The sequence below is a fragment of the Tauraco erythrolophus genome, chromosome 5, assembly GCF_009769465.1.
Source record: "Tauraco erythrolophus isolate bTauEry1 chromosome 5, bTauEry1.pri, whole genome shotgun sequence".
Classification (NCBI taxonomy): domain Eukaryota; kingdom Metazoa; phylum Chordata; class Aves; order Musophagiformes; family Musophagidae; genus Tauraco; species Tauraco erythrolophus.
In genome coordinates this window covers 46737611-46809699 of record NC_141469.1, presented here as the reverse complement: position 1 = coordinate 46809699, position 72089 = coordinate 46737611, and the positions used below count along the sequence as shown (strand labels likewise).

At 39.4% G+C, this 72089-nt stretch overlaps 2 protein-coding genes across 2 annotated transcripts; one reads left to right on the top strand and one right to left on the bottom strand.

Moving 5' to 3' along the window:
• The first annotated feature begins 471 nt into the window (after positions 1–471).
• Positions 472–26710, top strand: LOC104383460 (transmembrane protein 156). Its single transcript, XM_086612076.1, has 7 exons — positions 472–578; positions 3859–4140; positions 5638–5898; positions 8007–8114; positions 11213–11314; positions 16722–16826; positions 25507–26710. Exons 1-7 carry the CDS (start codon positions 479–481, stop codon positions 25524–25526), a joined length of 978 nt encoding a protein of 325 aa, XP_086468202.1. The 5' UTR covers positions 472–478; the 3' UTR covers positions 25527–26710.
• A 6439-nt stretch (positions 26711–33149) lies between these two features.
• FAM114A1 (family with sequence similarity 114 member A1) lies at positions 33150–71887 on the bottom strand. The gene is made up of 13 exons (XM_086612485.1): positions 71534–71887; positions 70149–70236; positions 58242–58355; positions 57985–58091; positions 56014–56148; positions 54071–54223; positions 53131–53254; positions 47620–47705; positions 46267–46434; positions 44899–45038; positions 42862–42934; positions 35478–35531; positions 33150–33254 (listed from the first exon to the last, which is right to left on the bottom strand). Exons 1-13 carry the CDS (start codon positions 71885–71887, stop codon positions 33150–33152), a joined length of 1701 nt encoding a protein of 566 aa, XP_086468611.1.
• Positions 71888–72089: the final 202 nt, after the last annotated feature.

Here is a 72089-nt window from a genome sequence, read left to right as displayed (position 1 = left end):
ATATGTGTATAAAAAAACAATAAATCTCCATATTTGACTCATGTGGTCTGACTCATCTTTATAATGAGGATCTGACTCATTTCTAAAAAATCTTCTTAGCCAAATGAGAACAAAATTCCTTCGCAAAAATGATTCATTTACTGTTTAGAAGGTATGTAAAACTGGCCGTTAGGGGCGATGTTCCTAAAACAAACCTAGTCCAAATTAATAACATCGTTTCTATGCATGGCTTTTCTAGTATTTTCATTGTGGTACCCGAGTTCTGTCTTCAGTGTATTTGTCTCAATCATCCTCATCTATGCCGATGTAAGAACAGAACTTGGCTCTTTACAACTTAACATAACTAGAAGTAAAAAGAAAAGTCATATTGGAAAAAGGAAATGAATAGACGTCATTTTGCATAAAGTCTGCACTAGGTTAAGAGCTAAACCAGGAAGGAAGTTACCACCACTGTGCTGGATGGGAGTGCTTCAGAGACATGTGCTTGCTTTTGAGAAAATCAGAACTCTTCAGATTGGTACTAGGAATAATTACCATGTTTATTTTATGTTTACCTGAATTTTTCAAAATCCGTGAAGGTGAGTGATCAGCTTTTAAAATAGCCTTTTACTTATTCTAAAGTCTGATTGCAATTGAAAAGTTGGCACGTGCTTTCCTAAAAGTGATGGTTAGGACGCTGTACTCATATGGACTTTGCAAAGCATATAGATTTTTTTTTGTTGTTAGATTTTCAACCAACAGAGTTAATGATATGCAGTAATTTGAAAGGAGTTGGTCATTCATTTACGTACACTGCAAAATTTTTGGTAACTATTTCCATGCAACTGTACTTTTACTATCCTTATCACGAAGAGAGTAGTAAAAATACGTATGTTCTTTTATAGCAGGTATTCATATCTTAAAAATAACTTTTAAAAAGTTTCTTTTCTTAAATGCCTATAAAACTTTGTAAAATTGCTGTTTGATATGAGATACTGTCTGTGAAAGAGATCTGCAGTGATAATCTGACAAAAGGTAGAGCGGAATAGGTGTAACTGAGTGAAGCAAATCTTTTAACATCAATCCCAAATACATCTTGGTGATCCTAAAGGTCAATACTGGACTTAGGATGAATGCAAAATATACGTGTGGAAGTTATGCATTCAGTGCTTTCTAAAAATCCATAAATAAATTAATATTAAAATACTTTCGTCACATGCATTCCTAAGTAAGTTTTTGAATAGATAAATTTTATAATAAAAACATTCCTTTGACAAATGATGTGTATTCTCAGGCAGCATGAAATAAATTATTTATGAAGCATAATTTTCTGGGAAAAAAAATAAAATATATCGAGATTAGGTTATTTAAATTTACATTTGTATTTTCATTAACCACAAAGAATAAATATGGCATTAACTAGAATATAATTCATGGATTTTTATGGTTTATAAACAAAGAAACTTGCTAAGATGTCACAAGTTTTAAATATAATAAAACCGATGAATCAGTTTAAGATGTTGGAATAATTAATGTTTTACCTCTATGCAGAAGTAATCAAAGTATGTTAGCACAGACTGTGCAAATAAACAGTGGCATAGCTATTGCGAGAAGAAAACATTGACCTTACTGTCAAACATCAGAGAGTGAATAATTTTGTTTTAATGGAATCGGATTTTCTATGGAAAAACACCCTGTAAATAGAGGCTTAATAAAGAATTTTCATAATCACTAAACTTCCAAACATTAGGCATGTGTTTGCATATCTTTGAATATACAGCAGTTTCCCAGAGATACTTTGCAGGGTTTCATCTCAGTGGTCCTCTTAACTCTTCAGGTCATCTACATTCAGATTTCACAAAACCTTTTCCATGTTTCCAGTGATTTTTATGAGTGGGAGGGTGCTTCCCAGTCCTGCAGTAAAGAGCAAGCCTCTTGTGCGTATGGCACTCTATCTATCTGCCAGGTAATCCACTGGAGAAGCGTAGTCTTTTTGCAACCCTACTTACAGCGTTCAACAATACCTATGCCTCCCTAGAAAGTCCACAGTCCTGTGAGTTGGAAGAAAATAAAGTCTACTGATGCTAGATTGCAATTTGAATGGCTTTCTCCGTAGAGATCTTTCAAGAGGATGGTAAGCACCCTCCCTAACAGGACAGCATTCCAACGTTTTCCACTCAGATAACATGCCTTATTTATATACAGGCAGCTCTGGAGCCTGTTTAGATATGTGTGAAGTCCAAAGTGGACTTCATAGTGCTGTATGCAGACTGCTGTTACGGCACAGCCTGTGGATTCCCAAGTCCACGTCCAAATTTCTTGGTGGAAGGGGTATAGTAGGGAGTTACGGTTAATTGACCTTGAGAGCGTGGCAGTGGTTTTAGACTGGTGGTCCAGATGCCCACTGGCCTTGCTGTGAGAGCAGAGTAAGCTTTCGATTTCTGCGCCTGGCTCATCTCCACAGAGAAGCTCTGCACAAAATGCCTCCTTCAGCTGGAAGAATTTAACCTCAAGAGCCTGCTCTGCTCCAGGTTGCACGGGTCAGATCGTAAGTGTTTTGAGGAAAATGTGTTGGCTTAACTCAGGGAAAGATCAAGCCTTAAATTTTGCCAGACGTTTTTCCTTTTGGTATTAAAATGAACTATTTTCTTACCTGCATAGGACGTGTATTTTACATTTCAATTTATTATGTTTTATAAGGAGTTTATGACTCTCTGATGTGGCGTTAGTATAGTGAAGATAATTGACTTTGGCGTTGGATTTTTAATTTTATTTCTGTATCCTGTCTGAAATCCTTCACTGAACCATGTCTGAGGTCGGCCTGCTGCGATGTGAGCACAGGTGGCCTGTTGAAGCTGTCAGATTGTGGCTGAGCACTGGAGCAATTAAAGGCTACGCTTTTCTCTCTGTACATAAGGATTTATGAACATATTACTCCAATTATTCATAATGGGCGTTAGATGCAAAACGTCCTCTTCAGAGGCACAAAGGTACTGCTAGCTGGTTGGAAGCTCAGCTGCAAAACTATGGGTTAGTGCTGCATCAACTCCAGGAAGTGGTTATCCGTATTCATAAATATATATTTGGTGTTGGGGCTCCAGAAGTTTTTTATTCTTAAATTTTTTTCATGTTGAAAAAATAGTTCAAAGTTAACTTGAGTAAAAATGCATGATTTGTACAATGAAGCCCTACTTTCATGTGGAAGACAGCTAAAATAACACTCATTAATAATTAATTCTGTGTGGTTTTTGCTACTTGCCAGAACTGCATGAATGTACTCTAGATTCAGTAATTTGATACTGAAATTTGACTATGAATACCAAAACCAATGGTCATAATTAAGAATCGTGTTTGTTGACTGACTATAAGAGAACATGAAGGGTGTGGTTGGAGGATTCAGCAGCCTTTCTGTGTATTTTCACTGTCTGGTTTCAATATCATTGGAAAGAAAGTTTTCATCCTGATTATAGCTATTTTACGACATAATTGCACTGCTGCGTTCGTTGCAACTGCTCAGTTCCAGGGCCAAGTTACCCCTCCAGACAGGAAGGCTTTCGTCTTCTTTTCAAGTACAATCAAGTCGGAGAAGCTTTGAAACAGGAATGTGACTAGATACCACCACAAATTTGAGTTAGTATTACAAGAGATTTCACACAATTCAGCAATAAAATTCAGCATTGAGGTCGTGGGAAGACTGTGTGCTTGCTTTCTCTCACTTGTTGATGCATTCAGTCTGCTGCCATAACCCTCAAGAAAGAAAGTGCATTTCATTGTGAGATGGTTAAATTATCTGTCACCTAATGCTTCCATGCACGTATTTGTCCATGTGTCCCATATGACTGTCTTGCTAATATAGTACTCTTTTTTTTTTTTCTACAGCTAACACTGTAGTTGTGTCATGCATGGATACCTGTTCATCAAACACCACCACTTTTCCACTTTGTACTTTTAACAATTCTTGCAAAAGATCACCGAGACAAAGAAGAGAAAACCAGACTATTTTACTGAAGGCCATTTTAAACCATTCAAATTTCCAAAATATTCCATGTATTTGCCAATCCTCCAGGAGGGAACAACAGTCCCATACTAGACACACAGAGTGTGAATCCAAGAGAGATGTGAATGTTGATCATCAAGGATCAGGGGCTGCAGCTAAAAAATGTAAGTAGGAGAAGAGAAATATTTAATTTGAAGTAGTTAATTACAACACAAAAGACATGTTTTCATTTGGTAGTTCAAAGAAAATTATGCTACTGGTTCTCTGTGGTCCTTGAAAATCTATGAACAATTTTCTTTTTTTTTAGATTGTCTTTGCATGGCTAGAAAATGCAGGTTTTATGCTAGATTCTTAGTGGCATTCGTTCCTGGCTGTCAGTGAAACATATTGGTAGCAAAATGCTAATTTTTTTCCTTTGAGGATCTTGTATAAAATCATGTGTGGGAAGGTGTCATTATCTTCAGAGGGCTTTGTATTGGTCTGGAAGGAGGATGCTGTGAGAAAAGTGCCCCATCCAGCAGCCACCTGAAATATTTCTGTTGCAAATTTGACCTCTACCACCTGGCTTTTAGGAACACTCTTATATCCCTATCTTTATTCTTTTAATCTTGCTAAATTCTCTAAAATATTTCATTTATTTGTAGGGACCTGTAGTTTCTGATCAGTTTTCAACCTGAATTTGCTTTTAAATGTCATTGTGAAACTCTGTGTGTTGGTTGCTGATATTATAGGATGACAGGTTGTGAGCGAGTATCTGAAGAACTAATTCAAAGATGGTGACTATTCAGATGGCAGCTATGCAAGAAATAACCTCTTTTTTTGCTTGTAGTCTGTGATCTCCAAAACCATGAATAACACTGAATAAGGACTGGCACAGCAGTACAGAGAAGAGTTCAGCAACATCCACATCTTTTCATAGCAGTAGCAGAGTATTCCTTCTGTGACGTATACACTTGCAAATATCTGGAAACTTTTGGGGAAGAGGATGCCTCTGAATTTTGCTCTCCTAACATTGTCAGCAACAGGGGCAATGAGCCAAGTCCTGAATGTAACGGATGCAGTTCTTTTCCAAATGCATCATTTTCTTATTACAAAATAGCTATCTTAACACATATGGAAAATAACAGAATGAAACATATGTGGACAAACTGTTCTAAGTTATACCTCCACAACTCTAACACTTTTGACAATGTCTTACCTACCTATGTTTCTTGTTAACAGTGTGCAAGTCTCACAGCTTGTGTGATTTGAAGTGAAACAAGGACCTTCTGCAACCGATAGCAGATAGACTAGATGTACACTTCAAATCTCTGTCATCGTATGGCTTTTACTTGCTTTTTTTTTTTCATAGCCTGATTTTTGTCTGCGTTAACTTTGATGACATATACGAAACAACAGAAAACCGAAAAGCTCTGAAGCTGGTAGTAAAGCAAAAAAGCAGCTATAATTTGCAGGGAAAATATATTTCATATAGATAATCAAGACACTTCAGATCTGCTCAGAATAACTTTACATGGTATCCTTTTGTCCATTTTATCACAGTCAATGTAAAAGCCAACTGTATGTTTTTGCAAGTGAGACAGAGAACTTATGTTATTATTCTTTCTGAGTAGTCTCTTTGTCTACCACATGTTATATAACAGTTTTGTTTCAATTTTTAGTACCAAAAGCAGAAGGCTCAGTTGAAGTGAAAACAAAAGATGTTATTTATTTTTATAAATATTTTAATTTCACCACGGATTCTGAGAAAGAAGAAGTAGAGCACGATACTTACTACCTGCTGGAAATCCACATCAACAATTCTATAGTCGGAGCAAGAAATGCAGCTGAAGAATACCTAAATCATTCCTGTCTAGTGGCAATGATGGAAGACCAAAACGACTGTATAAATATTTCACTGCAACTGAAGTCTTACATGGAATGTAAGTTGCAAAGGAGAGTCAGAATGGAAATTAAACCAGAAACTACATGAATCTTGCAAAATCTCCAGTAGGTAGTTCTCTGCTTTCAGCAACCATTTGAAAGTATTTAAGTATTTAACAAGAAAAGAGTACAATTTTGATAATCCCTTAGTAAAAGACCATCTTTAGTAGGCAACTGGCAGTTTTTATAGTGATTTTAAGCAGGCTTAGTCTTGGCTTTCCTAGAAGCAACACAGCAAAGTAAGTGTCTGTACATTTTTTTGCTTAGTGATGACAGAATCACAAGTTGCATGTATGGCAAAAACTGGAATTACTTTTTTCTCTCCTCTCCCTGATAATGGCATAACCCTGTTGTCTTGGAGGTAAATAAAAAAATTCCTGTTAACTTCCATGGCAGAAGAACCAGGAGACAGCTTTGACTTTCCATAACATCATACTGCAATATCCTACTATACAGCCTTACTATGGTACACTTAAAAGAGAAACCTTTAGCACAACTAAGCTTAGTTTTCCCTGAGGACAGCCTGTCAGCTTTTTAAATTTCTCTTTGTGCTGCAGGAGTTTTTTGGCTGGTTGCCTGACCATGGTCAGAGCTTCCAGCCCGTCTATATGCAACGCTTGCGATCTGGGAATTGCTGAATTATTACATTCATTTAGTTTTGTATGGCTAATGAATTTTATGCTGTATTTTTGCTGGTAAAAAAAAAAAAAAGTGTTTTGGAGTTTGCTAAACCTATGTTAAGTAAGCCCAGGTACAATCCTAGGTAAGTGAGGGCCACTTAGTTGTTTTGTTGTGTTTTGTGGTGTTTTTTTTTTTTTTTAATAAGTAGGTCTAGCTATGAGAGGAGTATAGTTTGTAACTTGCCCTGCTAACTTGTGTCAAAACTCTGAGCTAACCGCCCTTTGCTAAAGGTGATTTACCTGGGAAGTAGTTATTTCATATCAACAACAAAAATTAACAACACATCTTTTTTTTCTGTTTACTTGAAAACAAAGCTAGCAGGTGCTCAGGGCTTTGACTAGGCAAGGTTGATGTACAAGTCATTACAAGTCACTGCAGGATGGGGTAGAGTACTCTGTTTGAAAGGAGCCTAAATCATTGTAAAAAAGATATTTTTAGTTCTAAATGAGGAGGGATGAGCTCTACTTCCCTCAAAGAGCCATGGGGTTATTGGCAGGTACCTCAGGACTTCTCAATGGAGAAGATACACAGGGGAAGTTGATGTAGGTCTAATTATACTGTTCTAAGTCAAGGAAAGGAAAACAGTGGTTTGGCTGTAGTCTGTAATTTGATTTTATATGAGTCATAGTAACATAGTTATTTTTTAAAGTAGTTATTTGACAATGCTAAGGTATGCATTAACATGGAGCTGCCAAAGGAGTTTGAAAGGTTTTTTGAACAACCAGGGAGGAAAGTTCCCCACACTCTTTCTCTGTGGTATCTATAGTCCTGGCTTGTACTAGTTATTGAACACATTCCGTGCGGAACATGGGTGCATTTCTGCAGCAGCCGTTGTCCGAAAGAGCAGCCTACCTCCTACACCCAGTCCTACACTGATTCTCCCCCAAGGCAGCTTTGGTTAAAAGAACTCCTCAGAGGGGTCCTGTTGGTGGCGTTTTCTCACTTTTGATGCAAAAATTTCTGTATGTAGAATCTTACCTTCTCCCATATTGAAGATGGGCCAGGAGGTTGAGAATGTCAGTTGGACAGTGGACAAATTCCTTCTGTGCTCCATCCAAACAAATAGGGGATATATATTACTCTTGTTCTACAACAAATATAAATGTTGATCTTTGAAGCATTTTCAACCTGAGTTGTATATAACAGTTTGTACAAATAGGAAAAGTTTTCATTCACTTAGCTGCATATAACCATTTCAGACATGGGGAGACAGATATAGATGAAAATGAAGCTAAATTCTAGGTAGAGAACTTAATTTCAAACAACAAAGAAGGCTAAAAGAAAAAGGCATAATCTTCTATTTTGTTTTAAATTTTCATCTGCTGGGGGATAAGCATGGTCCAAAAGCCTACCAAGATCGAATGTTCTGCTTTTCTCTGCCAGTGATTTCCTGCTTCATTTTATGTCTTCTGCATTTTATGGACAGATCCAATGTGTATGACGAAGATCATTTGGCTCACTATGATTCCAGTAGTCTTTGTGTTTACTGTTTCAATTGTCATCTACAAAATAGTCCAAGAAAATGAACAAAACTGTAAGTAACATAAAGTTAATCGGCATGAATTTAAATTTCTATGCAATGAAAAATGTATTAATTTACAATAACAAAGCTGTTGTTTATTAATGTGGTTCAGACACCAATATTTTAATTGTAATATGCTAAAAGCTTCTTATAGAGGGACTGGAATATTTAGATGATTGATACTATCACCTCTTACCTCTGAATTGGGGATGCAAATCCAAGCTTGTTGATGGTGAATGAAATATTGGTTTTTTTGACAGATGCTTGGTGGTGACCTATGATCCTGTAGTGGTATGAACTTCCGATTTCAGACTGATTCCAGTAGATGAAACAATTACAGCTGAACCTTCTTGAAGGTCTTAAGCAGAAAGGCAATGACCAATATAAGCAGATTGAAATGCCCTTTCCTCCCTGAAGATGATTCATTTAGGTCATGGTCAAGAAAACTTACAGGATAGATTTCAGGAGATATGCACTCAGCTGTCTGTCCTAAAAACTGGTTATATAAATTCAGCGGTGGTGTAATCCCATGCAGGCTAACCAATCTATGCCTTAACCCCAGAGCTGAATTAAGCCCAGATAACATTTCTTCTCTTTGCTGTTATTTCAGCAAAGAAAATATTGCTGTGATTTCTGAATCAGCATTATTGACTAATCCAAGTAATTAAAACTTTAGTATGAAAGAACTTTTCCTTAGTTCAGAGACTGAAACAATTGTTTCAACAGAATGATTTCAGCAGCCAAGACAGGCTCTTCCTATGCAATTCACTTTTTGGCTGAAATCCGGATTTTCAGTATTTCTTCTAGCAATACACAGTGAAGAAAGCAAGAATAAAAGTGTAGGAGTACCTTGAGCTTGAGACTTTTGAGCAATCAAGATAAAGTTCTCTGCACAAAAGTAATGCAGCAAATTGACCACTTGTCAGCTGTTGTTCCTTGTTTTTCATCCCCAGTCAGAGATAGGTGGTACAGGGAGCGCACTCCCTTTCATCCATGTGAAAAGGGTGTTACTTAACGTGTTCCCTGAGATAATAGCTGTGAGATGCTTTTCACAGCGATTTCCTGAGACGTTCTGCCTGTGTCAGCCCTGAGTGGGCAGAACGCCTCTGGACAACCAGCACTTAGTTGCTGTTACTGGGCAGATATCCATTACCCTCATTGTCCAGAGCTTGGTCACAGGGGTGATAAAAAATGATGAGCCATATCCATTCCCCGATTGTCCTTACTGTATCCACAGGCGGTTTTGTAACGAAAAACCAACACGAGTCTAGTTTTAACCATAACTGAACAGAAGGAAGAAAAGTGCCCACACACAAAATGTTTCTGTGATTTTTTGCATAATGTAAATATTTTATGCATATGTTTTTAATGAATAAGAAAAATAGTTGCTTAAAATGGTAAATCTGTGGCCCCCCACCAAATGATTAGAGAAACTCTAGTGGTTAAAATACATGATCTTTGGCTTATTGCTAGACTCAAATTCTGAGACCTATTTACGTATGCAAAAATCCCACAAAGTGTAAATTAGGTCTTTATAAGTGGGCTATTAAATGCTCTAATTTAAAGGACTTTTATTTGCAATTTCAAAGCTACCTATAAATGTCATGAGTATGATTTTCTATGTTTTGAGTCATAGCATCCCAGTTTTAATGCAGAACTATTGGTAGTGATGATTAATGATTTACTGCCTTTATTTTGAACATCAGTTTTCTATTAAATGAAGGTTTTTTAGAACAGTCATGGATACAAGCAGGGAGAAAAAGATGCCCTTTTGAGGCTTCCAATTACTCATTTGCTTCTAGAATACCTTTTCTCTTAATAGAGGAATAGTGGTTTTATTAGTTAAATTCATGATGTGTAACATTATAAACAACATTGATATGTTACTGAAAAAATGACAAGCACATAAAAATCAGATTTAAGGGCTGTATTCCTTATGTGTGTATATTGCAAGGCCACCTTTAATTGCAAGTCTATATACTGCTTTTTTAGTGCTGCTCAAAGAACACAGCAGTATTACTATGTGCTAAAACAGCTGCTAAGAATTTTTACAGTCATATTTCAGTTAGTAGCTTTTCTCTTAATTTCTGAGCACTACTGAAAGCTGTTAAGATATATGGAATTATTCATTTCCTCTTGAGACCTTCCAAGACATTCTGCTAGGCAGACTCTGAGACTCTCTGAAACATTAATGAAGTTATTTCCGTGAGTGTATAAAATAAAATATCCAAATAAACTTGGTGGAGGTTACATCTGTTCCATGACAAAGGAGCTAAATTAGAAATTAGCCATTTTGCCCTTTCCCTTCCACTCTCATCTTATAAACGTTTCCAGAGCTTCCTTTGACATTAACTGTTAGAATGCATGCTTAGGGCTTCAGCACATTAGATCTCCACTGGCTATTCTTAAAAAAAACATGACCTAAATAATGCTAGTTTAATGAATTTCTTAAAGATGAAGTTTTCTAGTGTTCTCAAAAGAAAAAGATAAAATCAATTTTGTTACTTAGAATTGGAGCGAGCCTGTCATCAGAAGCTGGATAAGCTCTCAACTGCTGCAATTGTAGGAAAGGGCTAACCATAACAGCTGCATAATCAACTGCAATAACCCCACCAAGAGCACAGTTCTAAGAGAGCAGAAGGGTGGAAAGACTGAGGAGTTTGTGAACTGGGTACTGAGGACAGTCAGAGGTGTTCAACCCAGCTCTCAAACTGTGCTTCCAAGGATGAACACTCCACGCTTGCAAAGAATCTATCAGCTTGCTAGGGTGCCAGTCCACTCCATCCTTGCTATTCCACTGTCAGTAGTGTGAGTCTGAACCTGTACTGGAACATGTACTTCTTTGATAACCTTCCAAAATTTGTTCAAGGTACACAGTATAGAGGAGGGAAGGAATAATTTGAAAAGGGCAAAGCTAAATGGAATTTCCAGAAAATTTTGTTCAGGAAATATAAACATCTGGCCCTGGGTTTTCCTCATCACTTTATTTCAAAACCTTCCTGTTTTTTTCATGGAAGGCGTTTAAGAATAAGGTATTTACCATTTTTTTTGTCTAATCAATACCGTATGTAATTCTGTGTTATGAGGATAACGCGTTTTGTTTAAAACAGATTGTAAACACAGAGTGGCAGCAGTTTTGACTGTTCTAAGAAGAAAGAGTTCTAGAAATGCAAGAAGAACCATATCTGCTACTAAAATTCATCCCTTGCCTGGTAAGTAATATAAAAATAAAAACCTAGTAAATCTTGAGGCATGAGGAGGTCAAAAAAGACCTTTTAAGTCTTTCCTGTCAGAGGATGCTTCAGATTTGTTTTGGAGCTACCTTGATCCTACACAAATCTGATCTGGCTTATGTTATAGAAACATTTTTATATCATAAATAAATAATTCTGATGATGAAACTATAAGAAGATCTATGTAGATCATGCGGGAATGCTTCTCCCAGTCTTCCAAATGTGTTGTGTTAATCACTTTGGGTTTTTTACCTCCTTTTAATTTTTGATCATGTTGTGTGCCATATTTGAGGTTTGGCAGCTGAGTGCTTTGTGTGTGTATGAAAAGTATACAGACATATACGCACATGTATGTATGGTCTATGTGTTTATGACTCTTGACAAAATCTGCTACCAAAGAATGGAAAGGATGGCTGTAGCAGGACTCAGAGAATGACTCTGCTGGCACTTTGTAGCCTCTTTCTAGAGAAAAATTCCTGCCAAGTACAATTTTCTAGTTTCGGATAGGAATTAAAATGTGGTCTTTTGAGAGTGTAGTATGTTTAGCACAGATAAATTAAATGGCATGGCTAAACTCTATGTTTTGATTCCAGAAATTATGGTTTGGTAACAAATCTCTGTGTGAGAGGAAATTAGCAGCTGTAGCTCTGAGTGTTACTGATGTTGCTGGAGGAGTCGTATGCTTTGATAAATTCCGTGGATTCTGGTTTTATGAAGGGAGCTCTATCTTTGAAAAGGTTAACATGGACATATAGAATAAAGCTCTGAATGGCAAACCAGCCTCCTTCCAAAACAAGAAAAACTACAAAGCCAGCAAATTAAATAAATGGTTTTAAATTTGGCTAGGCTTGGATACCTCCCTGTTTGTTTTGTTGGTTCTTCAGGAGTAAGAGGAGACTCAATAATTTCTCTCTACAACTCAGTAACTCATGGCATTTCAATTTTTCCTAGGAAAGAGTGAATAGCTCCCTGTCTGCCTGAACTCTCCTGGGAGTACAATTTATGCTCCTCGCTTTTAAAGCACTGGCTACCTCTAAGATGTATTTATGAGCTCATTATTTTCATCCCGCAGGAAAGGAATTATCTTTCTGACATCTTTTGTCTTGAGTAGCTTCGCTAATACCATACCTGTTTTATCAGCATATTCACAATGGCATTTTTAGTGTTGTATATCCAAAGGCATTTTTTGTAATGGAGTTTTATGGAAATTCAAATCTAGTTTTACTAGATTTTACTGAAGAGAATAGGAATCCCATATTGGTCTGTCATTCTTACTTTTATGTTCCTCCCACTTCAATTTATACATTTAACCCAGAAAGACGTTAGTCGTATGAACTGCTATAATGGGTTTTATTTTAATATGATTTCACATACCATAATTCCAGTCAATCCAGTCAATTTCCTGATTAATACCAATACAATTTAAAGTGAAATCAAGACCATATGAAAAGAGTTTATTTTTTCTGGAGTTGCTAAGTTTAAGATTTGCTACTGTGACAATGGATTGTAAGTAGCTGTAGATGACTTCTTCGACAGCCCTTGAGAATACTGTCACTATCATAGAATCATAGAATCATAGAATGGCATAGGCTGGAAGGGACCTCAGAGATCATCTAATCCAACCTCCCTGTCATGGGCAGGGACACCTCTCAACTAGACCAACTATCGTTAGTGCATAGCTTGGAATCTTGAAACAAACATTGAGATCCAATGAAGACAATGCAACCACCCTGGAAACACTGTAATGAGCCTAAATAACGTGTATCTGAGAGGATGCGACAGTATCTCATATGGATGAAAAGTGTAGGCACTACTAAAAGGTTATTCAAAGTTCAGAAAGGACGAGGGAAAAAAAAAAAAAGAAAACCTAAACTTTGAGAATGAGAATGATTTCCTAGGCAGGCTCAGGAAATTGCTGTCTTAATATCACTGTGGTCCTACAAAAAGATAATTTACACCATGGATGCTAGTTTTGTGAAACTGTCAGTGGCTCTACGTCCATGAATCATTACCATTAAGTTCGATGGCCAGAGGAAAGGAGGAAAAATGTATAGTATGTTCTCTAGGGTAGGATTAAAGTTACAGCCTTCTAAATTCATGGTACTGCAAAGGATTGAGCACATTTAGGGAGGACAGGGGAGCTTTAAAGCATTCTGATCATTAATGTTGACTAAACGTTGTCTGTGCCGTTAAGCCAAAAAAGTATGCGCTAAAGCGTGGGCTGTATGGAGCGCGTTTGCTAGACTTTGGATCTGTTCCTGCCATTGCATTTATGTAAAACAGTCCCTTGAATGGTATGAACTGACAAAACACAGTTGCCCTTAAATGCAGCCACAAGAGAAGGGAAAGAGTACAGAGTGCCTTTTCTTCAGTGCGAGAACTAAGTATTCTTGGAGTAGTTGATGTGTTATTTCCAGTCACAGAGCATTTTCGTATCAAGTAGGACTTGATAGTAGTAGCACATGGAAAAAATCCCCAGAAGAAAAATCAATTCCTTGCTTTATGTTTATGACGAGAATCTTAGGGAGTTTCCCATATAAGAGACTTCTATTGCAAGAATGTGTTTGAGGAGCTTTCTCAAATTGAAGAAGCAGTAGAAGAGGTTTTGGAACAACTTAATAAATTAATAATAGCAATTAGAAGGACTAGACAGTATTCCCCACAGCGCTTTAAAAGACTTGGATAAAAACTGCTAAACTGTCATGTGCAGCTTACTGCTTAAATCAGCCTCATTCAAGAGAAAGGAAAGGCAGCTATACTTACCTTGCTCTTTACCTTTCCCTCAGCCCACCTTTCCTAAACCACTTTAGTACCTTTTCCACTACTAGCAACTGGTTAAGTATAGCTATTTCTCATATAGCTGTATCCTAAATAAGAAAGCCCAGGGACATGGCACAGAATTACTTGTTGGGAGCAGGCCCATGTATGTGAACTGAACACTACACTAACGGGGAAAAAAAAAAGAAAGAAAAGAAGTTGCACAGGAATCCAGATTGCATAAATCAGGGCATTTAATACCTGGCTGCATCTGCCTAGCAGGGTCTTTTCATACTGGAAGTTTCATTGATTAATTATATGGGTTATACTGAAGTGTGAATTTATTATTAGATGTCTACCACGATAAATTCATATTTAGACCTTCTTTTCCTAGCATAAGACTGACATTCCTTGTTTATTTTATCTATTTTATTTTTCTGTTGAGAAAAAAGGTCTGCTCCCAATTCTTATGCTAGAATCGGACTGTGCAGACAGGGAATCATTACTGTTAATACAATGATGTTTTACTTTACAGTCTGTGTGGGCAACTTAGTTCAAACATAATGCCTAGTTCTACATTGCTCAAAAGTATGTTCTCTCATTTTCAGTGATACCCCATTGGCTCACGAGTCACAGTTTGTTCAGTACATTTCAGGAATAAATACAGGATTCCTTGACTCCCTTGTTCTGACACAAATACTGCAAAGTTACTTCTAACGGATGGTAATTTTATTACTCATTCTGAGAGAAGGACGTTTGTAGGATCATGGTGACAACCAGGACTCGGAGAATAAAACCTCAGGGTTTCTGGCCTGCAGTTGTTTTCTGGACTGTTTAGACTGTGTGACACCATAGCATTGATATACGTGGGCTTGACAGCTGTAATTTACACATAAGAAACAACAAGACATATTTGCTCTCAGTCATAACACAATCCTATCCTATTAACACAATAGTTCCTCCCCTACAAGATTAGAGGAAATAGGCTAAATTCTGCCATCTCTCTGGTGCATTGCTACAGCTTCAGGTTAGTTGACAAGTTGGAAATAGAAGCAAACATTGGCTCGGTAGCATCAGAGCTGACATCCCCGTGAATTCAGACTCACTCCTCCTTGTATCTGCAATACCTTTTTCTTTTTAGCAAAGAGGACAGGCAAGATACATCTTCTACAGCAGCAAATAGATGCAGAAAGGAGAAATTTGTTTAATCCTTGGCTAAGCGAAGCGATCACCTATTTGATTCCGATCCTTTTCAGTTCCTGACATAGCTGAATAGTTGTCTTTTCCTGTGCAACTTAGATGAATAATGCTGGGAAAAGCAAAGCTTGTCACGGTATTTGATATTAACACAGACCCTACATGTTTCTGAGACACAACTATTCCAGAGAAAAATGCGAGGCCTTATTACCACTTTGGGTCTTTTTTTATGTTTCAGAAAGGAAGATAAAATCTATAAGATGCAGGTAATTTTAGGGAGCTTTTCCTAGCCCCCACGTGCTTTCGTAGAGCACCGATGCACAAAGGGCCAATTTCTCTGCTAAGTTTGTGTGCATGCAGAACGGTGTTACACACAGGCTCTGCAGGGAATATCAGCCTACATTCCCGTTCTTTCCAGGTTCATGCTGAGGGTGAAGGAAGATCCAATGCTATTTAAAAACTACCCTAGTTTTATTTTAACTTTGCTTTTCATATACAGTTGCTTAATTATCAAGATCTAAACTCTACTTTTTATTGCATTTTTCAGAGAGAAGCTCAAATATGTAGTCAAGTAGGGAAGGAATATAGCTAAATATAAGGGGCACAGTTCATCCTCTTGTGATTGAACTCAATAGAAACTCATTTACAGGTTTAGAGAAGTTGTGGATGGTCAGGTACAGGATGGACCTGGAGTTAAAACATATTGGTGTTCTACAGTAGGTCTTTGAAAATGCATTGGATCAAAAACTCTGAGTTCATTTGCCTGACAATGCTGTTTCTGCGCTTCTTTATCTGTATCCAATTAGATATCGTATCAGTATCTGTGTCACCAGCGTGCTAAAGGCTTCACCACACCCTTTCCCTGCTTCTGAGGTGCATGCTGTCATCTCTGTAACAGCTGGATGATGCCCAGAAGCTCTCCCTGTGTGTATGACAAGGTTAGCTGAGCCCATATCAAAGTTCCTGAATGGCCCTCTTGGCTGCCCTGGTGTGAAAATAAGTCAGAAAGTTCCCACTCTAAATTTCAGTTGTTTCTACTTAACTGGCCAACTGTAGTTTTTTGTATTTTGAGAGATTCTTTATTAACCCCAAATTTGCATTGCTTTTGTATTTTCACTGCTAGTAAAATTTCCAAGTGCAATTTAGTTACCTACCTTCAAGCTGCTTCCAAAGGAGGCTTGGGCTCAGCATGTTGTAGTCCACTAGTATCAAGAGGAAGTTAAATGCAAAATGTGGTTAGTACTTTCAGGAGTTCCTGACATGTATCTGCATCTCTAGGCACTGAAATCCCCTGAAAAACTGACTATCCACATCTGCCTTGTGTTCAGATAGGTCTCAATTATTTCAAAACTTGCAGGTTCAATGTTTAACACTCTGCTAAGATGTATTTGCTGTTTAATAATGTAGATAAAAATATTTTAACTTTCAGTAGTGAAAACCAGCGAACAACTGATTCCACTTACGCCCAAACCAACAAAGATACTGCCCATAATTCCTGAACAAGAGCATTGTCATGTGGGTACATCAACTGCACAGGGTAAGTAATATCTTACACTCCAATTATTCTGGTTTGCCTCATATTTTAGAATTAGTAGTGCGTAATATCAGCTCAAAATAAATTGCTACTTCTTCTAGCCAAATATATGAGATGATAAACTGGAAAATGTGTTCTGTGAGAGGTAGGTGGCAGGGAAACAAAATTGTTTTTCCTTCTGCCACCAAGAGTCGCCTATAAATGCATGTGTTAGCCGTCTAAACCCTGTGTGTCCCTGAAGGCCCTAGTGCAAATTCTTGCACTGTTTTTCTGGTGTAGAATATTGTGTCCTGGACTTCAGCATTATGCTGGCATTTGTTTCTGATGAGGGCAGAGGAAAGAATGAATTTGCACATTATCTCTGAAGAGAATCACGTGTTTGAAATTAATGGTTTGCTGATCAAATTCCCCAAACGAAAGAATCGATCGCTCATGTCATTATTCCACCAGTCAGAAGGAGTGACGAGATGTTGGTTTCAGCTTGGAACTAAAACTAGTCTCCCACTTCTAATTTCTCCAGCCCTTGTACTCCAGTAAATTGTTTCAAGAAGTTCAGATGTAAGGAAACCAGTCTGTAAAGAAGAAAATATTCGGTAAGAGATACCTCTTCCTGTCTGTTGTGGTTTAGACCTGGCTGGTAACTACACACCACACAGCCACTCGCTCATCCTTCCCAGCTGCAGAGAATGAGGAAGAGAATTAAAGGAGAAAAAGGAAGGAAGCTTGTGGGCTGAGATAAGAATATGAATATATATGTGTTTAATAATAATAATAAATAATATAATAATAATATAATAATATAATAATAATATGTACAAAGAAGTGATTGCACAGTGTAATTGCTTCACCACCCCAGTGACCAACACCTGTCCCGTCCCGGCCAAACGATCCCAAAACAGGTAAGACCCGACCACCACAATCCCGGACAAGCGGGAAAACAAGCGGGACAAGTTCAAATCATAAGGGGAGTTGTGGACCCTTTGTCCCAGCCATGCTACCCCCAGCCTGTTGTGCTCCTTCCTGCACGCTGGCAAAACACAGGAAGCTAAAGGTCCTTACTATCTCAGTACCAGCTATACATCAGCATTCTTCCTCATAATGAATCCCAGACTAAAACCAAAACACGGAGCTGTTCTAGCTGCTAAAAAAGAAAAACTAACTCTGTCCCAGCCGAAACCAGGACACTGGCAATACTTGTAATGCCTAGAAAGGGAACAGGTGCTACTTGCATAAGTATGCACACTAATATATCAATTACATAGACAAGCTTATGGCTACTTGCACAGATTATATTACTCTTCATGGTGAATTTTTTAGGTTAAAATCTGAAGAATGTCCTTCTTACATCTGTTTAAATTTGGATGAAGTTTATTGAAAACTCAGTATCATGTCCTGCTATCTTTTTAATGTGCTAAAAAAATTGATGTGCTGAAGAGTGGTTTGATTTTTGTGCTTCATGTGGGAACCATAAACAGTGTAATTGTATGTTGAGAGCAGAGCTAAAGAAGAGATTTTGAACAGCATTGCTGACAATAGATGAGGTACTGCGATAATAAATTAATAATTGTGCTAGATTATTGTTGGCTTTTGAGAGAAACTAGCTGGTGACAGGACAGTGTACTATAGTAACTAAAAATACTGACCACTTTTTAGTGATTTGCATCCATAGATCTTACAAGGACTTACAAAGATGGAAAGTTGTCATTATACTAGTCTAAAATGAGGCTATCAGGAGGCAGAGAAAGACAACATGACCTGGGAAGTCCGTGACATAGATGAGAGCAGTTCTCAGATCACCTCAGTTTAGCTGTTTGCCATTTGGATGTCATGAGCTTTCGCTGAGTGAGCAGACCCTTTCGCAGAGCCTCACCAGCCTTTCTGTAGGGCAGCTTCTTCCTTTCCCCAGGGATCTCCTCCCAACCACTTAGTACTAGACGATTTCTTTTTCTGACTACCTTGCCAACTCTCTCTCAGGTAAACTTTATCTTCCATATACCCTGTCTGTCTGCTGTTCCCTGCACACCTTAGTCATTTCCGGTGAGGAGCATTTACTCTTGGATTAAAAGCAAGATATTTCTAAGTTGTAATAGGATGTGTGCTATGGGTTGCTTGCCAGTAGTCAGTGCCTTCATTTATAAAGTATTATGGCTTATCGGTAGCATGCTTTGTCCTTCCAGCATGTTGGGTTCACCAAAACTCATCTTTTAGAAGCAGTGAAAAAAATATCATGGCCCGATGTTGCGTGCGAATTTAACTTCTGGTTCCTAAGGTGGGAGTAACCATTGAGATCGAACTGCTAGCACTCCTTTTGCTTTCATTATCTTAAGCATTATGTATTAAAGAAAATAGAAGAAATGAAACAACTTTGCAGATTTTTGATTGCTCTATGAGGCAATACATGAGATCCAGGATGCTTTGGGATGAAGTTATCCCTTTCCTTAATCTTTGGGTCAGTGACTGAAGGAAGAAGATTAGGTATCTTGAGAAACTCCAAAATACCTTGTTCCAGTGCTGTGCTGTACAGAAGCAGGAGCAGGCTTGTTTCCTGATCGTAACGCAGTCTTCCTGTCAGAAGGGCTGCTGGCAGGGAGTGGAAAGCTGGGCGGTGATATGTGGGATTAATGCCGAATACATGAAACTGTAGTGTTACAGGACATTGTGTGGAAAGACTATTAAAGGATGTGGCTGGAGAGGCCAGAACTTATATCTGGATCTTACCTTCCATCACATTAGGTTTTGAATAACATTTCTCAAAAGGAGTACTGTTTCCGAAGCTAAATACTCGGTGACAATAATAAAAGCACTTTTCTGCTTTAGTTCTGCTTCACCTTCCTGAAAAGAAACATTTCCTCCTTCATCTGATAAAGTCAGATTAACTCATTACTACTTGTGTCATGGGTGGCTCAGTGGTTAATGATGCTGCAGTTACAGAACTTGCTAGCTAGAAGTCCTTTTGGTTACTTAGGCTGTGGGAAGGAGATTTGGTCTGCTTTTCTCTAAGTGCTAGGGTGTCTCTGTGAAGTCTTTAGAATGCTGCCAAAGACTAGTTTGCTCAACAAGGAGGAGCTGGCTGTATTAGAAGTGCTGCACAGGAACAGCTCAGTACTGAGACTGAAAAATGTCAAGATGATTAAATTCCCAGAACTGACAAGGACAGTTATAGACTCCATCGACTTGATAAAACCTGTTTTTCTCAAGGAGGTGAGATGGAGATAAGAAGTGCGTACCAGCAGCTTCTCGATCAAAAAGCATCATCTTTTATCACACCACCAGCTGCTCCCCTGAAGCACATATGTTTCAGACACCAAACACAAGAGCCTCAAACAAGGGAGGGTTCTAGCCTGAGCTCGAACCTGAGGCACTCCACTGGGGATAGTGGCTTACATCTGCCCTTCTCTGCTTCAAATCTGGCTTCAGTCTGGCTGGTAGGAGTTACCTCAATGCCTGCCCTGGATCAACAGGCAAGACAAGGACAGGCAAAACACTTTTGGGTTAGGCTTTTCCTCGTTTCCAGCTAGCTGAAGCTGCAGTTTGGAGAAAGCATTAACCTCAGCACAGAGTGTTTATTTGATTTCTGTGTAAGGAGGCCAGCTACACAGCAGGTCTGGTAGGCAGGACTGCAGCTCTAAGCAGGAGGAAATGGAAAAAGCAAGGATCGCTCTTATCACCTTCATTATTGCTACTGAGCTGGAGAACCTGTTGATGGCCTCAGCAGTGGCCCTTAACCCAACACATTGAAAGCTGAAAGGCTCACACCATGTTGTTTTTAGCCACAGGAATTTAGGAAGTTAAAAATCCAGATCGGACAGGAGAGCAAACTATAAGGCATATTATTCGCTCATTGCTCCTGTCTGAGACAGGGAAGTATTTGTCTTGCTAATGGAGAGAGATCAATAATCAATGCTGCATTGCTACTTTCTGCTAATTTTTATATCAGAAAAAAACATGTTTCTTTTTATAAATATCTTTTAAATGTCTTTGTATTTAAGACAATACTGTCGATCATAGAATGTAAGTATGTTGATAAACATGTGACCACACACATGGCCGCACACATGCGTGGTCATGTTTATCAGTATACTTTTAGTCTATGTGTGTGTAAATCTGTATATCTGTATGTGTGTGTATTTGTGTGTGTGCGTACAGAGATGCATGCACACGCTCCATGGCCTACTCTTCCGTGGTTCCTGTCGCACCGACAGCTAACCCAGCTCATACAAAAACGTACCTTGCTGAAGGCGGAATCTTTCAGCACAGGTCACTTCATGTCTCTTTGCATTTTCATGGTCACTACTGTTACTATGTTTGAGAGCTGAAGTTAAGAATCCTCCTCTGTTTCTGCCATCTTTCATTAAACCATGACATTAGCAAACTGTCCTGGAAAAAAGGAATGAGCCGAGACTCTCGAGTGCTTTAGACAGTCCTCTTTATATACGGCAGCTGTCTGTGTATTCCTTAGAGCTGTCAAAAGGTGACATAATTATCATAAATTTCAAGGCTGCTGTTTATTTAGATAGGAAGCACTGAACATTTTATTCAGGGCAAATATTTGCATTCAGGAGGCGATACAGTTCAGCGGACAGCACGCTAGAACTGAGCCCTGGTGACCCAACTTCTGTCTCTGCCAATGACACCTCGTACTAATTTTGCACCGTGGTGAGAACTGTTTATCCTCAGCTTAACCAGAGAGTTTGTAGTGCTTTTAACTTACAATGCGCTACTTGCATCAACTGGTACTTTCAACTTTAAAAGCACTACTTGCATCACCTATTATTTTTAGCAGCTCTAAAATGCTATGGGATTGTGTATCTGGGTCTGCTTTGGGTTTTTTTTTGTTTGTTCTGATTGTTTGTTTAGGTTTTTTAAGTGAATACTCTTGTCTGAATTTATATATCAAAGCCAGGCTACTAGCTCCCTTTACTTAATAATACAGCATATGAAACCATAAGAAGACTAAGATTTCTGAACGTACTTGATTCAATGACTGTTTCTCTCAAAACTGTGGGGGCAAAGAGTAAATCGAAGTAAGAAATAAAAGTGGGGCAAGTAATAGTCAAATCACCATGCCCATTAAAACACCCCTATATATTATGAACAGCCCTGAAGATGCTGGAGCATTCAGCAAGATGATTTTGCTGATGGTTAGTCCTGAAATCATAGTTATGTTGGGAAGGTTTTGGCTAAAGTTGCCTTGGAAGCTTAAGAAAGCCTGTCCCAAGGAGTGACTATCTCTCTGTGTCTGTGTCCTGCCCTTGTGGCAGTCTGTCTTTCCTCAGTGGTGGGGCCACGAGGAGTCCAGGCAGCCTGGTGTGCAGGTCTCGCTGGCCTCTTTCCATACTGAAGGCGCACTTCAGTCTTACGGTGATCATGGCAGAATAAAAATCACGTGTGTAGCATGAAGAGTAATTGTGAGCCCTCTCCCTGCAGTACTTCTGTCCTCTGCCTGTTTAACGGGAAGCAGCGTTGTGCCCTCTGAATCAAAAGGAGCATTAATGGATTTCATGAATGACTAGGGACAGAACGGTGTTCTCGTTTTGGGAAACTATTGACAGATACAGACCCGACAGTTCTTGGATGAAGTGCTGCCATTTTATGAGGAAAGAAAGAATGAAAACTCAGTGTCTTAAAGCCAACTGTTGTGAATTGTGGTTGTTTTTTTTTGTAAAAAGTGTCCAGTGTCATGCTCTGAGCTGTTGTTAGATCAAATTCACACAAATTGGTCAGTGTTACCCGAACACTTTATTTACTGCATCTTCAACAGTCAATGCCCCAAGGACAAGATGAAACAATCCTAGTGTCCTGCCTCCCATTAATTCTCTTAAGAAAAACAATGGGACATGTCAAAGGCTGGATAAAAGCTAATGAAAGTTCCACACTAGCAATTCCCAACGATTTTTAGTACACTGCCTTTTGCCATCAGCAACTTACATCTCTTTTTGTAAAGAGCTTTGAGATCCCTGAACATGTAAGGGTACTTCATGGCCTCTGTATTTCTTTCTGAGTGTAGTGGTATAGTTAGATAACTTGATCTCCCAGTGAATACAGAATTTAAGGCACAATCTTATCTGCAGGTGAAATGGATTATAAAACTGGAACATAAGGAAGACAACAGATAACTGACAGGGAGGACGCACAGGGGGAGCATGTATACAGCTAAAGAGATGAAAACCTCTTTCACAGAGATTGTAAAATAAAAGAAGTTGGTGGGTCCCTTTCCTCTCTTACAAACTAAAAGCACGCGGACTTGAGACCTCCCATGTGGGGGTGGCTGGCACAAGAGATCAGTAAGTAACAAAGGATATGAGAGGCTGATTCCTATCCAGCTGCATTCAGAGTATCATCACTGCTGTCATTTTCTAAGGATACTGTCCCGTAGCAATTTAGAATTTAATTGTCCCAGGAAAATTCAATGCAAGTCCACCTAGAGTATTACCTGGGCTTTGGCTCAGGCCGCTCCTCCCTTCTTGGAAGGGGTCTTTAAATGCCATCATTGCAGAACTTAGCAGCACAAACAGAAAGGGCAACTAAAATATTCTTTGCCTGCTTTTCCTTATGTGATTGTGGCTTTACAAAAAGTGTTTTCGTATTTAAAAGAATCCCTCTCTCCTCTGTCTTTGAGCCAGACACCCACACAAACAACAGAAGAGATGAATTATGCAGGGGAAACAGTGGAACTCATAGTTCAAAACATTCCAGCAAAGGCACACACAAGCGTACTCAGGAGCGAGAGGAAGATTACAGTTAAACTGTTTTTATAAACCATGGATGTATTTGTAAAGAATAGTAGGTGCCATTTGAAATTGCTGGGATCCTTTCAATTATCCTTTTGATGCTTTTTCTGAAAAGCATCATTTCAGTGCTCAGAAGTGATAGTACTGTGGTTAAAGTAATCATAAAATTGAGTGTGATGCTGCTGAAGGCAAAAGTTCCTACTGGTACTGCCATACTGGGTTTGCCAGTTGGCCATTTTTGTGAGGCATCATTTTTTTATGCTTTCATGAATTCCTATAGATAACTATGAGAAAAGATTTATGCTCACATGCAGCTTTAAATTGTTTTCAGGACTGCATGCAGTCACTCAATTACATATTTATTTTTTAAATATAATGAGAGATAATTCTCCTCTGTTTCTGCTTCCATAATAGATTCAAGTCTTAATCATACATTAAAACGAAAACTCCTCTCAGTACGAAAGAGTCCACAGAATCAGATTGCTGAGTACATTCCAGGGTACTTGGCATGATTATCGGGTTCTGTGTAAAATGCACGCCAGGATGTGTTTCCCTCCAGAGCAGACACGTGGAGGTTTTGAAGGGAAGCACTCCTGCTTGCTTGCAAAACCGGACTGTAATGGGCACTGTTTAATGTGCTGTTTAAGCTCTCTGTTCCATTAGCCAGCATCAATTTTGATGCATTGTATCCTGCCTACGCTTGTCATTTTCCGACTCACTGCAGCAGCTGCTGCCTCCAGTATGATTTCGCAGCCAAGGAACACTTCTTACCCCAGTTCTTATGATGTAAAAGAAAAAGGGAGACAGATGTTGTTGTTGGGCCTGCAGCTACGGGAACTACCAGAATGGGTGACAAGCTACATTTGCTTTTTCACTCAATGTGAGAGTAACACATTGAGTTAGTACAGAAATCCTGTGCTCCCTGTCCTCTTCCCTTCCCTCCCTCCCACCCCACCCCCACCCAGTGTTGTATAGTTCCCTAAAAACTAAGATGGTCTCAATTGGAATGTGGGCATTTTCATATTTCAAGGTTCCTTGTCACATGCTACTATGGGAGCTGCAGTCCAAATTTCAAAAGTCTCAATGATTACTTAGGAGTATTTTCACTTGAGAATGTGGAAAAAGCTGCTCTTATTTCATTATTTCCAAATTTATCCTACTGTATATGAGTATAGTATGGGAGATGCTGTTGGGCACAGGTTTGCAAGTTCTTCTGTCCAGCTGTTGGTTTGGATTGGTCTATTTTTATTTTTTCCCATTAGGATAATGTAGCTTATTTTGGCTCAGCTGCAGTAAGTCCTTGTTAATAGCCCAAATTTACTCCTGAACACTCTACTGCAGGTGGAGTAGTTCATGAATAGATGCCCAGAAGCTGACACAGAGCGAGATTGTGGAGTGGAGGCAGATACCACACAAAACTCTTCTCCCAGCATCTAGCTGTCGGGAGGGAAGAAGAGAGTGAAGCCGGCTCAGTTATTTGAAGGAAAGAGATCAATCACCACCTACCTTTAAAAGACAGTTCCAGACTGAACCCTATGTAGATGGAGACGCTCTGCAGAAACCCAATTTGAGACACGTGAGGAATGTCCTCACCTCAGCCAGGCAGATGTGGTGAACGTTCGCTAGGGCAGCTTCTGGCTCTGCCCGCTCTTACGCTGCCAAGCTTCTCTGCAAGTGAATAAGGTCCAGTGCTTCCCACTCCGGTTCCTGTACCTACCCCCTCTTGTGGGGCAGGTACCCAAGCTGCCACCCCGTTGGCAGGTACCCTTCTTAGGTCTTTTGCTCCAATGTGATGTGTAGCTTCTGTTTTGTCTGCCTCTTAGTTACAGTGTTGCTTTCTTTGCAATAAAGAGGAGAATTAGTTACTGTGAAAGTCAAAGAATGACATTTAAGATAAATTAGGAGAGACTCCTATGTTAACCTCCTCTTTTTTCTGATACTGTTTTCTTTAGTTTCATACGTCACCATATGAAATATGATTACCATCGGACGAAAGAAGGCACATGGTACACCACAGAAGAAAGCACCTCCATTTCCAGTTTGTGGAGCTATGCTACCTGTCTTTTCACGAGAACGCCAACTATGCATTTTGGTGGAGAAGCTCCATTTTATCTACCATCAGAACTATTTGCTATTATGAAAATATGAATGATGAACAACCATGTTTTGCTGTAGAAACAACTTCAGTAGCAGAGTAGAGATTTCACATCTATTTTCAGTTCATTCAGAATTTATGTGTAATCATACGGTTGTGAGATAATCCTTGCAATAATTTCATTTTCCATCAGCGAAGAAATTCATCTTATATTCTCCATAGGATAAGAAAGTCTGTTTAAAGATGGAAGTGAACCTGTACTGTCAGGGAAAAAAGCACATTTTTCAGCCTATTTACTGCTCTAGGTGACTAAGATGCTTAAAAGATACAATTTCTGGCTGTTGAGGAAGGTGGCTAAAAGGTCATAGGAGTGAGTTCTGCAGTACATTTTAATTTCCGTAGTAAACCAGGAAGACTTTCATAAACTCTGGAACATCATAGTGGATAAAGAAAAAAAATGTGGAAAAATAGTAATTTGGCTTCAAACCACAAAATCATTACTATTAGTTTTTAATAACTCATTAAGACACCAAATGGGTTTTGTACTTTTTGATAAATTGCATTTCTATCTTTTGTACTAGCTTAGGTCATTAGTAGTCAGTCTCATTATCTCCTGGAACTTTCTCTTACTTTCCATTTATTACTGCTCCTCTGAGCGTCATCGAGCTGTTAGGGCTGAGCAGGGTCCCAAACTCATTCAGTGCTAACACATTATTTGTGGGTGCAATTTGGGCATCAATTACTAGGCAGAGACACAAATCGCAGAGCCAGGACTTCAGACTCCCTTGTGCTAAATCCATCAGGATGAACAGATTGTAAACTGCCCATTGCAAATATGATATGCAGCAATTTCGCATCATGTTAATACTTTGTAACCTCCATCCCTTACATTTATATAGCATTTCCCTCCTGAAGCTTTCTGAAATTGCTTCTCCAGTCATTATACTGCACCAAGCAGTTCAGATTTAATAGGAATAGTTGTGAACATCAGCTTCTGAGTGATTTGAGGCCATATGGAATTTTTCATATTTAGCTGGATAAGTCTGAAGCATTTGTTTCTATTGTTTGTTACCATCTTATAAAAAAAAATTGGTGAAAAACACTGACTTTCTTGATCTAGGGGCTTTTGAGGCTTTGTTGCTTATCTGTGGAAATAACTTAGAGCTTTCCAGAAATGGATTTTTTAATACAGTCTATAAAATAAACCTCTCACAATTTCTTTCTGGTTGGTTTTGTGGGTTTTCTTTTTTTCTTTTTTTCTGCTCACTATAGAAGAGCAACTTACAGGTGAAGACACATACCTATCTCAAATCACTGCAGAATTGCTGAGGCCATTTCAGTCAGCGTTTAAATGCTTCAAATGATGACACTATCTGTCACTTTTCCACTTCAGTAATCCAGGGATCTTGTTGATAGGGACAACCCTGCTCCTTGTGACCCCAATTTAATTTCCTTTCTCCTATAATTTAATTCCATTATTCTTACTGCCTATAACCTCCCTCTTTTCTTTTCCTTGGATGGCTAAACTGTGACTATTTTATTACCCACAGTTATGTCACAGCTCTCTAAGTGTTTGGTTTTACTACCCTGGAAGGTTCCATCTTCCAAGTTACCTTTAAAAATACCAAGAACAAGTAAACCCAAAAGGCTCTTACAAACATTTAATCTCTGTTGAGTAGAGCTTACTTTGTCTTGCAAGTACGATCCAAACTAGAGGAAACAGTGAGAGAATGAGGAGACAGTGGTAGGAATGGTACGAAAAAGTGTGATCCTAAGTAACGCAGGTTGAAAGGGACCTCAGGTAGTCTCTAGTCCAACCTCCTTACACTGGAGGAGGAAGGAGAGGACTGAGAAGCAACCCATTTAGTGTCTTCCCATTTTCTCCTGAGATCCTCTGGGTCTCTCTCCTCCCATGTCCTCTTAACCCCTTGTCTTCATCTCTGGCTTTTTCCAAACTGAACATGTGAGGAGGGAAAGGATGTGCTGGTGCAGCCTCTCAAGCACGAGATGATGGGCAGGAGGGAAGAACCTCAAAAAGCAGGGGGGAGAAGGAGACATGAAGGTGGAGGAGAGTGAGGTGAACAGAACTGGTGGGGAAGGCAGAGCTGATGGCGTACAGGAATGTTCCAAATGGACACGGGGCAGAACTGATCAGGGAACTGGAGGAAAGGCACAGACCACCTTAAATACCAGCATCGTATAAGCTGCTGGTACAGTGTCTGAGAAAAGCAAGGGCAGGAGGAGTAGGACAAGTCTAGTAAGTGGGCTGAGAGGCTTCTTGAAGGTGTGTAAAAGCTGTTTGAATTAGCCAGTGTTCTGGCTTTCGTTCGGGTGACACGGTCAGGCTCTTGAACTGACACCTTTTGTCGGGTGCCTTTCAGCCTCGATCCTGTAGCGCGGAAGCAAAGTAGTAAGGGTTTGAGTAACGTCTTTGCGCCTTCCTCTTCACAGCAGCAGCAAATTCGGTTCACTAAAAATTATGTTTAGCCCTTGCCGCAATGTCTTCAGACTCCTTTTGCACAGTGTTGCCTAAGAAATATTCCTTCATTCCTTGGGTAAAATGTTTGAATTCAGAGAGAGAGAATAGTTAGTGCTCTCCTTTGAGTCTTTTAGAGTATCTCCTCAAAAGACTGGAAAGGGAAGCTGTGAAATGGAGATCAAAGTGGGGAGGCTAATAAGGAGTTCTTAGCAGGTCTGTGCTCAGGGACTTTTGGGGTGCAGGCAATAAAGGGAGAATGAGCGCCGCAGATCTAGAGTGATCAAATTAGCTGTCTTCTTGCCTTTGAGCTCTTCCTTTTGAATGTTCTTATCTTCGACTTCCTTCAAGTTCATGCAGATTTTCGTTTCACTTCAGAAGTGCCGTTATTCCAGTTCTGCTGGAACTAATCAGATGTCATCTCTTTGTTTATTCTGAACAATGCTGAAAAATTATTTTAGAGAGTCTTTCTCTAATCTAATCTTGAAAATTGTTGCAATTTCCAGAGAGCATGTCCTTTTTTTTTTCCCTCTGAAAATCATTTTGGTGCTCTCATCTTTTTAATGCAGCTCAATTTTTGACATTTTATTTTCATTTTTTTTAATTCTAAAGCTGCACACCATTGTCAGTGTTATGAATGCTGAGGCAGGAGTCAGAGCATGGAAAACGTACAGGTCGCACGCTACAAGCAGCTGGTTATGCCTGCATATTCTCAGCAGCAAAGGTTGACCTGAGACAGAAAAAAAGCATTTAAAGTCCAGAGGGCTTTCCAGTCAGACTGCAAGAATTTTAAAGTAGGTCAGACTGGCTGATGATGTCAAGTTAAGCCTTGCTCTGAGATGGTTTTAAAAAGAACTCAGGAAAGTCTTTTTCCACTCTTTACATTCTTTTGAGGCTAACAGAAAGGACAGGGCTGTCATCTGAAATAGAAGTGGAATGTCTCGAAGATAATCCTGTGAGCTGGGTGACTCCCTGTATGATAAAAACCACTTCTGTGAATCGGAAAAAAGATGAAAATCTGTATTTGTCACTCAAATTACTGTGGTTTTTTAGACTTATTAGAGTTGTTATGAATCTTGACTGGTGGGTGACACTGGAAACATTAAAAAGCATCTCAATGGTAATGATTGTGATTTTGTGTTATATGATTGAGGCACATTTTAGAGAGAGATATTAAAGGCTTTGGTGGATTATCTAAGCGGCATGAAAAAAGTGGGAGAGACAGTTCTTTTGTTCAGCTGTCTCAAGCAATGGATGCTGGAGAGCAGGAGCAAATCATGGGGAAGAAATGTTTACACATGAATAGACTATACCTTAAAAAGCAGCAAACAACTTACAGCTTGCTTTGTTTCGCCTAAAAAAAAAGCAAAAGCAAATACCTTTAGTATACAAATACAGCAAGTGACTTGTCTAATCGTTTACTTCCAGCTCATCCCTCAGTGATGACCTGTAATTGTGGATCACCTGCAAAGTCAGAGCTATGCGGACATTGTTTTAAGTTTCACCTTGACTAATTTCTCAACTTAGTGAGTGTACAAGCCTGCCTCCTCTGTCTCTGCATAAAAAGGAGTGCTCAAAAGTGAATGGAATGCCATGAAAACCAGATCTGCTCAAGAGAACAGGTAGTTTTCACAATCTTGTGGGTTTTTTTAACTAAGTACTTAAAACCTAGCAGTTTGACAAGTGCCAAGGCGCACTCAGTGTACTGACCCAGAAAAAGGTGGTGATGAAAGAAAGAGCAGTCTCTCTTACAAGTTTATGGCAAAGTCTAGTTTTGTCAGACTCTCAGTAAAATCACACTCATCATTCCAAAGGTAAATCACAAAATCAGAAAGTGAAATACTTCACTGAGTACACCCTCATCACATAATTCTTCAAAACATTCTTTTTTAGTATACCATCTCAGGTCAGTATCTCAAATGATTTATTTGACTGATGGAAAAATACAAACCAGTGTAAACAAAATATTCTGGTTACATCCACATAGTACTTCTCTACTAAAGTATTATTTACCTAAAATGGATTTAAATATACAACATTCAGTTTTCCTAGGACAAGATGATTGCGTCTGAGATCAGATGGAGTATTCCTATGGTCATATTCTGCCCTGTTTCCCTTCCTACATCGTATGGATGTAAATACTTTAAGTCCACATGTTATTTTTTATAGCTTCTTTTACTTCAGGGTAAGGTACTTTAATCAATACATACATAATTTAAGCAAGACAGTGAAATCTCTACTAAGGAATATCTCAGACAAGCAATCTTTGCCTTGAGAATGTCCCTCCATGATTTCAAACATTATCCCCTGAGGCTTCTAATACTATGTTGTTCAGCCTCTGCTAAAAGGCACCACTATTAGTCAACACATTTTTCTGACAGGTTTAACACTACATACTCTGCACTGCACTTCAGAGAAAAAAAAGTTCCATATGAAAAAGCAACTAAAATAATTTACGTACGAAAACATTAACTCAGCATAGGAGCAATATGAAACAGCTATTGCTGTGCTCTGTGACTCATTTGGCAGTAACATGGTATTTACAGATACCTGATGAAGAGCTCTACTCCAATGTGGACAGAAAGACTTCTTGATGAAAAATAATGATAAAATTAAAGTCAAAGTATATCCATGATGTAATGACTTACAGGTGAAAACACAAGACTTTTCTTGACAGTTTTCATCTGAAAAATAAACAAGCTTTTACCTGGGTGTTATGTTTTGCTTGCCAGCATAGAGCAACACAAGAAAACGCTTTAAGCAAACAGGCCTTTTTACAAGTTACTGAATGCTCTCACTGGTGTCCAGATCTTTAGAGCTGAAAACTGCTCACAGTCAAGTATGTGGAGCAAGTACATGGCCCTCAGTAATTCGCACGGAGGACCTGTTATTTTGGGTCAAAGTGTGTGTACCAGAATGAGCCCTGGTAAAGTAAGTACAAGTGTGTGTCTCTTCCAGCAGCCAGAGAAGACTACTAGAGAAGAGAACGTTGATTCCCCCAGAGTGCAGAAGCCAGAGAAGCACTGGGTACGCTGCAGTGTTCTGCATCAACTAAACATTGCTTTGTAACACACTTTTGAAAAGATGCTTTCAGAAATAAAGTGATGCCAGATGGAAGTGTCATGGATGTAACGGCTGGTGGGAGCTGTGTCCTACCTTTGGGCTAGCAAGTCTGCTTACAAGTTGCATTTTCCTGTGTCCCTCTCTTTTTCCCATGTTGTAGAAATGTTAGCTGTTCAATATGGCATAAATACCAATGAATGTCAAGCTTTGTTTGCCTTTTCAGCTGCCAAGGGCCTTTCTTATTTCAGTTCACATTGCTGTTTTTTTTTTTACATTCTGTGCAAGTGGATTTGAAGACTGTACCCCTTCTACTTAGCCAGAAAAGTATCTCAAATCTGTTAAATTACAGGGTGGCAGAAAAATAGATTTTGCACAATAAACCTTACTTCAGAGATAGCAAAAATTTCAGCTCTAAATAACAAAAGATGGAAAGGTCACAATGTGTTTGACAGCAGAACAGGGACCACAGTAGTGTAAGACACGAACAGACCTTTCTGTCCTCTCTTATTTAGATTCACAAAAGTTACCATGTGCAAAGCAGATATACGGTTTCTCATTTCTGACAAAAAGGATAGTACTTCCTTATGCTTCATTTCATTAATTTTATAATGTATGAACTATGCTTCTAAGATTAAACATACTCAGATGTCAACTACAATTAAAAAGCATTTAAATACAATTCATAAGTGTATCAAGAGGAAAAAAAGTACAAAATAGCTGAAAGAAACGTAATAAACAATGAAAATCCAGGAGAACAGGCTACACAAAATATTGGAAGGTTCTTCCTGTCTACAAGGTAAACTAGCCTAAACAAATTCTGAGCTTCCCAGCTCAGCATTTCAAGCTAAGGATACAGACAAATTATCACCATTGCTAGTGTTATTATGAAACATCATTCCTGCTGCTCAGTTATGCTCTGCCTAGCTACTGCCTCAGAGGAAAGGTGATTGATTGCTCTGACATACGATCTCCTCACCCTAAGCAATTCTCTCGTAACTTCTTTTCACAACTTCTCTTCGATACCCAAAAACTGTATTTCTGAATTGTCAGTGTCAGTAACTTCATTTGGTAAAAAGGTTCATAATGTTTAAAGCCCAAAGTAAACCCCAAAGTGATAACCTGGTAACACATCTGAGAGGAGATTATTTGGGGGGTGTTTCAATTGCCAAACAAAAGAAAATTTTCTATTCCTCACATATCAAAAAGATTACTTTGTCCTGCAATGTTGTTCAGTTGTTGGAATTAAGAAATAGACATAAATGAATATAAAATTTTGAGTCAGCAAATATACAGCTTTACCCGTACTCTTAACTGGCTCAGAAGACTTCTTTTCAGAATAATTCTGTATGCATATCCTCCATGATTTTATTTTAGTAAAGTTAATGCCTGTTACTGTACAACTCTTTCAACACAAAGTGTTATGCAAGTGGTACAGATTATTATGATGTTATTATTTGCTACTGTAAAAAATATTCAACAAGCAGAACGCTATGATAATTTGTTCATGGTGGCTAAAATCAAATACTGAAACCAACTTTTGAAATATACATTTTTAACTGACAGTTAGGATGCAAGCAATGGAAATGCTCATTTGGGCTGAAATGTTTTAAAAAACTTTACATTCTAACTCGCTTCATACACTGTCTACACCTGAAAGGGTCGACATTTAGAATCCGTGTTTAAGTCAATGCTAAAATCAATGAACTTCCATTTAAATTAAAGCAAAGGATATACTCTAATGGAAAAGAAATTACTCGCTTTACTAACTACTTCTGAAGTCTGGAAGTCTGAAAGAGTTTAAAAATGTTGTTCAATATTATACATGCAAAACTGCGTGTAGTGTCTTCAAAGGACTCTAAGTGGCCAGGTGTCTCCCACACCATTTCTTCTACCTGCATACATTGAGGACATTAGGTCTGTGGTTTCTGCTAAGCCCCGTGGTGACAACCATGAGAAAACTGTCACTCTTCTTGTGCTTTCAAACAGCTGGTCTGGATGTGTGAAATTTGCAGAACTGGAAGCAATAGCTGGAAAGCATCCTGAATGTACGTAGTACTGTTGCAACCCTAATGGGCAGAGAAAACATGTTGTTCATCAGTACAGCTGCCACGTATTTCAGGAATTACATTGTACTTTTTAAATAGACTTTTTTTTTTTACATCTGCATCGTGTTATCTTAGCATATGTATTCACACAAGATTTTTGAATCTGCAGATAACAAAAATGATAAATTACAACAGTTGACAGCTAACGAGGATAGCCTGAATCACTATATAAAAATTTAATTTCCCCTCAGTTTGAACTCTTGGACAATTTTGTTTGTAATGTGAGTAGCATAAAATGCCACAGTGTTCAGAAGCAGATTTGACTTTTTAAATACAAACCAGCTAGTCCTTCCATCAACAGAACTAATTTTGAATTTGCTGTAGGTGGAAGAAGTGTCACTGAAATTAACAGTTTGAATTATTATAATGGTTTTAACACAGTACTATTTTTGGAATTTCTAATACTAAATAGTATAGCAGCTTGTAGTTCTCCATGAACTTAGGCTGTACTAACACATATTTGTAGACAGATTTGGGATTTAAGAAGTACAAAACATTGTATTACACAATTCTGGACATTCCCAGATTTTGCAATTCCTAGAGGACAGAAAGACATGTCAGCTGCAACAGAAAATTTACCCTATAACAAAAGGAACCGTATAGTATCTTTACTACAGCTCTATTCAACTTTCCATGATTTTCCTTACAGGTATTGTTAATTCAGTGCAAAATTGCTTATGGTAAAAAAATATTTTCCTGATTTTTAAGGGAATGCATCTATTAGATACAGAATGACACAACACATAGTCACTACCATGTGTTTATTTATGTTTAAAGAGAAGTTGAGATCTAATCAGCAGAGTTAAAAGAATTCGTGCTGCAGATGGTACAGGTTTTAGTACTTCATGAGCCTACTACTCCCTCTTGACCTCTTCTCAGTAAAACTGAGGCACATTTTACTCATTGGGCTTTTCTGAACAAAAATAGCTCATGGTGTCTAATAGAAGAGGTCACTCAGATCATAGTGTCTAATAAAAGAAATAACTGTGTCTAATAAAAGAAAGAACTCATGAACATTTTGGTGATGTCTGACACATGGTTATCCATGTGCTGATCAAGCGTCCTTCTAGACTGTGAATCTTTGTAGAAATCTAAATGCCCGTGGATGGGAAGCACCGTAGCATACCTGCAACTCAAATTTTAAAGAACAGAATAGTCTGAAACTATCTGTGTAACAGAAATACTTTGCAATATGTGAAGTAGGTAATGGAGCTGTATGAATAGACTTATCCCAGGCAACTTGTGAATAGGTTAGTGTCCTAGTTTTAGCTGGGACAGAGATTTTTAACAGCCAGAAGAGCTCCGTGTTTTGGTTTTACTCAGAGGCTCACTCTGAGAAGAATGTTGATAGCAAGCTGATGTTTGTGGTTGGAAGTGAAACTCCAAGGACTTTTCAGTGTGCCGGAGTGCAGGAACACGGTGGGACAAGGGGGACACGATTCTCCTTGTGATTTGTGGTGGAACTTAAGATTGAGGGCCAAACTGGCCAATTAGTATTCCATATCCTGCAGCGTCATGCCCAGTATAAAAGCAAGGGTCAGCCAGGAAGAAGGGCTTTTGCGCTTTGGCTCTTTTGCACTTTTGTGCTTGCTGCGCTTTTGCTCTACTGTTTTTCTTTCTTTTTTTTCCTCTCTCTCTCTCTCTGCCCCTCTCTATTTCGGGGCCTTGCGTTCGTCCAGGATTGCAGCTTCGGGACGAGACGGGCTTCGCATACAAGGGGGTGGTGAGCACCTACACTGTATTAAATCATCTGTATTAAATCATTCTTATCTCAACCCACGGGTTTCCCGTTTATCCTTTAACTCTCTCCCTCATTCCTGGGGGTGGGGGAGGGGGAGTGACCGGCTGTGTGTGGGGGGCGGTTCAACCTAACCCACGACAGTTAGAAAAGGGTTAACCAGCACATAGCGAATTGTTTCCTGTGGTCCGAACAATTTAAGAGCTGGACAGTCTCACTTCAGTCATACAGTTCTTCAGAATCCTCAGTAAATGCAGTGTTGCTACTGTAGTATTTGTGGGAGAGGCTGAACACAAAACCAGGAGGTTTATGAGCTGGCACTCAACAGCCAGAATGGTATTGTCATTACCTTTTATATAGTTCTTTCTTCAGACATAAATGCAACTGTTTCATTTCAAAATCATTTTACTGGAACGTTTCCTAATGTGAAAAAAGTGAAGGCTTACCTCTAATAGCACACTGTTGACGATGGGGTTAAGAACCTCTGCCTTCATACTGCTCTGTAAACCAGAAAATAGAATGAAATGCCAGGGCAAGAAACACATTTAACAGAAATATATTGATATCTGAGAAGTGGTTTCATGAATTCAATAAAGGTCTTGCTTCACCTTGATTCTTATCCAGACTGTTTATCACAATGTTCCTGATAACTGTGTCTACACTTCATACACACTTCAGTGGACCTACGTATTTCTGTCACTGAGTACAATGAAATAAGACAGGCCCAGGGTTTTACTTTTTCATCAATTTATGTACCACAGCGTTTCAAATTGCCTGGTTTCCTACGGATGTGAGATTGATGCGATGACGTTGTCTGCCCATCTGTTAGTGCCCCCCTTCTCCAAAATTTTTTAACCCCTTGCTCATTTCCAAGGAAACAAGAAGGAAAAACACAGGTCAGAAGGAAAATGGAAGTTTTTGGTAGTTTCGCAAATATCTGTGGTTAGAAGGAAATGAAAGGCCAAGACCAGCTCCCCTACAGAAGGAAACAGGTGAAACTCAGATCCCCAAACCAGAGGCAGTACATCTTGAGCTAGACAATGCAGGCTGGCCAGTGAACACTGCTCAGCAGGCACAGCATTTTTTTCAACCACCAGATAGGAATAAAGATGGGTACAATGAGTAGTGACACTACTGGAAGTTAGAAAACAAAGATTCGGCAGCTCTTCTGCTTTTTAACATGGCAAAAGTTCTTTTTTTGTTCTCACTAGTCTATGCATTGTGGTTTTTTTTAGAATGACAGTAACCTCCAGTAGGAGTTGTTTTCTTTCAATACCAAATGGTGCACTTTATTAGAACAAAGGAAACACAACAGTGATTAATTTAACTGAAGGATTTCCACTTACAGCCTTGTAGTTTACATACTACAGACTTAAAGAAACATGGAAAACATTAATTTTAGTTTGGAGAAAGACGGCAGAACAAAGGGAAGATGGTTAAGACAAAAGAAGAGCAATTTTACTGTCAGTTGCTAGAAAATCCACAAAGTGCACTGTTTAGTTAATAAACTAAAACAGACAGAGAGCAGTATCAATTAAATATGCTCATAGAATCACAGAATACCAGGTTGGAAGGGACTTCAAGGATCATCTATTCTAACCTTTCTTGACAAAAGCACAGTCTAGACAAGATGGCCCAGTGCCCTGTCCAGCTGAATCTTAAAAGTGTCCAGTGTTGGGGAATCCACCACTTCCCTGGCGAGATTATTCCAATTCTTCTCATTGTGAAAATCTTCCTCTTGTGTCCAATCAGAAGCTACCCAGAAGTAACTTGTACCTGTTACCCCTTGTCTTTTCCATGTGACTCCTTGTGAAAAGGGAGTCTCTGTCTTCTTTGTAGCCACCTTTTAAATACTGGCACATGGTGGCAAGGTCTCCCCTAAGCCTTCCTTTCTCACAGCTGAACAAACCCAATTCTCTCAGCCTTTCCTCACGTGGCAGGCTTCCCAGTCCTTTGATCACCTTTGTGGCCCTTCTCTGGACTCTCTCCAGCCTGTCCACATCTTTTTTGCATAGTGGGGACCAAAACTGAACACAGTATTCCACATGTGGCCTGGGATAATGACTTCTGTATCTCTGCTGGTGGTGCCCCTGGCTGATGCAACCCACCATCCTGTTGGCTTTCTTTGCCGCAGCAGCACACTGTTCACTCACTGAGCTTGCTGTCCACCAGGACCTGCAGGTCCCTTTCCACAGAGCTGCTTCCCACCCAGGAAGATCCCAGCCTGTGCTGTTTGAACTACGTTTTCCCAGGTGCAAGACCTTACACCTGTCCTTGCTGAATTTCATAAGGTTCTTATTAGCCCACTCTTCCAGCCTATCCAGGTCTTAGATTCATAGATTCATACATTTTCTAGGTTGGAAAAGACCTTGTAGATCATCGAGTCCAACCATCCCTAATCCCCATTAAACCATATCCTCAAGTAGATCATCCACCCTATTCTTAAACACATCCAGGGATGGGGACTCAACCACCTCCCTGGGCAGCCTATTCCAGTGGCTGACAACCCTTTCAGAGAAGAAATACTTCCTAACATCCAACCTGAATCTCCCCTGACTAAGCTTATGCCAATTTCCTCTTGTCCTATCACCCATCACTAATGTAAAGAGCCCCTCCCCCACCTCCCCACCATCTTTTCTCAAGTATTTATAGGCCGTAATCAGGTCTCCCCTCAGCCTCCTCTTCTCCAGGCTAAACAGCCCCAACTCCCTCAGCTGCTCCTCATAAGTTTTATTTTCCAGCCCCTTGACCAGTTTAGTTGCCCTTCTTTGGACTCGCTCCAGGAGCTCAATATCTCTCTTAAAGCGAGGGGCCCAAAACTGGACACAATATTCCAGGTGCGGCCTCACCAGTGCCGAGTACAGTGGCAGGATCACTTCCCTGCTCCTGCTGGTCACACTATTCTTGATACACGCCAGTATCCCATTGGCCTTTTTGGCCACCTGGGCACACTGCTGGCTCATATCAAGCCGGTAGTCAACCAACACCCCCAGGTCCTTCTCCGCCAGGCAGCTCTCCAGCCACTCTTCCCCGAGCCTATAGCGATACTTGGGGTTTTTATACCCCAAGTGAAGGACTCTGCACTTGGCCTTATTAAAGCTCATGCCATTGGCCTCAGCCTAACGATCCAGTCTGTTCAAATCCCTCTGAAGGGCCTCCCTACCCTCGAGCAGATCGACACAGCCTCCCAGCTCGGTGTCGTCCGCAAATTTACTGAGGGTACATTCAATCCCCTCATCCAGGTCATTGATAAAGATGTTAAACAGAACTGGACCCAGCACTGAGCCCTGGGGAACCCCACTGGTGACCGGCCTCCAGCCGGATTTAGCCCCATTTACCACCACTCTTTGGGCTCAGCCATCCAGCCAGGTTTTAACCCAAAGGAGGGTGTGCCTGTCCAGGCCAGCAGTTATCAGTTTCTCAACCAGAACACTATGAGAAACTGTATCAAAGGCTTTACTGAGGTCTAGGAAAACTACATCCACAGCCCTTCCCTCATCAACCAGGCGGGTCACCCTGTCATAGAAGGTGATCAGGTTTGATTGGCAAGACCTGCCTTTCATAAACCCATGTTGACTGGGCCTGATCACCCGGTTAACCTGTATGTGCTCATTAATAGCACTCAAGATAACCTGTTCCATGACTTTGCCCATCACCGAGGTCAAACTGACAGGCCTGTAGTTCCCCGGATCCTCCTTCCGCCCTTTTTTGTAAATGGGGGTAACATCCGCCAGCCTCCAGTCCAGCGGAACTTCCCCAGTGAGCCAAGACTGCCCAAAGATAATGGACAGGGGTTTGGCAATGACATCCGCCAGCTCTCTCAGGACTCTCGGGTGGATACCATCAGGCCCCATAGACTTGTGGGCATCCAGCCGAAGGAGCAGATCCTTGACCCGTTCCTCTTGGATCACAGGAGCTTCAATTTGCTCTCCCTCCCTGCACTCAGACACCGAAGGCCAGCTCACCTGGGAACTGCTGACCTTATTATTAAAGACTGAGGCAAAGAAGGCATTAAGGACCTCAGCCTTGTCCTCATCCCTAGTGACTAACGTACCCCCTGAGTCCAGTAGGGGCTGGAGGTGATCTTTAGCCCTCCTTTTGTTATTAATATATTTATAGAAAGACTTTTTGTTGTCCCTTACGGAGCAGGCTAGTCTAAGTTCCAATTGGGCTTTTGCCCCCCTGATTATCTCCCTACATGTCCTAACTTCCTCCCTGTATTGATTCCTGGACGCCTGCCCATTCTTCCAAGACTTATAGGCATCCCTTTTTCTTTTGAGATGTTCCCAAATCTCCTTTGTCATCCAAGCTGGTTTTCTACCCCGGCGGCTCGACTTCCGGCACACAGGGACAGCTCACTCCTGTGCCTCCAGAATTTCCTTTTTGAATAGTAACCATCCCTCCTGCGCCCCCTTACCCTTGAGAGCTATCTCCCATTGGACTTTGTTAACCAGACTTCTAAACAGCCCAAAGTCAGCTCTCCCAAAGTCCAGCTTGGCCGTTTTAGTGTTCCCCCTCCTAACTTCCCCTAGAATTGAGAATTCTATTATCTCGTGGTCACTATGCCCCAGGCGTCCTCCAACCTTCACATCTCCCACAAGACCTTCTCTGTTCACAAACAGCAGGTCTAGGGGAGCACCTTCTCTAGTCGGTTCACTGACCAGTTGTGATAGGAAGTTGTCCTCCACACTCTGCAGGAACCACCTAGACTGTTTCCTGACTGCCATGTTATACTTCCAACAGACATCAGGTAGGTTAAAGTCACCCATAAGGACAAGGGCTAGTGAGCGCGAGACTTACCCCAGTTGTTTAAAGAATAGCTCATCAGTCTCACTGTCCTGATAGGGTGGCCTGTAGCAGATTCCCACTACAATATCCACCTTCATAGGCCCCCCTTTGATTTTCACCCACAGACATTCTACTAGGTCATCCCCAACATTTAACTCTAAACAGTTTAGACCTTCCCTTACATACAGGGCAACCCCACCACCCCTTCTACCTCTCCTATCCCTCCTGAAGAGCTTGTAGCCATCCATGGTAGCACTCCAGTTATACGAGTCATCCCACCATGTTTCAGTGATGGCAACTATGTCATAGTTTCCCCAGATAAGAGCTTCCAGTTCCTCTTGTTTATTGCCCATACTGCGTGCGTTCGTATAGAAGCACGTAAGTTGGGCTTTCGACCCCACTGCACCCCTAGGGGGGGAAGTTTTATTACCTGAGCTGTTATTTTTGGGAATCTCTTTTACCTCTAGGCAACTTGTGTGTTGCTCCTGACTACGCATATCACCCCCTACTATCACTGAGGCATCAGGCCGAAGGCACCTGCCTACACTCCTTTCATCAGACAATGGAGGGCCGTCCTCGGCTGTTAATCCTCTAAGTCTGACAATACCCCCCACCCCCTTCACATCTAGTTTAAAGTCCTGTTGATGATCCCAGCTAGTTCTGTAGCAAGCAGCCTTTTCCCCCGCGGAGACAAACCCACCCTAGATAGAAGATCTGGCATTAAGGTCAGCCTGTGGTTAAAGAAGCCTAGGTTGTTTTCCTCACACCACTTTTGTAGCCAATTATTTAAATCCTCGATCTTTGTTTTCCAACCCGTGTCGATCTTTGTTTTCCAACCCGTGTCATGTCCCAGAGTCGGTATGATAGAAGAGAATCTTACTTGGGCCCCCGATCCCTTCAACATTCTTCCCAAAACCCTGAGATCTTTCTTAATAGTCCGGATGTTTCTTTTCCTAATGTCATCCATACCAACTTGGAAAATAAGAAGAGGGTAGTAATTGGTGGGCCTGACTATAGATGGGAGTGATTTTATCACATCCCTAATTGTTGCTCCAGGAAGGGAGCAGACCTCCCTATGTAAAGGGTCAGGTCTACAAATCTGGCCCTCCACACCCCTCAAAAGGGAGTCTCCTAAAACAATCACCTGCCTTTTCTTCTTAACTGAGGATGTCTTGATGATATGTGTGGTCCTAGGGAAGGATATTAGCGTGTGTGTATTGTCATCCTCCCTGGGGGTTGGTCTTCCTGCAGGGTGGCTCTCCCTTCCGAAGTGTCCACTTCTCCACTCAGTTTGGTATCATCAGCAAACTTCATCCAGGTACACTTCATCGGCTGATCAATCTATTCTGTCTTGAATACTATTGATTGCATGAATCAATAAGCTGAAGTTTGAAAGAAATCTTGTGTAGCAAGCAAAGCTGTTATTTCTTACTTCTGCACTACTCCTCGCTCAGAAACATCGCCAACATTATAGACTGTGTACAGCCAGCACTACAGCTAATGTCTGAATTACATAGATATAGCTATCGCGGTGGCATTATGTGTGAAAAAAAACAATGTTTTCTGTTCTAAGCCATTTCTCAGCTTCCTGTGAGTTAATGTACTTTGCAGGATACTGGAATGTGTTTGTGAACCCAGGTGCTGTTGGCAGGTTAAGGAGGAAGTTGAAACACAGGGATGGGACACGCAGGAAGATGCAGATTTTCTACAGTCCTGTGGAACAGGTGCTCCTTATTTCCTATTCCTTTCCTTTCCCTTCCTTTCCTATTTCCTTATTACCTGATCATGGTAAGCAAAAGGCCCACATCTTTCTCCAAAAGCTTACAGGGATGGGACAGCACATAAAGATCACCAGATTGCCCTACTAAAACTCTCTCCTAGAGAGTATTGTGGCAGTGGGAAGTGTCTTTGTGCACAATTTCTTATGTGTCTGCACAAATGTCCACAAAGGCAATCTGATCCTAAAAACTAATTATAGAGTTGATAAGAACAAAACCTAGTGCAATGCTTATGAAAGCTTTAGTTTCCAGTTTTCTGACTGGGGCAAGCTTAATATTTCATGTGCAATTTATTTTTATATGTCTGTGCATGTATTTATTGCGAGTGTCACACAAAGATATGCTAAAATATGATCCCAAAATGCAAGACAAGCAGTTTCTCCCAGAGTAATGGGAAGGAATGTAAATTATTTAGAATAAAAGCAACCCAGTAAATCACGTTCTCTACAAATAACTGAAAAAACTTGCTTCAAAGATGTGCTGGAAGAGCTTATGGGAGGACTGGGAAAATTTCCTTTGATGTACGTTCATGCTTTCATGGAGTAATCAGGAGAGCCAGAGTTTGTTCTCTGACGTTTATAGAACAATTTCGGCAACAGCACAATTTTTGCCTCCGGATCCTGCTAGAATACTCAGACTTCAGTCATCTTTGAAACATCTTGAAAGGCAGGATACTATTTCTAGCAAAGATGTTCACAGATTAATGGATGTTCTTAACTGGAATATCTGGATATATAAGAGAGTGATTTCTTTTTTTTTTTTTTTTAAGATGGATGACCAAACAGATTTTCTAATCTCTTAAACCTTTTGAAATCACAGTAGCTCTAGGCCAGGGGATTTAGCAACAGCTAAGAAGACAGCTCATGAAACCATCTTAAGGTACTGGAAGTGTTATCTGTTAATGACTTTTACACAAATGCATTCAAAAAGGATAGGCTGAGCAAGAGAAGAAAATATCAAGTTATGGGACTTCAAATGTGGGGCCCTTTCAGTACAAGAAGATAAGTGCTGAGTGGTGATCAGGAAAAATGGAAAATAAGTGTCTAGAAAAAGAGGTTTTAGAAGGCAGGGGCCACACTACAGTCTATCAAGACTTATAAACTTTCTCTGCAACAGGGAGTCTGCTGTAAAAATGCTCTGTGTTCTTGATCTGAGGGAAGAGGTGCCCTCTTCGCTAGCACCTCATGTAAAGCCACTGAACCAGGGTAACAATTTCTGTTTTAAGAAGTGAACTACATTAAAAAAAGCCTGAATGTTACCTTACCCCAGCTTCTGTTAAAGAATCGGAAAACTTCTTTGATAAGCATGAAACTTCATTGCACATGGCACTTGTTAAACTGGTTTAAAAAAAAGAGAGACAAGTATAAAAACACATCCTTGTCCTGTCAATGGATGAAAACCCTATGAGTGTTCCAGGCACAAACTTAATCTTAGAAGCCAAGAATATTCTTAAGGCAATTTTGCTTCTAGTAAATGACTTTGTTCATTATATAGTTTTTAATATTCCTCCCCTGAAATATTCATTGCTGACTATAGCAGCAAAATGATGTCATGTTGGCTCACCACTAGTCTTTTTTGATCGGGCAATGTTTCAGTTTGTAAATTCTAAACTTCTAGTTTAACTATCATTTTTCTGATGATTGCAGCAACACAACTCCTAGAAATACTGTTGGAAATAAATCAAACTTTAATAAGAACAGTGAGAAGTCTCCTACCTAAGCAATAAAACATCTCCTCTACTAAAAGAGGAAGTACCCCTGTGGTTAAAACGTGAGAGAACAAAGAGATCTAGTTTTATTCCTAGATCTTTCAATGTTTTGCTCAAGTTTCACAAGCGCATCATATAGAACCTTATCCTGCAAGGTGCACTGTTCCTTCGTTCTAATTCTGAAAAATACTTGTTCAAGCACTTTGTTTCAGACTGAAGTGTTCCTATGGACTTTGCTATTGTTACTGGCATTCTTAAACACCTGCTTAAATACTGCACTTACTTAAGACTCAAGTGCTTACAACATCTTAAGTCAAAGCCAACTGAAATCAGTAGAATCGACTACTTGAGAGAGCTTGAAATCTGGATTTTAAGTCTCACCAGATAAACTGGCTTCTTGAATGTATGTATGTTTTGTCATGGTTTACTACAAAGTTGCTGACAAGTGTGGTTTTATTGTTCAGAACTACAGATTGATTTTTGTACATTTTTGGCAGATAATCACTAGATAATGATATTCTTGGCAGATAATAAGACTGCATTATGCACTCTAAAAGCAAATTCTGTATATGCTAGCACAGTATTGTGGAGAAACCTTTTGGCTGCTGCAGCATCCTGTGAAAGTTCTTTCGTCCAAATACTGTTTCATAGATTAGCTTATCCCCTAGCTGCTTCCACGCTTCTGAGCTAAAGGGGGTGTTGAGGTCCGTCAGGCATTCATGCTCTGCCACCCAATTTAACAGCTCACAGAGAGCTTCATCACTTATTTTAGCACCTGCAATTGTCATTGCAGGTTTGAGAATGGAAAACATCATGCTTTCTTTTGTGGAGCTTTGTCCCATCATTCTAATTTGCAGTTCGTCCCTTGGAGCCCCATGTACGGAAGCACGTACCTTCAGATCTTAGTTGTGGCTGGATCACATTGGGGTCACCAGTTGTTGCAGCTGGAAGGCTTCAGGCGGCTCCAAGCAGACCAATGTTCTAATACAAAGGCTTCAGGCTCTACTGTAAGGAAGGCCCACACTGCTCCAAGGCTCAGAAGAAAATGCCTCACCCTTAGGAGTAAATGCCCTGCCTTAAATAGTCAGGAGTCACATGGTTTGCTAGATGGGTCAAAGCTATTGGTCACTTGACCATCCATCTCCCAGAGTGATTGGCTGAATGCTACAGCACCTGTTTCAAGGTAACTTTCCCAGTGTAACGAGCTACAGGTGTTTCTTAGTTAGCCTGCATAGGGAAAGAACTTTCACAGGATGCTGCAGCAGCCAAAAGGTTTCTCCACAAGTACCTTTTGCAGAGGAATATGAAATGCAACTCAAAATTAGCATGTGCATTCACTTGTTGGAGCAGAAACAACATTCAGCCTGCGAACAGGTCATGTTTTTGTAAACATACATATGCTCGCCATTGCAAAAAATGACAGGTAGCCTATGTAATTTGATCATATGAGAAAATATAGCACCAGGATCCCTAAAGCCAATGCTGCTTGTTGATCCATGGAATTACTGTGTCTTCAAGTGCCAAAAGCTGAACAGAGCTTCATGAGTTTTAAGCAAATGTCAAATGTTCATATATGAAATATGTCATACTCACTTTGTCAGTACTTTTGCTTGATCTTGAGCTGTTTTTTCTACTTCCTGCCCATGCAGAATTAATTCTGCTACCTTATGAAGCTGTTCAATACAACGAGCAGTGACCTCAGCCAGACTTTCAATGGACAGCATGTAGATTTCCTTAAATTAAAAACAGAGAATAACATCATCTATAATAACATCACCGATAAATATACATATAGCTACATACATACAAAAGAATTTGAAATGTAAGAGCCCTCCCTGCCCCAATTGGAAATACGACCACATACATAGTGAAGTAATACAAGTCATAATGTCATCTTCACAAAAAATACTGGAAAATGAAATATCCGCAGATTATAAAATACAGATCTGTATTTTATAAATAGTCATCCTGAAAAATTAGTAAGAACAAGTCTACCATTTATCTCAATGAGAACTAGGTCAGGGTCTCGGATTTTTTAACATAGCACTTTTAAACCTAGTCCTAACAAATACAATGATCACTTAACTGTGAAATAAGTCATAATTACTCTCATATGGAACCAGAAGTATTGAGTCATGAATCTCCAGAGTAGAAACAGATAATACTCCCAATAAAAAAGTGGCTTTTATCAGCAATGATAAAAAATTCTACCTAGCACTATAGCGTTACAGCTTTCACAAGGTGATGCCAGCTGGAAATCTGCAATCACACAAAAATCCATAATATATACGGTGTACTTCTGTTTCCTTCTTTGGACCTTTTTTGTAAGGTAACACGACAGGTAATTTCTTTATTAGAATTCATTCAAAAAATCTTGACAAAGATACCAACCACATTTAATATTGCTATAATGGCGGAAAATATTCAATCACAATTAACCTTATCAACAAGAGGGGTTGTCTAAACGGACACAATACTTCTAGCACTAAGTGCTATCTTTCATAAAGAGAATGAACACTTGTGCGTTGCCTAAATAATTTTTCTGTTTTGTTTGTGATTTAAACTGTTTAAAAAAGTTTGAGAATTTTTTCCGTGTATTGTCGCTGGGAGAAAGAGATACCAAGGAACGCTGAGATACGACTTTCAATGTGCTATTGACATTGCACCGCAGAACCCCTGAGCTCACTGTATGTTCTGTACACACGCATGCACACACACAAAAACATAGATATAAAAAAATAAAACCAGTGCATTAGGCAGAGCACCTGCTACATTGATATTTACTTTAGGGAAAAGAGTAACAATGAAAATATTTATGTAAGTTAGTTTCCTACTCGGTCTACATTGAATAGTTATATAAGGACAACATATAAAACCAACACAGAAAGATAAAGAAGTAATTTTATCAAATAAAGCATGACAATTTGCCTAATGAAACTTATCCTTCAAAAGCTATTTTACCTCCACGGTTTTGTTTTTATCGACTTCTGGTTTATCACTGTCAATTTTATCTTCGTTTTCAGTCTTGTCTTCAACAGGTTCTCCAGGTTTTTCTTTCAGCTTCTCTTCTATGTCTACTGGGGTGGAAAAATTGGCTTTTTCCAGCCACTCATGAGCTTTTTTCCTAGCCTGCCAAACAAAGAAACCAACCCCAACGTTCACTTCAAATACAGAATATCGAAAGATGTTTCTGAACATTAATTAACAATACATTTAATTACTTCCTTTTACATTCAGAAGTTTAAACATACCAAGCCACTGTGTACCATTTAGTTAAGTGTGTATTTAAGAAACTGTAGGGAGAAGCATTTCTGATGGCATAAAGATGGATTAACCAGGGATAATTCCTGTACAGGTATGATATTTCTAACCAACATCTAGAGTTGGTGTTAATGACAAAGTTACTAATATTTCAGCTTTATGAGGTATCTTTCAAAGGAATTTACATGGAAATAATTTTCCCAAATAAAAAAATAAGAAGGTGGTATAAAAAAAAAAGAAAAAAAAAAGAGAGGTAAGAGAAATGTCCTAAATTCTTAAAAAAAAAATAAATAGAAAATCACTGTATCTTCAGCTGCCTTCCCAGCCATGAAAGTAGATCAAAGTGGAAAAGCACTCTGTAAAAACTGTATAAAACTTTGTATAAAACTTCAAGTCTTATGCAACTTCAGACTACTGTTATGGTTAGTAGGAAATTTATGATTTCTCTTTTTCAACATGAAGTCAAATTAAAATATTTTAAGACCTAAGCCTAAGCTGGTCTATCTATGTAACTAGAGAGATAAACATTCATCTGAGCCTAAGATCAGCAGATCAATCACCTTTAAAGGGGCCTGATAGTAAAAATGTGACTAGCGATGTCACTAGCTTCTAGTTGTCCAACTTTTAGCCGACTGAAGCTAGATGAGACAACTTCCAAGACTTCACTTCTAGATAAAAAGGTCTGGAGATGTCCCTCAGAAGAATAAACATGATGAGCAAGAACAATAATTCTGAACCTGAACTTTGTTCCCAGTATGAAGACCAAACTGCTGTGCTCAGGAACTCTGTTCTGCTGAGACAACCCTGGTTCAAAGCTTTCTATCGTAGCCCATTGTGCTAGCTGGTCATTGCATCTGTATTGCTTGCAACCTCACTTCTTCTATGAAAGCTTTCCTATAGTCATAATTTTAGTCCCACTCTCCTGTACTTTGCTTTCTGAACTCTCTGAACAGAGACAGGCACAGGTACTGCTCTGTGTCAGATTTCAGAACAAAACCCTCCCTCTTTGTCTTTGTCCAAGAAACAGAGGGCAGCTCACGAACAGGTTCTAACCTTATTAAGTTTGTCAGGAGTAGCAGCAACGTGCAATTCAAACAGCAGTTCGGTGAGCATGCTGACAAACTCTTCTCCCATATCTGCTGCAAGAAAAACAAGACAATATTTTTAGGGTGTTAGCACTATAATATTTCACACGATCAAATATATCCAGTCAAATAGTTTCCCTAAGCACTCTGGCACTTGAAAACCAGTGACAGTGATACAACAAAGGGGGGAGTGTGTGTGTGTATATGCTTGAAGAAAGAAGCGAAAAAGCAAGAGAAGTACCTGTACAACCAGATATGCTAGCTTGACATTTCAACTACTCCTTCCACCCCATTGCAAATTCCATTAAGTTTCACAAAAAACAGGTAAGAGGAGAAGAAGCTGCATTATCCCTAGTTATCTGACAAAAATACACAGAATCATAGAATTATCTAGGTTGGAAAAGACCTTGAAGATCATTGAGTCCAACCGTTAACCTAACATAGCCAAGTCCACCACTAAACCATGTCCCTAAGCACCACATCTACACATCTTTTAAATACCTCCAGGGATGGTGACTTGACCACTTCCCTGGGCAGCCTGTTCCAACGCTTGACAACCCTTTTGGTGAAGAGATTTTTCCTAATATCCAAGCTAAACCTCCCCTGGTGCAACTTGAGGCCATTTCCTTTTGTCCTATCACTTGTTACTTGGGAAAAGAGACGCACTTCATGTCCCACAAAATAACCAAAGCAGAAGAGATATTAACCTCTTCCTTCAAGACATGGAATTAAAACTGCTGCAAGACTAGACACAAATAAGTTTCAGAGGAAACATATTGCAGAACATGTTCTTTATTGCTCTGTGTGCAAACCACACATAAGAGGTGTGTTTTCTTTCTATTTTAAGATTAAGCTTTGTTTTAATGAAGAATGTTTTCTGATCTGCTTTGGAGTAATGAGCCTTAAAGAATCTGCACTTACATTTCAAAAGATTTATGAGCAAAGATAAGTATCACTAGTATTCAAACTTCAACTTTATTATACATATTCCTTTGACTACTTGCAGTTGCCATATTCTAACATGCTCTAAGCTCCTAAAAGTTGTTATTTTGGTTGGTTCTGTTCATCTGCACTTACTGAGTTTGGAATCTTCATTAACATTTCCTGGGGGAATATACCAAATTCATTTTTTTCAGCCTGATGACGCTAAAAGGTTAAAGTCCCCATACTGAGCCTGACAGAAGTCCAGTTACTTAAAAAAAGAATTTTATGTCTTGCTGTATTTCAACTTTTTTGTTCATTTATTAGGTAAGGCCAGTTTTTCCATTTTTATGCAAATCTTCCATACTTGGCTTAACGTGGATGGCCATTACTCTCCAATGAGTTTGGAGATTTTGGTAGAACAGTTTACAATCCACAGTACCTTGCATCATGTGGAAATGTGGTGGAATCTGACACTCAGATTGTAATCTCCTACAGCAAAAGACATCTCACCCTTGCTTGTAAAAAGAGTATCTATCCTTGGTGCTATAAAATACGTAAGTATTTAGCACAAAGAACTCTTCACCTGCAATGACCAAGAGACTGAGCTTTCCCTTTAACAGCTGGAGAACAGGTCAAGAAGAATGTACTCTGGCAGGCCAAAGAGATGCACAGAGATCATTTAATTGCTTTCCTTACCAGTGAATTTTGGAAATGAGACTTTCAGGTTTTTGATACACTGAATTCACTTGTTCTTAAAACAATGCCAAATTGTTTTATAAACTGCAGCATGCTGAAAACTGATAAGCAGTTCACTAGATCAATGCAGTATTACCAAAATTGTTGATAACTGGCATTTTCAATTCAATACTCACTTTGGTTACAGTTTCTCTTAACCTCACATATGAAATTTTTTGTGCCAATGGCTTTCAAAATGTAGGTAAACCTACTTTTTCAGATATTCTCCTCTGATTATTTCACAAACAGCTGAAAGGAAAAGAAGCTGTAGTGAAAAATACATGAAAGAGTTGCATAATCAAAGCGAGAGGAAACATTAGAGAGAAGGGCATGTATTTGGCTTTCTCCTATTTGTGTCAGAAAATATCTTTTCCCTTTCTTTCTTTTCATATTGATTTTGCATCTATCTGACTGTTAAGCAAAGACACAAACCCCCTACAATACTAGTTTCAAAGTTGCCAAGAACAAAGCCTAGCACCAATTCTCTCCCAAAACAGTCCTCCAAAGATCACTGCAGTAATTTCTCCTTATGCAGGACTGAAAGTGTTTATGGTAGAACCTAAAAGCAGCACTAACATGTCTGAATGAGATCCTGAGAGTTTACATAAAACAAAGAGCCATCCTTTTTGAACACTTGAATGCAAAGTACTGGCCTTCCTCCTAGCTAGTCTTTTCTTTTGCTGAATATATATAGCGCTGACAAATGACATCATATAAATAACATGACTTTGATGTCGAGAAAGTGGCAACAAGTTAGCAGTAAGTGTTAATTAACTTGTTTTCAAATACTGCTCAGTGGCTAGATAAGATTTAGCATTTTCAAACACTATTAGTTAATCTCTGTCTTTTGTAGGGGGGTGGCTTCTTTACATAAAGGAAAAACCACAAGGTTTTTTGAGCTAGGAAGATAAATTAAAATCTTACTGAAGGCAAGTTAGTTGCAGTTTCAAACTGTTTAACAAGCAGGATTAAAACTCAAAATTCCTCCACAGAATTTAACATGGCCTACTACCTCTTGCTCAATTAGCTAGCTTAAGTAAAACTATGTAACACATAGCCTACTGATTTGATTTTCTAAGTGTAAAACCTATTAATGTGACTAACAGAACATATTGTATTAACTAACTTGAACTGAGAACACAAACTAGAATCAAGCCTTTTCTTCAGAGCAAGACATGAGCTGCATTTAATCCTGATCAGACAACCTATTGTTAATCTTTACTGTGTTTTATCTATGCTGGATGCTAAATTATGTTTAAAATTTTTGCTAACATTAAACATAGACCCTTGTCTTAGTGTAAATATAAATTATGCTTAAGGTCTCAACGAGTCATTTCAGATAAACAACTCCAGTTTAAAAATAAAACCAAACAACTCAAACCTAGACCCTAAAAGATCAGGTGTGCTCTCTGGAAAGCTAAACTTATTTGTAAATATGACCAGAACACTACGTGTAGTCAACAGAAAGTCACTGGAATCCAATTTAAATGATGTAACAAGTGGCAAACCAAAGTCTGAATGAAGCATTAATCTGTTTAATAAAACTGTGCTCCATGAGGGGAAACAGACATGCAAATCACATACAACATTACTTGTAAAGGTGCTAGATATTTTTATCTAAAAATGGCAAACAATCGTCATGCAAGGGTCTATTAATGAAATTCTTTAAGTTTTACAAAGTTTTATGCATTTGCTGCACTTAATAAAAACACTTACGATCCTGTGCATTAACAAATTCAGGATGAAGGTTGGTTTTCCCTGACTCAGGAGGATCATAAGAAGCCTTCACTCACTCTGATAAGATTTTAATGAAGGTAACATATTTTTGTGAAGGGTACCCAGACTAGGACACTGTCTAGAGGGGATGTGTCGAAGCACTGTACAGTGTTAAGAGCACTCTTGATGCAGTGTTGCATGGGCTACGGATTATGGGTGAGAGGCTGAAGAAAGAAGTAAAAGCTACACGTCCCAGGTTAGCAGCCTGACCACAGAATTGTCAGCTCAGCCCTAACAGAAAGCTACTCTGAGGAGCGATTAACATTTCCATTCTTTTGGTGTCCTCCAGTGGAACTAAAATTTATCCAACTTAATACTAATATATGAAATACTAATAAATCTTGAGCCTGACTGTACTAAAGGATGTGAGTATTTTTGAACTGCAGCCTGAAGTAACACCCTTTCAGCTGTAGGGTGGAGAGAACATGTGTGTGGTCGCTACTTCCGCTGTCACAGAGAGGAGGACTTGACTTACTGTGCCTTACTGCTGACTTATTTGCTTTTGCAGGGGAAAACCTGCAGCACGCTCTGAATTTGCCTTTTTTCTCCTTTTTTTTTTTTTTTTTTTAAGGTGCACATTGCCTTGGTCCCAGTCTATTTAGAAGGCCAGTTAATGTTTCCAGGAGCATGATCAGCAGCTGCGCTTCACTGAAAAAACAGAACTTCTGACCACAGAGAAAATATCACTTTGTGCAAGAAACAGAGCTTTTCCTAGAGGCTGGCTTCAAAGCAAGGAACTATTTCCCACAGAAATTAAGGAACAATAGACACCTCACGAATCCTTACTCTTAAGTAATACACTTTCTTGACTTCTATTTCTCACAAATCCACTTTTTAAAAAAGTAACAAGGGAAAAGAAGAGCACAAAACTCTACCTTACTGAGACTACAAGGAACACTCGCTGCCCCCGCCCTGAAAGGAAACAAAAAGCTCCCTCTGAGAGGCAACAGGCATAATGCTGACTAAGCACTGGTAGAGAGAGCAGTCTGAGCAGAAAAGACTTTCCAGCTAGAACGTGTGGATGTTAACACAATTTTCCTAACTTTTCTGAAGGCTAGAGAAAGCATATCTCATCATCTTACAAAATGTAGCTTTTATGGGTAAAGCACCCTGAGAAGATCAAGAGGATGTGGCAGAAATATCTTTTTATGCATAATTGTTTCTGAATCACAACAATACGGTGTTTAATGGCATGCGCCAGTCCTCAGTCAGGTCAAGCGTATTGTTTCTATTAGGTAGAAGAGGTTTGGTGTGGATCTCGGCGGCCTGGAGACATGAACTGTGGTGACTTTAGCTAACTTCTTATCCTTCTGTTCCCAGCCTGCTCTGGGGAATGCCAAAATTCCTGACCTGTTTAAGACAGACACCTATTTTGCCCCTAACCAAAGGGCCCACCCATTTTATTACAATTTTTGTGAGCTGACCTACGGACTGCCGTGCTGGCCCCATTCTCTTTGACGCTGAGCACCATGTCATAGTTACAGCACGCTTCTGCTACGGTAACCTCTTTTGCACACTCCACATGCCACCTTTTGCCAAGCAATACCTAGAAAGCAGCTTTGCCACTATGTTCCAAAGTGACTTTCCTTCAAAAAGTTCAGGGTTTTTAAGTTCCTCTATTACACTCTGATCTTTTCCCTATCTAGCAAAGGTGGGTGCAAGGTAAGCATGAAGTTGCTAAACAGAAAACCATTGCTAAACACTCCTAAACTTTCAGATTACACAATTTCATAAACAGATTCTGAAGGAAAACCTCAGTTATCCGAAAGGTTATTCTTGGTTTTGCTTTGCTTTCACTGATGATACAGTAAAGTAACACAATACTTCCTTACCTTATATTTTCTCTATCTCACACTTCAGTTACAACATAAATCCAAAATTAAGCATTGATCAGCTTCCAGAACTTCAGAATTATTATTAATTTTAATAACTTGCTTATGAGTATCAGGATATCAGAAATTATAGTTTGGATTGTAATTTTTTAAATTACTATATGCAGAAGTAACAATTGTTCATATGTTTAAGTTTCTGTATTTCGAATTACCTTTCTGTGCCTGTACCACTTCATCATCTGATTCCTTTGGAATAAAAATCTCCTTTATAGCAATTAAATCATTTTTCACAGTCTCCAGCTGCTCTCCATCAAGTGTCACTAAAAATGACTGAATCTGTAAAAGAAAGGGCAGAAAGAATTCCTAAACAAAACATAGGCTTTTTCTTAAATTGCTCATTTTGAGCCTGATACCAAAACAGGCAAAGAAATGGAAACTTCTATTATGCTTAAATCTTGTCTCTAACCTTCCAACTTACGTAGATGCACTTTTAGTTCTCATCAACAAAATATGTTGAGTATCACAAAAATTACACCAGCCTTGCAAGATCATCAGGTCTCTACCTTCACCCAGAACATTTGTTTTGAATTATAAAACTGTGGTTTAATTGACAGCTAAAATTCAAAACCATATTTATCATACAGGCCTTATTAACTTTAGCATGTTCTTCAGAGAGACATATATCATTTGTGTACCTCCAGTAATGGTATCTTGGGGTAGTTTTATGGAAGTTTAAAATCAAACACAGTAAGGAAGACTTAGGAATTGAGTAAGTAATCTGGAATTCATTTTAATTCACTATTCTCTAGCTGTAGTAGGTATGGCATTCCTGAATGTATCAGGGCCTGATACAAAACCAAAAGACATCACCTTCCTTGCCAATTCTGAGATGACATCTGCACAGTGTCACAAGCTGATACATGGTCCTAACAAAAATAACTTTCAGTTGCGAAGTTGTTTGTTTTGAATTAATCTTAGAGCCAAATTTTTTGTGTGTTGAGAGTGATTTCCTGAAGCCCAGGACCGGCCCATGGGACCAAGACAGCTTTCTCCGAAGATGATGAAAAACTTAACATGCAGCTGCAAAGCGAAATTACTGTAAAGAACAATTTCTTACCAATCGCTTTGATTAATGCTGTCTGCATACCGTACCTGGGCTTCACTTTCATTTGACAGGATTTCCAGAGCTTCAAGATGAGACAAACCTTGGAACTCATCAAAAAGTAGTCCATAATGTGCTGTTCTTTCAACTGTAACTTGTTGGGCCCGCCTCTGTTTCTCTTTTTCTTTAGCTTCTCGCAACAGCTGCAAAAATATACATCATTCCTGTTGTTTTATTGGTAGTGCTGCAGGTATGCCAGATTTTATTACTTTCTGCTTTTCTAGGAAGTAGTAATAAAATTTGGGACTATATCACACCTGCAGAGCTGAAATTTTAGAGCTGAAATATCTAACTTCTTTTTTGATAAACTTCTCTAATAAAATATTTAAGTAGCACTCTAAGTGTGGTTTTCCCAATGGTAATTGCTAACCATCTTTTTTTGACAAACAATGAACACACAAATAATCTTGCTTATGTTCTCAAAAGCAATGTCATCTATGGATACCATAAAATAAATTTAGCCACCAACTACAATGAAAGGAAAATAAGAAGGACTATTTCATACACAGTCTTAAAGAGTCATGCAATCCATTCCACAGACCACAATATGGGAAGAATATTATTTCCAGGACCTAGTTACCTACTTGCATAAATAATGCACCTACATAAATATTTCCTATAAAATATTTTTACCAGATACAAAAGTCAGTTTTATATGACAGTGGGACTGACAAAAGACATTGGCCTAATAAGGTATGACTTCCACCAAAGGTGGGGTAGAACTATACTTCATATACTTGGGGATATTTTGGAGTGATCTTCTTATACACTCCTATCAGTGTGTAAGAGAGATAGAATAGTGTAGAGAATGGGATCTTCTATTCCTTCCTTCTGTTCCCAGGAACAAATGGCCTCTCCTATGAGTTTGCTACAGTAAAGCAGGTAAATACATCTGAACTGCATCTTAAGTCACAAATAAGCCTCTGAATGCAGGTGAACTCTCGTCACTTACACTACTGCATCATTCAAAATTTCTGCAGTATTATCTTCAGTTCTTCATTTACTACAAAAGACATGATGGTAGATTTTTCAGTCTCCACCTTCAAAAGCTCACTCACAAAGTTTTATCTACAAATCACTGAAAAGGAAGCACTGTGTTATGTGACCCACGAGAACTGATTTATGTCACTTTCTGCCTCAGATTTTATGTGTGAATTCACGTGTATTGTTTAGGAGGGTATTCGCAAAAGCTCATTTTAACCCTGTGGGCCTTAACAAGAGCCATTTGCTTTTGGCTTACTACAACAGTATCGGTCTGTTTACACTTACAATGACCAACACTAAAGATGAAACATTTCCTTAAAAGAAAAACACCTTACTCCTCTCTAGAAGGAAGTAAACACGTAGTAACCTTAAATTTTTTTTCAATGTCTGTTGATTTCCACAGCCTCCCTCCTCTCAGTGTCCGCAAAGCTAAAATAATTTTGTACTGACAGCACTTATATTTATGTTTTTATCATGTCTCTCAACTTTTGAACATGAGTCATGACTGTGTAAGGGTAACAATAGTTTAGATAGACATTAAGATATAACTTTTCACAGCTTTAATTCCTAATGAAATGTATGTCATATTCCAGTATTACTCATTTCCAAGGAAAGTAGCATAGTGCTAGTAACTAAGAAATAGTCTACAGCTATCTACAGCCATTATAAAAACCCCAACAATTTAATTCTGTCTCCAGAGTGTCATGATTTATCATCACATAATAAAATCAGCTATTGTACATGTCATTATGCAGAAAAGATGACTTTACATTATCTTTTGTGGTTCTGAGAAGAAAAAAAAAGCGGAGTAAATATAAAGCACAATATTTATTTCCATAAGCCTAGCCAATATCTACTGCAATAAAAAAAGCCTCTCCCTGAGGCATCTGAAATTCTGGAAAAGGAATCTGAAACTGCATTGACAGAGCTGTATTTAAATAAATCCAACCTGAGATAGAGAAACTGTTCTTGCCATCAGTGTTTTGGTTCTCTTAAATCCAGGATCACTTTCTGCAAGGACATTCATGGTTGTCTTCCCAATAAATTCCAAAGCATCTAAGCCTCCAGATAATACACTTTTCCCCTGTATAAAATAAAGCAATGCGGTTATTTTCTTTCTGCTTTATGCTAATATGAACTGTAAAGAGTGTTGCTTTTGCTGACACCATCTTTGAACATTCAGGTCCCTAGATTTTCTATGCGTTAACTAACAATAAGATTGATACATTTATAAAATTATATTACCTTGTTCTGAACATATTTTCAAAGAGAAAAAAATGAACTATACAAATACTTGTAGCTAATTAAAAGACTTACGCTGGAGGAAACGTAACAGCTGTTGCCGACAAAAAAATTATGAATAAGGCCACCTTAATTTCATCCGAAGTGGCATCTAGTCCGTGGGAACATATTTTAGATATGAATTATATGTAGCCAAAGTCCATCATGAACAGTATGATCCTGCCTTACCTAATTGATTTCTAAAATTTTGACACTTATGATCACTCTGGAACTGTCTATCGAAATACAGTTGTTTTTCCTGTGCCTGTGCATTAGCACTCACCCTCACTCATCACTTTTCATGTACACTGAAGAATTTTCACTGGCTAAAGATCTCGATTTCAATCTGGATTATGTATCTGTCATATACTCATGTGCTGATGTAACCTAATATAAATGGAAAACCCTATAAAGTCTCCAATGGCATTACAGGCAACTTACTGAGACCTTAAGTTATGCTTTTTGTTTGGTGACGTTCATTGCTGTAGCCTCTTGAGGTTTGCACAAGAAAACATTTCTCTCATTTGAAAATCTTATACAATGCTCAGGTAATCTTACTGGTGCCCAGCTCTCACAAGCCCTATGATGCTCCAGATTCTGTAGCAACAGTCTTAGGAATAGTCCATAGGAATCTCCCTATGCTCCCAAAATCTTTGGTATTAGAGTGATGATGCACTCAGAGTGAACTGGATACGCACTAAAACAGAATTGTCACTTTGTAAAACATGCTCAATGGGGACTTAGTCTCCTATGCTTTTTTAGCTGATGCTTAAAGTCTTAGAATTTCAAGGGAAGCATCATACTGAAAAGCCCAGACGAAAACATTTGCATGATAATAGTCTGAAAAAAATGTTGAGGAAAAAGATGACACAAAAATTGATTTGGAAACAGTATGGTACAGGATTTTGATCTAATCTAGGTGGTCCTGCTCAGGCAGGGGGATTGGACTAGATGATCCTTTGAGGTCCCTTCCAATCCCTAACATTCTGTGATTCTGTGATTCTGTGAAAAGCTGAAACACAGAAAACCAGAAAAGGATGAAGTGCAACACACAATATAAGAGAACATACACGGAAAGCGTAATAGGAAAGAACCGTGGATAAAAGACTTTGCCTCACTGAGTTTGCCACCAGACCACCTTCCGGGAAGGCTAAAAGGCTAATATGGAATGAGAGCCTAGATAGAGGGGTGAGGGCGAGGGACTAACAATAGAGTTTAGTAAAACCATTAAAAAAAGTAAATGGAGTATTTTCTTATTTTATCTGCCTTCAAAATGATAACAAAACTTGCCATACTTTCTCTGGAAGGACTTAACTGTAAAAAAAAAACAGATGATGGTACCACAACTACAAAAAAGATTCCCCAAGAACTTGCAGAATTCTATATAGTTTAGGAGAAGACCATATTTTCACATTGAAACTGGTGCCAAAGTAGTAACTGTGTTTGACTATTTTTTTTTATTTGATACAGTTACTTTGCCAAGGAAGAGACTCTAAACAGACTTACAACAGAACTGTTTTTACAAAGACCTATGACCTATAACTGAACAAACTCTACCTGTTAAATGTGACCTACAGTGAAGACGCGAATAAAAATGATGAAGAATAACTAGAACAGAGAGGCAGCTAAAATGACTCACTGTGTTCTGTACAGCATTAGTGATAGCTGACAACATGCCACGAGATCCAGATGAAGGAGAAGAAGGAATATTCTCAGAAGAGCTTTGGTCCAAAGAAACTTCTGCTTCTAACGAAAGAAAAAAGCAAGCTACAGCATACTTTCAAGTCACAAATTACAGTAAACTGGATTCTGGGATCAAAATCTTAAAATTCTGTAAATTGGATGAATTTAGCAGTGTCAAAGAGTTTTGTCCAATTTCAGTGAACTTGAACTTACGTGTAATTGGACTTTCAGCTGCAGGAGGCTCTGCTGTTTCCGAAGATGCTGAACTGGCATTATGAATTCCTAGGGTAGTTCCTGCTTTTTCCTTTACTGCTGTTATCCCATGACCTGCAGGTAGAAGCATATTTCAGACTATATGATCAGAAAACTTACTACTAACAGTGCATAGCATTCTTATACTCTATGAATGATGACGATCAGAATAACTATTAAACTTACCTCAATTGCTTCATTTTTTCTAGGTTAATAATTCACTCGTTCTACTATATCCATTATAGTAACTGACTAGAAATTATAAAGCTGAAACATAATATAAATTACTCTGAATCTGAAATGTAAAACTTATTTCAGTGACAGGTTTAAGTTTAGTTCCCTGCTTTTCAAAATGCTAAACAGTCTATTACAATGAGTTTAAACAGAACTTGATGGTCCTCCTAACGCTGTAGGGTTTGGTCTCATCTAGTTCTCAGAAGTCTAGAACAGTCAACCCACAATTAATGGACTGTGGGTGACTACAGAGCTGAGGTAAGGAATCTGCTCTTCAGTCTGCTGCATTGGTGCTAAGTTAGCTAAGTATTTTAGGAATAATCACTCAGGTCCTCAAATTTATTTCAGGATTTAAGCTCCTCAGTTGTTCATTTGAAATCAAATTCTAAAGTACCTCTCCTCAAAGGAAAAATATACTTTGTAAAGTCTGTTGGTGTCAGATGATACAGACTGAGTTATTGCTCCAGTGGTAATTGATTTCCTACAGAGATTTTACCACCTTTACCTGACACATATTTAGTGACTCTCTAACTCTCTGTTCTATTAAAATGGTCCAGTTTAATGTAAAGAATATTATCCGTGTGTTTTTATCTGAATAATTTTGACAAAATGGGCTTGCTTTGCTGCTTTTCTACACAGATTTTATTTACACTTGCAGATCACATGGACTGGTAATATGCTGCTATAGGACAGGGTTTTGCTGGTAGCCAGGAAAAGGAGGCAGTAGCTTCCTAATACTCATTAGCTGTAGCTGAAAAACTCGGCTCTTGAAAAAGACTACCCTCAAATTGTCTGCCTATTCTGCTTCTGGACATATCCATAAGTATGTTCATTATATGCTTCTCTCATTACAAACGACCCAGCTAGCACATCTTCCTCAGCTGGAAGTTTCTGCACATCAGCTGAGACAATAAGTAAACAACCAATCTGGCGAGCAATATTTCTTTCCAACACAAAATGGAATGGCTTCAGTGACCCTATTTTATTTTTTCTTGCACAGTACACCATTACTGCATCTCATGTAAAGCTGATCCCTTCTAGCAATAGGACAATACAGAGTGCTTTAACTACCTGCCTAACTACTTACGAGAAGTATTAATGACAATGTCATCCTTCTTTGCTTTTGTTAACTTAAACTGAACTGTAAATAGATAAATCATTTCAGAAAAGTCATTAATACAGATGCTCAGGCAGATACATAGGCATCTAAGGCATGAAGTCGAGCATAAAATGTCCATACTTTCCCAAAGTGAAATGTGTGCACTTTCTATTAGACAAGTTCAAAGCACTTCTTCTGAGTTACATTAACTACAGCAAAATAACAAGTGCTCTGCAGTGTTCTGAATATACATACACATACATGTGTGTGGTTTTAGTCATGCAAATATGCTTTTGAACTTCTGATTAAAGGAAGATGCAGCAGAATCATTTGAAATGGAGTAGGAAGAAGGAAAGCCTAGATATAGGACTCTATGATTTCCAGATGGCTTGCACATCAGGTGCTCTATGAATTCAGTAATAAATATACTCCAGAAAACATATGGGAAGCAGCACTACTGAAAGATCACACATAAAAAAACTGGAGCATCTGGAGGTAAACACAAAGAACAGATGTCCCGTAGGGAACAGACGAGCAGAGAAAAATGATTATTTATACGACAGCATAAGCTGCGTCGGATCCTGATGTTTTACAGTGAAACAGAGAGACTAGGCAGGTAAATGCTTTTACCTGTTTCAAGAAAACATGACCTTTGTCTGTTTTATCTAACGTCTTACAAAATAAAGCAGTACATAGAATCATAGAATCATAGAATGGTTAGAGTTGGAAGGGACCTCAAAGATCATCTAGTTCCAACACCCCTGCCATGGGCAGGGAAACTCTCCACTACATCAGGTTGCCCAAAGCCTCATCCAACCTGGGCTTGAACACTTCCAGGGATGGGGCATCCACAGCTTCTCTGGGCAACCTGTTCCACTGCCTCACCACCCTCTGAGTGAAAAATTTCTTCCTTATATCCTGTCCTAGTTTTAGCTGGGACAGAGGTTTTTTTTTTTAACAGCTAGAAAAGCTCCATGTTTTGGTTTTACTCAGAGGCTCACTCTGAGAAGAACGCTGATAACAAGCTGCCAAGGACTTATCAGTGTGCCAGAGTGCAGAAGCACGGTGGGATAAGGGGGGAGCATAGCTGGGACAAGGGGGACACGATTCCCCTTGTGATTTGTGTGGAACTTAAGACTGAGGGCCAAACTGGCCAATTAGTATTCCATATCATGCAGCGTCATGCCCAGTATAAAAGCGAGGGTCAGACGGGAAGAAGGGCTTTTGCGCTTTGGCTTTTGCCGCTTTTGCTCTTTTGCGCTTGCTGTGTTTTTCACTCTATTGCTTTGCTTTTTTTTTCCTTTCCTCTCTCTCTCTCCCAGTACTCCCACTCTCGGAGTACTATCTCTCCCTCTCTGCCCCTCTCTATTTCGGGGCCTCGCGTTCGTCCGGGATTTGCAGTTTTCGGGACGAGACGGGCTTCGCATACAAGGGGGTGGTGAGCACCTACACTGTATTAAATCATCTGTATTAAATCATTCTTATCTCAACCCACGGGTTTCACGTTTATCCTTAATTCTCTCCCTCATTCCTGGGGGTGGGGGAGGGGGAGTGACCGGCTGTGTGTGGGGGGGACGGTTTAACCTAACCCACGACATATCCAATCTAAATCTGCCCTCTTTCAGTTTAAATCCATTGCCCCTTGTTCTATCACTACACGCCCTTGTAAAAAGTCCCTCTCCAGCTTTCCTGTAGGCCCCCTTTAGGTACTGGAAAGTTGCTATGAGATCACCCTGGAGCCTCCTCTTCTCCAGGCTGAACAGCCCCAACTCTCTCAGCCTGTCTTCATAGGAGAGGTGCTCCAGCCCTCGGATCATCTTCGTGGCCCTCCTCTGGACCCACTCCAGCAGCTCCATGTCCTTCTTGTGCTGGGGACTCCAGAGCTGAACACAGTATTCCAGGTGGGGTCTCACGAGAGCAGAGCAGAGGGGCAGAATCACCTCCCTCGACCTGCTGGCCATGCTCCTTTTGATGCAGCTCAGGACATGGTTGGCTTTCTGGGCTGCCAGCGCACATTGCTGGCTCATGTTGAGCTTCTCATCCACCAGCACTCCCAAGTCCTTTTCCTCAGGGCTGCTCTCAATCCATTCTCCGCCCAGCCTGTACTTGTGCTTGGGATTGCCCCGACCCATGTGCAGGACCTTGCACTTGGCCTTGTTGAACTTCATGAGGCTCTCACAGGCCCATCTCTCCAGCCTGTCAAGGTCCCTCTGGATGGCAACCCTTCCCTCCAGCGTGTCCACAACACCACACAACTTGGTGTCATCTGCAAACTTGCTGAGGGTGCACTCAATCCCACTGTCCAAGTCACCAACAAAGATGTTAAATAGCACCGGCCCCAGTACTGATCCCGAGGAACACCACTCGTCACTGGCCTCCACTTGGACATTGAACCGTTGACCACAACTCTTTGAGTGCGACCATCCAACCAATTCCTTATCCACTGAGTGGTCCATCCATCAAAACCATGTCTTTCCAGTTTAGAGACAAGGATGTACATCCAATTGTACAGGACATACTAAGTTATGCACCACAATGATTTAAGTCATCGCTGCATAACTTCTTACCTCTTGCAAAATCTGTTCCAATGCAGGTACTGGAGAGCAGCGTACTACTTTGTCTAATCCTAATCTCCTGCACATTTTAATTAGTTCAATTAAAATATTAGCATGAATAGATTCTGGAGTCCTTTATTTACTCCCCAGATTCCTGGGACTCACTTAAATAACTATTAATTGTGCTTTTAAACTAATGTAATAAGACACTCCATGTCACATTCCTTTCCATTTCTCCTGCTCACAATTTTTCTTTAGGATTTGAGTTGATAACAAAATGCTATTGATCTGTAATTATATAAAAATTTAACTATGAACATTAAGCAAAAATTTCCTTTTAAAGGTTCATGAAAGAGCTATGGATTTTCAGATTAATTTTCCAGGTTTTTTTCTGTAACTAAACATGTGGAATTTTTTTTTAACATTCTGTAATTTGGTTCTCATAGTTTTGCAGACAAGCTTACACCTCCAGAAAAAGGAAGCACACAGCTGCTGTACTGATATTTACAGACTCGTAAGAGGCAGCATTTTCCGGGCTGTGGTTACACGCACTAGAAGGATATGAAAATATTTCAGGTCAGCTAGGAGTGGTTTTGCTGAACTAAGCTGTATGGCATGTATGTATGACTACAACAACAAACCCATATGAGATCAGGAGACCACAACTGAAGCAAGTCAGCGCCGCTAGATACACACACATGCACAAACACAGTGGAAGAGCACGTTACTTTGGAAACAAAAATGATTATTTGCAATCTAAAAAGGCACGGAAATAAAAGAGGTTACGGGAGATAAGCCTACATTTTAGAGATAAAGGTGTGCTGGTTTTGTTACAGTGGGTGTGGTAACACAACTGAGCTGATATTGTAAACCTGGGAACGCCTCAGATGCCTCCATTTACTCACTAGCAACAGCAGAGACAGAAAAGCTATGCAATGAGTATTGTTAACTGCTTGCTTTTTGAAGAAAGCATGAGTTTTTTCCTGTGTTGCTGCTTTTGTTTTTCTTGCCTACATGATTTCTTTTATTTCTACTGGCCGGCAATTTCAACAGAACACTACTGTTCATCTGCTAGGTGGGATCTTTCATTTGAAAAGGAAGGTTTTGCAAGCAGCCCGCAAAAACGCGATCTGCCTTTGCATCTGCCTGATCTGCCCAAGGCCAGATTACATAGCGCTCACAAACGCTTTAGCCAGATACGTCCCACTTCACTTTAGGCTCTCTTATCTTCCACCTCCCAGCTCAGTAGCTCTGGATTCCCCACAGAGTTGAAAGAGGCCAACAGACACCTCCAGAGGGCAGTACAGCATGTCTGAAATCCAAACTATTCTCTGTAGGAATGGCTGTCTCCTGTCAACCTTGTGCTCCCAGGCAACTGGACTCCCTACTTCAGTGGTACAGATGGGGAGGAAGAGTTTGAGATTTTGTCCCTGGCTACCACAGTCTTTGTCACCTGTGTTGCACCACGGGGACACTTCTGATGAACAATCCATCAAAATTCAGTCTAGTAAGATGAATGAAGTTTCATCTAGTTCAAGCTGAAGATCAAGGCCGTAAATTCACATCTGACACTGACCATGAAACAGGAATCTGAAGATGGCTGGGGAGGAATCACTCCACTATATGGAGTATAGGTGTGTGGAAAACCCAGCTGTGCTCTGGATTTGTACACTAAAATAGCAGGACCCCATTGTGCTCACTTTGAGGCTATCCTATTAGCAATCCATTCCCTTCAAGGCTTTGCAAAAATCCTCTTCCTGGTAGTTAAAACAAAAACACAGGCTAGATTCTGATAATACCTATGCTATCCAGTCTGTAAATCAGGAATAATTCCAATTAAGCTAGCATATGAGACTAGTTTCAGATCTCCTTATTGAAATGGTAAAAGGTTTTAACAATAGCAATAGGCATAAAGGCTGCTACAACAAATTATTGGTTTTCAACCTCTTCTAGATTATAAGCCCATGTTAAAAGACATAAAGAAAGCAAACAGGACTGCTATCCCCAAAAGTATGTCCACAATTCCTCCCATCTGCTACTTGCATTCAGTATTGTTAAAAAGGAAGAACAGTGAAAAAGGGGCTTGCTGCTACAGCAGCTGTAAAGTGTTATTTACAAAACAGTTGAGTGACCACCATATGATTTCAGGCCCAAAACCAGTTTTCCCTTAATCACGTGAATTTATGCAATGAAAAAAAAAGTCTTCTGAAGAGATTACCTGTCCTTTTTATGACCACATAAAGTACAAGCATAACACCCAGCCTTTGGGTTTTTTTATATCGCTCTTTATTTCACAACAGAGGAATTGCATCTATAGAGAATGGAAGAGATATTCACGTTATTTCAATACTTTAGTTTCACATTATCTGAGGCATTTGCCTTTCCGTTCTGCACAGACTTCAGTTTAAGCTACGCAATGTTGATTATTACATACCCATGCGTAATAATATCCAAGCTCACGAACACAGTGACATCACAAGTGGCATTTTGTTCTGTCATACTGAGTGACAAGAAAAGGTTTTCAGCACACCAGGGAGAACCATGGGTGTCTGATATTCCCGTGTGCCACGCTACTAGGTGAAGAACTAGATGAAGAATATACACAAGCATAAAATAATCAAGATAGCAGTTTATTAGCTCAATTAATTAAAAGCAATGCATGATGCATTAAGCAGCTTTACAGTACAAATTTCAAAGACCTTGCAAATTAAACAGCCGGGTACTATTTTTTATTCCTTTTATTGTGTAAGAGGTATTGGCATTACCAATGGCACTAGAGGTAAAAAAACCTGGAGGGAAGCACATGCATACAGCATAAGAGAGAAGAGACTGCCTGGAAATGCAGCTCGTTCAGCACCGTAACTTAAGCACCTTGTGAATGCCATAATTCATCCATGCAAAAAAATACAGAATATGAAAGGTAAGGCTTGTAGGAGAAGGTAATAACCTTCATTAAGCTAGCAGATAGCTTAGATGGCAGAAAAACCAAACAGGCAAGCTTTCAAGCATACAAGCTGTTTTTAAAAATGGAAGTACAAGCTTGAAGTACAGACTGAGAATATATTTTGCCTCACTTAAGCCCTGGGGATAATAGGTTTGCTATTAGAGTTAAACTGACCTAATGGCTTCTTGGTGCTGGTACGGGAGGTTCTGCTCCTTCCATGTTCCATATTTGTCCCTTCTGCTTGCCCTGGCACTTATCTCAGTGAGTTAGTTCAAGGAACTGAAGAGGCAAAAAATAGATTTTTCTTTCCTCTAGAGTTATTCTTATGTCAGTTTAGCTTCATGAACTGGATAACTGGGAGCTCAGGGGAGCATGAGTGCTGGCACAGGGAGGAGGAAGAAACACGGAAGGAAAAGAGAAGTGCAGGACTGCACATTTCAGTAGCTGCTAGCCATTAGATTAACTTAGGTGCAACGGTAACCCACTGTTAGAGCAGGGTTTTATGAACACTGTTACTAAAAGACTGGATGGTGTAATTGCTGATTTATTAAAAAATACAATTTAAAAGAAAGAGGGTAAAATGGTGATGATAAGTACAACAATCTATGTCTCCAGATCATAGTGAGCCTACTTCTCCCGTCTCATCATCCCAGCAACTATTTCAGTGGGTCTACTCCACTGTGGTTTCACAAGGTGGGAAACCAAACTTCTCGCGCCTTTTAAAAGAAAACTCTTCACCTCATTAACGAGGCAGATTCAATAACTTTCTTAGTGTGACATCTAGTGTCAGACACTAAGCATGGTTCAGGCAGTGACTGCTACTAATCCAAACACGTTACAAATTCTGTTATGTAGAAGAGTATCACATCTACCTGTGGTGGGGACCTTGATCCAAATAATGTCAAAAGCAGTTCAAAGGCAACAAATATTTTCTTTAGAATACAAAACCAACACCAAAACAATCACTGGCTATATGTGCAGAGTTAGTTAAAGAGATAAGATACAAATTATAGGATAGATTTAGATTAGATATAAGGAAGAAATTCTTCACTCTGAGGGTGGTGAGGCACTGGAACAGGTTGCCCAGAGAAGCTGTGGATGCCTCATCCCTGGAAGTGTTCAAGGCCAGGTTGGATGAGGCTTTGGGCAACCTGGTGCAGTGGAGGGTGTTCCTGCCCATGGCAGGGGGGTTGGAACTAGGTGATCTTTGAGGTCCCTTCCAACCCAAACCATTCTATCATTCTATATGGAAACCACCTTATTATCAACAACTAATATCAGCTATGCTAAACAAATCAGAGCCATGCAGTAAAAACAGTAATCTGCTTGGGAGTTCTACCTCAGGGTTTGAATGATAATGAAACTGAGAACCTTGAAACAATCATTTCAGCTCAGTCTTAAAGAGAAAGAACTGTAAGAAAGAAATTTTTTTACAGTAAGAATGGTCATTCACCGGAACAACCTCCCCAGGGATGTGATAGAGTCCCCATCACTGGAGGTTTTCAAGATGTGACTACACACTGTTAGCTAATCTCATCCAAGTGCCCTTTCCCATAAAAGCATGGACTAGATGATCTTTCGAGGTCCCTTCTAACCTGGGCTGTTCTATGACACTATTTGTTAAAAGCTGAATGTATTTGGTTAGGCCTTTAAGATGTTACTGGTCTACCTCAAACTGTTCCTGAATATTTTTACAGAGTATAATTTTGAAGAAAAATAAGGAATAGTAAATATTTCTCATACTTAACCAGACGAGCAGCTGTGTTGCACAAAGATAATGACAGAGCAACAGAAAAATCACATATTGAAGGTGTTGCTGATAAGTCTAATTCCAAAAAAGCAGCTTTACTTAAACCATTTGCTACACTGAAGGAAAAAGCAACATTAAAATGGATCAGATCATGGCAAATCTATTTTCTGATACAGAATAGGAGATGAAGTGTTGGTTGAACTGCTCAGATATTAAAAGGAGTAACTTGAAGGGGAATAATAAATATTTAATAAAAAGAAAAAAGCTTATAGAAATTCCCAATAGCTTTATTTTTTTTTCTCTCTCTCTCTCACTAGGAATTACCATACTGAAGCAGATACACGGTATATGCAGTCTCACACTCTGACTATGACAGTGACAGACAGTAAATACTTCATAGTATCAAGCAAAAATTTCCATAACAAACAACTAGGAAATAAGCCCTCTATATCAGGAATATAAACTGTTGCTTTGATTTCCTGCTGCATTGATTTCCTGGAACAAACCTAAGATTATCTATGTGGTCTTCCAAGTTACCTTGGGTTCAATGAACAAGGAAGAATATACATTTGATTTCTGCTTAATTCAAAGTCTATTTTATTTAATAAATTCACAGAGAAAAGTTAGATCCAAAATTATTAGATAGTAATATGGGAAGTCAACCCTACTCTGATCCCAGGGTCAGGAAGTCTGTCTAAGTTGTAGATTCCAGAAAATGGGAAGAGAAAACAGGGGAAATGCTGCTTTACGTACATCTAGTTTTAGCCTCTCTCCCAGTTGCTCTTGGTTGCTGCTAGAAACCAGATAGTAGATGCGTCTTCAGTGCGACATTGTGCAACCATTCTCATGTAAAATCATAATTATTTTTGAATTTTCTTTTTCCTTTTCTGCATGTGGATGCTCCTTTGCCTAGGCACCTTGACCTGTTCCAACTGTGCTCATTTTTAAATCATAATAATTCTAAAAATATATATACATAGTGAAGACGTGCCTATTCAAAACATCACACAACCTTATCAAGTCAGGCTGCCTAGACAACAAACTTGTTCACATATTTACATTCTGTGAAGATAGTTACGATGCTGATACAGTCAGATCATATGTTAAGAAGCCAGTATCAATTAAGCATGAAATTTTAACGTGTATGAACCAAGATGTTATATGGCTTACATAAGAATGAGATCATATAATTAAAAAGTCCACAGAAGTCCACAGGTATAATGCTGCCAGCAGGTTTTACAGACAAAAGCAACAAACAGCTGTAAAAAGGTATGTCTTGTTTACTTACTAAACAATAAGAAGGGATACAACACACATTCTTGTTTTGTCTCCCAAACTTTTTCCAACAGCACTCATCGTTTCAAGGCAAGCTCATGTCACTCGGGCAAGAAATCTATGGCCATACTGCCCCACAGAAAATGTATACGCTTTGTGATACTAAACCAATTGCTCAGTAAGGCCAAGACTTCTAAGCAACAGAAGACTCTAAGTGAGATTGCCACTGCAAGCCTGCAAGAACAGTAACTGTTTGTAAGAAATAATTTTATTACTCACAAACAACATTAGAATGGCCATTTGATAGAATACTATTTATTGCAAAAGCTAAACAGAAAATAAATATGGCTATCTCACAGGCAAAAACTCAATGACCTGAAAGAACTGTATTTCAAGAAACCCACTGCTTCAACTATGAAAATGAACTGCTGAATTCATCAGCATTACATTTCCAACTGATCAACAGCAAAATTACTTTTATGCACATAATTTTCTTCTTTAGTTTTTACATTAAGCCAAATTCTTTTCAGAATGCTGCTGTTATGATGGTCTGAGAATGTAAGAGAAGCAAGGCTCATGGAAGTCTATGAAAGCAGTACCCTTTATCAGACATACTAATAGTGTTGGCAAAAAAATGGGCAAAATTTTTGACACAGAGGCCCTTCGTCAAGTCTGAAAGAGAAGTGCTAAACTTTAGGTTAAATACAAGTTGAGCACACTTACGTAGTTCCACAGCTAGTTAAGCTGCCCTTGTCCCCACTGGTATGTTCGGTATGTTCCCATCATTTCCAATTTAGTACCACTTGGGTGATCAAATAGTGAGCCAGACTAGGGAACTGACAAACTGATCCAGCTGAAGATCCAGCTCTTACTTCATTTGTGCTTTTCAAAATCACTCCCATAAACCAGCTCCCCATATCACTACATGAAGGCTACTGTTTGCATAAGAGAAGGACGAAATACACTGCTGGGGCAGGGCAGGCCTGCTCCCTTCAGCAGCAACCTTCACTTATGTCACCGTAAAGACATCTTAGAAACCCATGCTGAGTTCAGGTATGTTAACTGGTTGGACTGTCTGAAAGAAAAGGTAGTTATGGACTCTTCAGTGTGGGTGTTACTAAAAAAAAGAGAGGACAAGAGAAGTCCCCTCCTTCTCTGAGAAACAGAAATAATTTATTGCCCACGGGAACGGAGAAGGATAAGGAGGAGAATTATTTAGCCTTATATGGGATCATAAAACCAGTATCTCTGTTGAATCTATTATTTTTAGTAACTAGTAATTAATTTTAATTCCAAGGTTCATCTTTTGAAGGTGTTTTGTGCATCCTTCATGAGAATTGATTAGTTAATGGCTTAGTAGCTGTTTTGTGAGAAATGATTTCCAGCTGGTAACCAGATGTTTGCACGCTTCGCTTTTTGTCTGTGAGTTTTCGATGTGAAACACCTAAGTTTTACCTAAAGTCTCCACAAGAGCATTTTGTACTGACATCCCATTGGAAATGAGAGTATATGGTGAGGGAGTACAGGGTCTGTGTCTCAGTATGTCGTTCTACTCTCTGAAGTCTGGTGTGATAGCTTAACGGTTTCACTGGGTGTCAATGAAAGCTGGAATGATTTACAAGTGAATTCACATTGTACAGATAGAAATCATGGTGTATAAACCACAAACATGCATGTGCACGAATCTGGGCTGGAGTGCTTTGACTTCAAAAACCATAAGCCTTTGGCTGATAGCAATTGTATCAGATTATCTATCCTTTCTGTGAAGAAGCCACAATGAGGTAATTCACCAACTTCACAAACAAGCCTAGTACCATGTCCATAATCTGACCTGAAGAAATATGTGCTTTGACAGTTTAGGAAGGTCCTTCTTTCTATTAAAAAAAAGTCATGTTTGCCAAGCATGTCAGGACAAAACTGTTTATGAATCTTTAAGATACGACATTACTGTGACTAATGGCACATTAAAATCACGATTTATTTCCACGTACTTTACTGACTGAACACTTACCCACTGTGGCAGAAGCTGACGACAGGAGAGACTTTCCCCAGGTACCCCAAGCTCCCCATCTACTTGCTTTAGATGAGGAGTCCACGGCCTATAAGAACAAAAATATTACTCCACTGTTTAAAACTCATTTTTTCCAAAGGCAAGAGGAAACACAAAGAATCTGTCAGGCAACAAAATCTGGCATTTAATAAATGATGACAGATTGGGTATTATGTGGACTTCAAGCTTCTGTGCACAAGAAAGCAGAATGGGAAGCTTAGTTTAGGTCATCTATTCCTGAAAGCACCTAAAACTCCAGAGATGTCTTTACAGATGTCCTAATATTTCTTCAGGCATCCGATCCTATAAAGCCATACAAGTTTATTAGGGCTATTACTAGGGAGAGACAGGAACCTTCCTGAGTTCTACTGTGAGCCAGAGTTAGAGGCTTCTCTGCCTGAGTCTCCTCACAGGTGTAACCCAGTAGACGTGCACAGGGAACTCCTGAGTTCAATAAAAACACAGCCAGAGGAGGTGCTGCCCATGTTTTACATTAATGTGTGGTATCAAGCAATTATCATTATTCCATATTTAAATCATATTAAGAAACTGTTGCCTCACAAAAGCCCCCAGTAACGTCATCCATACAAAATCAACAAAAACCAAAGGCTGAAGTATCCCAAGACAGGTCTGCATTGTGCAGTGTACAGACCCCTGTGGATGGAATGACTGGTGCAGAGACTAAACCAATGTGTTTTAACCTTTTCCAATTTGTGGATGAAAATTTTTCAATGGAAACAAGAACATCTTCAGCTATGTCACGTGTATCGGGTTTGGATGATGTGTAGACCGTAAAAAAGCCTTGTTTTTCTTAGTTTTCTTTTGTTAACTTCTTGCAATTACTTACTGGAGTCCCACAGGTCTGTGGATCACAAATCAAAAACTACTGGCCTAGAACAAATCAAAAACTACTGGCTGTTTCAACAAGCCTTGTGAAACACACACTGTTTTTGTAAAGCCAATGACTTGAAAACTAGCAAGTACAAGATTCAGTGCTGTATATGCAGCTTAAATTCTGTCCTCTTCTAGGTTCATTCTGTGAACTGAACGAAGCAGAGTTGTACAGAAAGCCGGATAACAAAATCACAGGAGTGCTATATCTATACAAAATGGACTAGATTGTTAGTAAGATTTAGGTTCTGGTATAGTTTTATTGCAACCAAAGAGAAATCCAACTATTGCTAGTTTCCAAAAGCTTGGTGTTGCGATTTAACTTATTTTATTCCCACGAAGGTTTTCTGTATATAACTCCCTAGGCTTTTGTGAAAAACAGTGTACATTGTACAAAATCCTGTCCTTACAAAGCAGGGAGGGGAGAGTTTTTGTGAAAAGAAAGTAATACTTACTGGACTGCTTTGTTCATGCAGTGTTTCTTCAGATTCAGGTTCTGCATCAAGGCTTACGGTCTCATTGCACTCACTGGGCGTATCTTCAGTCACCTGTCCACTGGAAGGCAGACTTTCGATTATTTTTTCAGTCAAAGGGGTTTTGTTAATAAATATGTCTTCCTCCTGTCCATTCCTGGCACTCTGAGTGGCCTGTCCATGTTCATCTTGTGAAGACTCATGCACGATCTCAGCTTCCACAAGGTGCGGTACTGACTCAGCTTCTGACTCGTGAGGCAATACCTCATTGCTGGGCACTTCCACTACTTCAGGTTTTTCTTCAGATGAGATGCCATCACTTATGTCTTCAGACATTTTCAACTCTGAATATAGAAAATACATTCTTTTAGTTCCCATAAACATTTGAATAACTATAAAATAATGCAGTGTTTACCACAAACTATTGCAGAAAAACACACAGCCTTGATGTAAGGCCTCCGGGAGCACGGAGCCCTGTGGCACATACATCATGCCAGCACTGGTACCACAAGGATACTCTGAATACTCTATTCATCTT

Coding starts and splice junctions, on each gene's coding strand:
- LOC104383460 (XM_086612076.1), top strand. CDS start 479: ATGTGCTTGCTTTTGAGAAAATCAGAACTCTTCAGATTGGTACTAGGA. Junction 8,115..11,212: donor CCAAGAAAATGAACAAAACT/GTAAGTAACATA, acceptor TGTTTAAAACAG/ATTGTAAACACAGAGTGGCA. Junction 11,315..16,721: donor TAAAATTCATCCCTTGCCTG/GTAAGTAATATA, acceptor AACTTTCAGTAG/TGAAAACCAGCGAACAACTG.
- FAM114A1 (XM_086612485.1), bottom strand. CDS start 71,887: ATGTCTGAAGACATAAGTGATGGCATCTCATCTGAAGAAAAACCTGAA. Junction 54,224..56,013: donor GAACAGTTTCTCTATCTCAG/GTTGGATTTATT, acceptor ATATTTTTGCAG/CTGTTGCGAGAAGCTAAAGA. Junction 35,532..42,861: donor ATTCTTTAACAGAAGCTGGG/GTAAGGTAACAT, acceptor TCTGGTTTACAG/AGCAGTATGAAGGCAGAGGT.